Here is a 72,089-nt window from a genome sequence, read left to right as displayed (position 1 = left end):
ATACTGCCTAAAGAGTTGTGAATCTAACCCTATCCTGTGTGATACTGCCTAAAGAGTTGTGTATCTAACCCTATCCTGTGTGATACTGCCTAAAGAGTTGTGTATCTAATCCTATCCTGCGTGATACTGCCTAAAGAGTAGTGTATCTACTCCTATCCTGTGTGATACTGCCTAAAGAGTTGTGTATCTAATCCTATCCTGTGTGATACTGCCTAAAGAGTTGTGTATCTACTCCTATCCTGTGTGATACTGCCTAAAGAGTTGTGTATCTAATTCTATCCTGTGTGATACTGCCTAAAGAGTTGTGTATCTAATCCTATCCTGTGTGATACTGCTTAAAGAGTTGTGTATCTAATCCTATCCTGTGTGATACTGCCTCAAGTGTTGTGTATCTACTCCTATCCTGTGTGATACTGCCTAAAGAGTTGTGTATCTAATCCTATCCTGTGTGATACTGCCTAAAGAGTTGTGTATCTATTCCTATCCTGTGTGATACTGCCTAAGGAGTTGTGTATCTACTCCTATCCTGTGTGATACTGCCTAAAGAGTTGTGTATCTAATCCTATCCTGTGTGATACTGCCTAAGGAGTTGTGTATCTAATCCTATCCTGTGTGATACTGCCTAAAGAGTTGTGTATCTAATCCTATCCTGTGTGATACTGCCTAAAGAGTTGTGTATCTACTCCTATCCTGTGTGATACTGCCTAAAGAGTTGTGTATCTACTCCTATCCTGTGTGATACTGCCTAAAGAGTTGTGTATCTACTCCTATCCTGTGTGATACTGCCTAAAGAGTTGTGTATCGACTCCTATCCTGTGTGATACTGCCTAAAGAGTTGTGTATCTACTCCTATCCTGTGTGATACTGCCTAAAGAGTTGTGTATCTACTCCTATCCTGTGTGATACTGCCTAAAGAGTTGTGTATCTACTCCTATCCTGTGTGATACTGCCTATAGAGTTGTGTATCTACTCCTATCCTGTGTGGTACTGCCTAAAGAGTTGTGTATCTACTCCTATCCTGTGTGATACTGCCTAAAGAGTTGTGTATCTACTCCTATCCTGTGTGATACTGCCTAAAGAGTTGTGTATCTACTCCTATCCTGTGTGATACTGCCTAAAGAGTTGTGTATCTACTCCTATCCTGTGTGATACTGCCTAAAGAGTTGTGTATCTAATCCTATCCTATGTGATACTGCCTAAAGAGTTGTGTATCTAACCCTATCCTGTGTGATACTGCTTAAAGAGTTGTGAATCTAATCCTATCGTGTGTGATACTGCCTAAAGAGTTGTGTATCTAATCCTATCCTGTGTGATACTGCCTAAAGAGTTGTGTATCTAATCCTATCCTGTGTGATACTGCCTGAAGAGTTGTGTATCTAACACTATCCTGTGTGATACTGCCTAAAGAGTTGTGTATCTAATCCTATCCTGTGTGATACTGCCTAAAGAGTTGTGTATCTACTCCTATCCTGTGTGATACTGCGTAAAGAGTTGTGTATCTACTCCTATCCTGTGTGATACTGCCTAAAGAGTTGTGTATCTACTCCTATCCTGTGTGATACTGCCTAAAGAGTTGTGTATCTAATCCTATCCTGTGTGATACTGCCTAAAGAGTTGTGTATCTACTCCTATCCTGTGTGATACTGCCTAAAGAGTTGTGTATCTAATCCTATGCTGTGTGATACTGCCTAAAAGTTGTGTATCTAACCCTATCCTGTGTGATACTGCTTAAAGAGTTGTGTATCTAATCCTAGCCTGTGTGATACTGCCTAAAGAGTTGTGTATCTAATCCTATCCTGTGTGATACTGCCTGAAGAGTTGTGTATCTAACCCTATCCTGTGTGATACTGCCTAAAGAGTTGTGTATCTAATCCTATCCTGTGTGATACTGCCTAAAGAGTTGTGTATCTAATCCTATCCTGTGTGATACTGCCTAAAGAGTTGTGTATCTAATCCTATCCTGTGTGATACTGCCTGAAGAGTTGTGTATCTAACCCTATCCTGTGTGATTCTGCCTAAAGAGTTGTGTATCTAATCCTATCCTGTGTGATACTGCCTAAAGAGTTGTGTATCTAATCCTATCCTGTGTGATACTGCCTAAAGAGTTGTGTATCTAATCCTATCCTGTGTGATACTGCCTAAAGAGTTGTGTATCTACTCCTAACCTGTGTGATACTGCCTAAAGAGTTGTGTATCTAATCCTATCCTGTGTGATACTGCCTAAAGAGTTGTGTATCTAATCCTATCCTGTGTGATACTGCCTAAAGAGTTGTGTATCTAATCCTATCCTGTGTGATACTGCCTGAAGAGTTGTGTATCTAACCCTATCCTGTGTGATACTGCCTAAAGAGTTGTGTATCTAATCCTATCTTGTGTGATACTGCCTAAAGAGCTGTGTATCTAATCCTATCCTGTGTGATACTGCCTAAAGAGTTGTGTATCTAATCCTATCCTGTGTGATACTGCCTAAAGAGTTGTGTATCTACTCCTAACCTGTGTGATACTGCCTAAAGAGTTGGGTATCTACTCCTATCCTGTGTGATACTGCCTAAAGAGTTGTGTATCTACTCCTATCCTGTGTGATACTGCCTAAAGAGTTGTGTATCTACTCCTATCCTGTGTGATACTGCCTAAAGAGTTGTGTATCTACTCCTATCCTGTGTGATACTGCCTAAAGAGTTGTGTATCTACTCCTATCCTGTGTGATACTGCCTAAAGAGTTGTGTATCTACTCCTATCCTGTGTGATACTGCCTATAGAGTTGTGTATCTACTCCAATCCTGTGTGGTACTGCCTAAAGAGTTGTGTATCTACTCCTATCCTGTGTGATACTGCCTAAAGAGTTGTGTATCTACTCCTATCCTGTGTGATACTGCCTAAAGAGTTGTGTATCTAATCCTATCCTGTGTGATACTGCCTAAAGAGTTGTGTATCTACTCCTATCCTGTGTGATACTGCCTAAAGTGTTGTGTATCTAATCCTATCCTATGTGATACTGCCTAAAGAGTTGTGTATCTAACCCTATCCTGTGTGATACTGCTTAAAGAGTTGTGTATCTAATCCTATCCTGTGTGATACTGCCTAAAGAGTTGTGTATCTAATCCTATCCTGTGTGATACTGCCTAAAGAGTTGTGTATCTAATTCTATCCTGTGTGATACTGCCTGAAGAGTTGTGTATCTAACCCTATCCTGTGTGATACTGCCTAAAGAGTTGTGTATCTAATCCTATCCTGTGTGATACTGCCTAAAGAGTTGTGTATCTACTCCTATCCTGTGTGATACTGCCTAAAGAGTTGTGTATCTACTCCTATCCTGTGTGATACTGCCTAAAGAGTTGTGTATCTACTCCTATCCTGTGTGATACTGCCTAAAGAGTTGTGTATCTAATACTATCCTGTGTGATACTGCCTAAAGAGTTGTGTATCTACTCCTATCCTGTGTGATACTGCCTAAAGAGTTGTGTATCTAATCCTATGCTGTGTGATACTGCCTAAAAGTTGTGTATCTAACCCTTTCCTGTGTGATACTGCTTAAAGAGTTGTGTATCTAATCCTATCCTGTGTGATACTGCCTAAAGAGTTGTGTATCTAACCCTATCCTGTGTGATACTGCCTAAAGAGTTGTGTATCTAATCCTATCCTGTGTGATACTGCCTAAAGAGTTGTGTATCTAATCCTATCCTGTGTGATACTGCCTAAAGAGTTGTGTATCTAATCCTATCCTGTGTGATACTGCCTAAAGAGTTGTGTATCTAATCCTATCCTGTGTGATACTGCCTAAAGAGTTGTGTATCTAATCCTATCCTGTGTGATACTGCCTAAAGAGTTGTGTATCTAATCCTATCCTGTGTGATACTGCCTAAAGAGTTGTGTATCTAATCCTTTCCTGTGTGTTACTGCCTAAAGAGTTGTGTATCTAATCCTATCCTGTGTGATACTGCCTAAAGAGTTGTGTATGTAATCCTATCCTGTGTGATACTGCCTAAAGAGTTGTGTATGTAATCCTATCCTGTGTGATACTGCCTAAAGAGTTGTGTATCTAATCCTATCCTGTGTGATACTGCCTAAAGAGTTGTGTATGTAATCCTATCCTGTGTGATACTGCCTAAAGAGTTGTGTATCTAATCCTATCCTGTGTGATACTGCCTAAAGAGTTGTGTATCGACTCCTATCCTGTGTGATACTGCCTAAAGAGTTGTGTATCTACTCCTATCCTGTGTGATACTGCCTAAAGAGTTGTGTATCTACTCCTATCCTGTGTGATACTGCCTAAAGAGTTGTGTATCTACTCCTATCCTGTGTGATACTGCCTAAAGAGTTGTGTATCTAATCCTATCCTGTGTGATACTGCCTAAAGAGTTGTGTATCTACTCCTGTCCTGTGTGATACTGCCTAAAGAGTTGTGTATCTAATCCTTTCCTGTGTGATACTGCCTGAAGAGTTGTGTATCTAATCCTATCCTGTGTGATACTGCCTAAAGAGTTGTGTATCTACTCCTATCCTGTGTGATACTGCCTAAAGAGTTGTGTATCTACTCGTATCCTGTGTGATACTGCCTAAAGAGTTGTGTATCTAATCCTATCCTGTGTGATACTGCCTAAAGAGTTGTGTATCTAATCCTATCCTGTGTGATACTGCCTAAAGAGTTGTGTATCTAATACTATCCTGTGTGATACTGCCTAAAGAGTTGTGTATCTAATCCTATCCTGTGTGATACTGCCTAAAGAGTTGTGTATCTAATCCTATCCTGTGTGATACTGCCTAAAGAGTTGTGTATCTAATCCTATCCTGTGTGATTCTGCCTAAAGAGTTGTGTATCTAATCCTATCCTGTGTGATACTGCCTAAAGAGTTGTGTATCTAACCCTATCCTGTGTGATACTGCCTAAAGAGTTGTGTATGTAATCCTATCCTGTGTGATACTGCCTAAAGAGTTGTGTATCTAATCCTATCCTGTGTGATACTGCCTAAAGAGTTGTGTATGTAATCCTATCCTGTGTGATACTGCCTAAAGAGTTGTGTATCTACTCCTATCCTGTTTGATACTGCCTAAAGAGTTGTGTATCTACTCCTATCCTGTGTGATACTGCCTAAAGAGTTGTGTATCTACTCCTATCCTGTGTGATACTGCCTAAAGAGTTGTGTATCTACTCATATCCTGTGTGATACTGCCTAAAGAGTTGTGTATCTAATCCTATCCTGTGTGATACTGCCTAAAGTGTTGTGTATCTACTCCTATCCTGCGTGATACTGCCTAAAGAGTTGTGTATGTACTCCTATCCTGTGTGGTACTGCCTAAAGAGTTGTGTATCTAATCCTATCCTGTGTGATACTGCCTAAAGAGTTGTGTATCTAATCCTATCCTGTGTGATACTGCCTAAAGAGTTGTGTATCTAATCCTATCCTGTGTGATACTGCCTAAAGAGTTGTGTATCTACTCCTATCCTGTGTGATACTGCCTAAAGAGTTGTGTATCTAACCCTATCCTGTGTGATACTGCCTAAAGAGTTGTGTATCTAACCCTATCCTGTGTGATACTGCCTAAAGAGTTGTGCATCTACTCCTATCCTGTGTGATACTGCCTAAAGAGTTGTGTATCTACTCCTATCCTGTGTGATACTGCCTAAAGAGTTGTGTATCTACTCCTATCCTGTGTGATACTGCCTAAAGAGTTGTGTATCTACTCCTATCCTGTGTGATGCTGCCTAAAGAGTTGTGTATCTACTCCTATCCTGTGTGATACTGCCTAAAGAGTTGTGTATCTAATCCTATCCTGTGTGATACTGCCTAAAGAGTTGTGTATCTACTCCTATCCTGTGTGATACTGCCTAAAGAGTTGTGTATCTAATCCTATCCTGTGTGATACTGCCTAAAGAGTTGTGTATCTAACCCTATCCTGTGTGATACTGCCTAAAGAGTTGTGTATCTAATCCTATCCTGTGTGATACTGCCTAAAGAGTTGTGTATCTAATCCTATCCTGTGTGATACTGCCTAAAGAGTTGTGTATCTATTCCTATCCTGTGTGATACTGCCTAAAGAGTTGTGTATCTAATCCTATCCTGTGTGATACTGCCTAAAGAGTTGTGTATCTAATCCTATCCTGTGTGATACTGCCTAAAGAGTTGTGTATCTAATCCTATCCTGTGTGATACTGCCTAAAGAGTTGTGTATCTAATCCTATCCTGTGTGATACTGCCTAAAGAGTTGTGTATCTAATTCTATCCTGTGTGATTCTGCCTAAAGAGTTGTGTATGTAATCCTATCCTGTGTGATACTGCCTAAAGAGTTGTGTATCTAACCCTATCCTGTGTGATACTGCCTAAAGAGTTGTGTATGTAATCCTATCCTGTGTGATACTGCCTAACAAGCAGTGCAGGGGCAGTAAAGCCCACTCCAAAGTCGGGTTTCACACCCTCCTGCTTATTGATGTTATCAGCTGAAGTTGTGTAGGGGCAGGAAAGCCATCTGAAGTTGGCTTTCATTGCCGCCTACTTATTGATGTTATCAGCTGAAGTTGTGTGGGGGCAGGAAAGCCGTCTGAAGTCGGCTTTAATAGCTGCCTGCAAAATGATGTTATCAGCTGAAGTTGTGTGGGGGCAGGAAAGCCGTCTGAAGTCGGCTTTAATAGCAGTCTACTAATTGATGTTATCAGCTGAAGTAGTGTAGGGGCAGGAAAGCCCCTACACTTTCATTGCCACCTACTTATTGATGTTATCAGCTGAAGTTGTGTGGGGGCAGGAAAGCCTTCTGAAGTCGGCTTTCACAGATGCCAGCTAATTCAAGAAGAAAAGAGAAGAGGAAAGAATAGGAACATAGTATGAAAACTATAAGGAAGACCTAACATGTTGATCCAGAGGAAGGCAAAAAAAAACCATGCTCCGTTTTGGGGAAAAAAATTCCTTCCTGACTCCACATACGGCAATCAGACTAGTTCCCTGGATCAACGCCCTATCAAGAATCTAGTATATACAACCTATAATCTGAGTCAGACTCATGGTGCATGGTATGGCAGATCATTGCCATACCGTGCACCATGACTATGACCCCAAAGACTAAAAGAAGGGAAGTAGGAAGAGGAGGGGAAGAAGACCAGCTGTGAAGAAGACTAGAGGACACAGGGAGAAGACAGAAGACAGGTGATAAAGCCTGGAGCCGGAAGAGGAGAAGGGGAGGAGGTGATCACCAGCGGAGAGCAGGGATGGGAATAGAGGGTAGAGAATGGAGGGGAGGGAACGGAGATTATGAAGGGATCGGAGGGCAGGGGTGAGGGGTCCCACCCTCGGGAAGAGGTAAAGCAAAAAATAAGGCAACAAAAAAACATTTTTATTTCAATCAGGGTGAGATCAGAGGGCAGGGGTAAAGTTAAAAAAGAGGACAATAAACCTTTTTTTATATAAACAAACAAAAATGTGAACAATTTTAACAATTTAAATAAGTATTAAATTAACAATATTTACAAAATGCTAAAAAAAATTGAAATGAAACATCACTACAGTTCTTCATATCGATTACCTGTATTTGTGTATCCGTGCCTGGGGGAAACAAAAGAATCAGAACACATGGGATACTGTGGGGGGGGGCGGCAAGGCTTTGTGGATGCCGGATCCTCTGCACTGGTGTGCTGCGAAGTGGGTCCGGCATATGGGTCCAAGAATGTTGTTGAAAATGGCCAGGGTCAATCAGAGTATGTACAGTAGACGTTTCATTAAGTTCACCGGCTGCCGCTTTATTTAAAGTCTCAAACATGACCCTTTCTGCGTGCGCCCTCCGTCGGTCATCCAGCCTCTGTAGTCTCTCGCCAGCATATGTTGCAAAGCTGTCCCGCTTGGCCTGGGTCTGCAGAAGTAGAATCTTGTTCGCCAGAGATACTAGATCTGGCGATGGCGGCAAGCTGGCCTTTCTTTTCCTTGATTTTCTTTGTCGCCGAGGCACAAGGTATTCACTTGTAGAGGCCATAGGGTCTTCATTCACCGATGCCATAGGTTCCTCATTCCTTGACATAACACTCGCCTCCTCCATACCACGTTCCGTAGTCGAGATGTCGTCATCTTGCCGATGGTGCTGTGGGAACACAAAATTAAAGTTAAGATTTGGTTACAACATCCAGCAGGTATGTTATGACCAGCATGGGTACACGTGCATTAAAAAAACAAATATGAGGGGCGGCTAAACTATGGCATGTACATTGAAAGTATAAATGCTATTTACAGGGAAGCAAAGAAGGTACTTACATCTTCAACAGAGGAGTCAGTCCGGATGACGGGGTCTTCTTCCGGGGTCGGCCGTATCGTACACGCCATTCGCCGAGGTAGCTCCTGGACATGGGTGAAGGCAAGCAAGTCATAATACCATAATGTCGGCACATAAACCTCATCTGTGCCGGTACCTGACTTTTTTGATTTCTCCACCCACTTGAGTTCTTTCTTATATACGGTGCGTAGACCCTGGATCTTTCTCTTCACCAGCTCTTCATCCACCTTCTCGTTGGGGCCATGCCTTTTAAAGAGTGAAATCAATTGCTGGTAGGCCTCCCTCTTTTTCTCTCTATTGCAGTAGTCTGAAGATTTTATTTACCAAAGGCACGGCAGGGAGCGGTAGAGGTCAATCATTTCCCTCACAAACTCTTCACTTTTGAAAGCCATCTGAAAAGGATAGCAATACAGTGAGCATACATGAAACATTTTAAAACATAGTAAAAAGTACTACACACCATTTGCTGACTAAAAATGGCCTCCAATGTATAAGCAAATGTATACTTGTTGGGTGTGACAAAAATCCACTAAAATAACTTACCATGTAAACAAAGCAATACAGTGCCTGAAGAACCCAAAAGTCAATGTTCAGTCACAGCTGAAGAAAATCCACAAATGAATGGAATCACAGCAGTAGAACGCAACTAGGATCCAAAAATCAGGACGCTGACAAGGCTTCAACAAATCCCAGATGGACAAAACTTGCCCGGAGAACACTGCTACGATCCGAAAGCAGAGCGCAGATAGGAACAAAGGAACGGAATTGCCCCAACGTCGCCTTTTTTTAAAACCGGCCGCCAATCAGAACGCAGTAGTGTCCACCAATCGGAGATGAGTGGGCGCGGAAAGGTAATTTTATGCACGCCTTTCTGCCACAGTACAGTCCCTCAAAGTGTGGATCGTTGAGTGTGGATAGTTGAAATAGCTGCTGTGTGACAGCGTCCCAGCGACCAACGAGATCGTTAGTTAGATCGCTGGGGCGGCCGAAATCGTTGGCAAGTTATACATGTTTGACGGCTCCCCAACGATCTCTCCAGCGATCTCAAAACTGTGACGTAGTAACGATCTCGCTAGCGATCTCGTTATGTGTGACAGGGCCTTAAGTCCAAAAAAAAAATATTTTCTACTTTTTTCAATTTTACAACCGTTGGATATATATTCTACCCACACACATTTGGAACTCTCCTGGGGTACCCTCACACATATTATTCCCTCATTTAGTGGATATTTACACAAAAAAGTGAAATTTTCAAAAATCCAAAATATTGGCTGAAAACGACTAAATGTCAAGGACTCATTGGGCGAAGCGCTCTGGAATTGAAATCGGAACGCTCACTGACATTTCCCCTATCTGAAAGTCTGATAAACGGTGGAAAAATGACTAAGTCCAAAAAAAAAATTTTTTCAACTTTTTTCAATTTTACCCCCGTGGGATATATATTCTACCCACACACATTTGGAACTCTCCTGGGGTAACCTCACACATATTATTCACTCATTTAGTGGATATTTTCACAAAAAAGTGAAATTTTCAAAAATCCAAAATATTGGCTGAAAACGACTAAATATCAAGGACTCATTGGGCGAATCGCTCTGGAACTGAAATCGGAATGCTCACTGACATTCGCCCCATCTGAAAGTCTGATAAACGCTGGAAAAATGACTAAGTCCAAAAAAAAAAATTGTTCAACTTTTTTCAATTTCACCCCCGTGGGATATATATTCTACCCACACACATTTGGAACTCTCCTGGGGTACCCTCACACATATTATTCCCTCATTTAGTGGATATTTTCACAAAAATGTGAAATTTTCAAATATCCAGAAAATTGGCTGAAAACGACTAAATATCAAGGACTCATTGGGCGAACTGCTCTGAAACTGAAATCGAAACGCTCACTGACATTTCCCCTATCTGAAAGTCTGATAAACGGCGGAAAAATGACTAAGTCCAAAAAAAAAAATGTTTTCAACTTTTTTCAATTTTACCCCCGTGGGATATATATTCTACCCACACTCATTTGGAACTCTCCTGGGGTACCCTCACACATATTATTCCCTCATTTAGTGGATATTTTCACAAAAAAGTGAAATTTTCAAAAATCCAAAATATTGGATGAAAACGACTCATTGGGCGAATCGCTCTGGAACTGAAATCGGAACGCTCACTGACATTTGCCCTATCTGAAAGTCTGATAAACGCTGGAAAAATGACTAAGTCCAAAAAAAAAAAATTTTCAGCTTTTTTCAATTTTACCCCCGTGGGATATATATTCTACCCACACACATTTGGAACTCTCCTGGGGTACCCTCACACATATTATTCCCTCATTTAGTGGATATTTTCACAAAAAAGTGAAATTTTCAAATATCCAGAAAATTGGCTGAAAACGAGTAAATATCAAGGACTCATTGGGCGAACCGCTCTGGAACTGAAATCGGAACGCTCACTGACATTTCCCCTATCTGAAAGTCTGATAAACGCTGGAAAAATGACTAAGTACAAAAAAAAAAAATTTCAGCTTTTTTCAATTTCACCCCCGTGGGATATATATTCTACCCACACACATTTGGAATTCTCCTGGGGTACCCTCACACATATTATTCCCTCATTTAGTGGATATTTTCACAGAAAAGTGAGATTTTCAAAAATCCAGAAAATTGGCTGAAAGCGACTAAATATCAAGGACTCATTGGGCGAATCGCTCTGGAACTGAAATCGGAATGCTCACTGACATTCGCCCTATCTGAAAGTCTGATAAACGCTGGAAAAATGACTAAGTCCAAAAAAAAATATTTTTCAACTTTTTTCAATTTTACAACCGTGGGATATATATTCTACCCACACACATTTGGAACTCTCCTGGGGTACCCTCACACATATTATTCCCTCATTTAGTGGATATTTTCACAAAAAAGTGAAATTTTCAAAAATCAAAAATATTGGTTGAAAACGACTAAATATGAAGGACTCATTGGGCGAATCGCTCTGGAACTGAAATCGGAACGCTCACTGACATTTGCCTGTCTGAAAGTCTGATAAGCGCCGGAGAAATGACTATATCCAAAAAAAAATTTTTTCTACTTTTTTCAATTTTACCCCCGTGGGATGTATATTCTACCCACACACATTTGGAACTCTCCTGGGGTACCCTCACACATATTATTCCCTCATTTAGTGGATATTTTCACAAAAAAGTGAAATTTTCAAAAATCCAGAAAATTGTCTGAAAGCGACTAAATATCAAGGACTCATTGGGTGAACCGCTCTGCAACTGAAATCAGAACGCTCACTGACATTTGCCCTATCTGAAAGTCTGATAAACGCCGGAAAAATGACTAAGTCCAAAAAAAAAATTTTTTCTACTTTTTTCAATTTTACCCCCATGGGATGTATATTCTACCCACACACATTTGGAACTCTCCTGGGGTACCCTCACACATATTATTCCCTCATTTAGTGGATATTTTCACAAAAAAGTGAAATTTTCAAAAATCCAAAAAATTGGCTGAAAACGACTAAATATCAAGGACTCATTACGCGAATCGCTCTGGAACTGAAATCGGAACGCTCACTGACATTTCCCCTATGTGAAAGTCTGATAAACGCTGGAAAAATGACTAAGTCCAAAAAATTTTTTTTTTCAACTTTTTTCAATTTTACCCCCGTGGGATATATATTCTACCCACACACATTTGGAACTCTCCTGGGGTACCCTCACACATATTAATGCCTCATTTAGTGGATATTTACACAAAAAAGTGAAATTTTCAAAAATCCAAAATATTGGCTGAAAACGACTAAATATCAAGGACTCATTGGGTGAATCGCTCTGCAACTGAAATCGGAACGCTCACTGACATTTGCCCTATCTGAAAGTCTGATAAACGCCGGAAAAATGAGTAAGTCCAAAAAAAAAATTTTTTCACCTTTTTTCAATTTTACCACCGTGGGATATATATTCTACCCACAAAAATTTGGAACTCTCCTGGGGTACCCTCACACATATTATTCCCTCATTTAGTGGATATTTTCACAAAAATGTGAAATTTTCAAAAATCCAGAAAATTGGCTGAAAACGACTAAATATCAAGGACTCATTGGGCGAATCGCTCTGGAACTGAAATCGGAACGCTCACTGACATTTCCCCTATCTGAAAGTCTGATAAACGGCGGAAAAATGACTAAGTCCAAAAAAAAAATTTTTGAACTTTTTTCAATTTTACCCCCGTGGGATATATATTCTACCCACACACATTTGGAACTCTCCTGGGGTACCCTCACACATATTATTGCCTCATTTAGTGGATATTTACACAAAAAAGTGAAATTTTCAAAAATCCAAAAAATTGGCTGAAAACGACTAAATATCAAGGACTCATTACGCGAATCGCTCTGGAACTGAAATCGGAACGCTCACTGACATTTCCCCTATGTGAAAGTCTGATAAACGCTGGAAAAATGACTAAGTCCAAAAAAATTTTTTTTTCAACTTTTTTCAATTTTACCCCCGTGGGATATATATTCTACCCACACACATTTGGAACTCTCCTAGGGTACCCTCACACATATTAGTGCCTCATTTAGTGGATATTTACACAAAAAAGTGAAATTTTCAAAAATCCAAAATATTGGCTGAAAACGACTAAATATCAAGGACTCATTGGGTGAATCGCTCTGCAACTGAAATCGGAACGCTCACTGACATTTGCCCTATCTGAAAGTCTGATAAACGCTGGAAAAATGACTAAGTACAAAAAAAAAAATTTCAGCTTTTTTCAATTTCACCCCCGTGGGATATATATTCTACCCACACACATTTGGAATTCTCCTGGGGTACCCTCACACATATTATTCCCTCATTTAGTGGATATTTTCACAGAAAAGTGAGATTTTCAAAAATCCAGAAAATTGGCTGAAAGCGACTAAATATCAAGGACTCATTGGGCGAATCGCTCTGGAACTGAAATCGGAATGCTCACTGACATTCGCCCTATCTGAAAGTCTGATAAACGCTGGAAAAATGACTAAGTCCAAAAAAAAATATTTTTCAACTTTTTTCAATTTTACAACCGTGGGATATATATTCTACCCACACACATTTGGAACTCTCCTGGGGTACCCTCACACATATTATTCCCTCATTTAGTGGATATTTTCACAAAAAAGTGAAATTTTGAAAAATCAAAAATATTGGCTGAAAACGACTAAATATCAAGGACTCATTGGGCGAATCGCTCTGGAACTGAAATCGGAACGCTCACTGACATTTGCCTGTCTGAAAGTCTGATAAGCGCCGGAAAAATGACTATGTCCAAAAAAAAATTTTTTCTACTTTTTTCAATTTTACCCCCGTGGGATGTATATTCTACCCACACACATTTGGAACTATCCTGGGGTACCCTCACACATATTATTCCCTCATTTAGTGGATATTTTCACAAAAAAGTGAAATTTTCAAAAATCCAGAAAATTGGCTGAAAGCGACTAAATATGAAGGACTCATTGGGCGAATCGCTCTGGAACTGAAATCGGAATGCTCACTGACATTCGCCCCATCTGAAAGTCTGATAAACGCTGGAAAAATGACTAAATCCAAAAAAAAATATTTTTCAACTTTTTTCAATTTTACAACCGTGGGATATATATTCTACCCACACACATTTGGAACTCTCCTGGGGTACCCTCACACATATTATTCCCTCATTTAGTGGATATTTTCACAAAAATGTGAAATTTTCAAATATCCAGAAAATTGGCTGAAAACGACTAAATATCAAGGACTCAGTGGGCGAATCACTCTTGTACTGAAATCGGAACGCTCACTGACATTTCCCCTATCTGAAAGTCTGATAAACGGCTTAAAAATGACTAAGTCCAAAAAAATTTTTTTTTCAACTTTTTTCAATTTTACCCCCGTGGGATATATATTCTACCCACACACATTTGGAACTCTCCTGGGGTACCCTCACACATATTATTCCCTCATTTAGTGGATATTTTCACAAAAATGTGAAATTTTCAAAAATCCAGAAAATTGGCTGAAAACGACTAAATATCAAGGACTCATTGGGCGAACCGCTCTGGAACTGAAATCGGAACGCTCACTGACATTTCCCCTATCTGAAAGTCTGATAAACGGCGGAAAAATGACTAAGTCCATAAAAAAAATTTTTTCAACTTTTTTCAATTTTACCCCCGTGGGATATATATTCTACCCACACACATTTGGAACTCTCCTGGGGTACCCTCACACATATTATTCCCTCATTTAGTGGATATTTTCACAGAAAAGTGAGATTTTCAAAAATCCAGAAAATTGGCTGAAAACGACTAAATATGAAGGATTCATTGGGCGAATCGCTCTGGAACTGAAATCAGAATGCTCACTGACATTCGCCCCATCTGAAAGTCTGATAAACGCTGGAAAAATGATTAAATCCAAGAAAAAAATTTTTCAACTTTTTTCAATTTTACAACCGTGGGATATATATTCTACCCACACACATTTGGAACTCTCCTGGGGTACCCTCACACATATTATTCCCTCATTTAGTGGATATTTACACAAAAATGTGAAATTTTCAAAAATCCAGAAAATTGGCTGAAAACGACTAAATATCAAGGACTCAGTGGGCGAATCACTCTTGAACTGAAATCGGAACGCTCACTGACATTTCCCCTATCTGAAAGTCTGATAAACGGCGGAAAAATGACTAAGTCCAAAAAAAAAATTTTTGAACTTTTTTCAATTTTACCCCCATGGGATGTATATTCTACCCACACACATTTGGAACTCTCCTGGGGTACCCTCACACATATTATTGCCTCATTTAGTGGATATTTACATAAAAAAGTGAAATTTTCAAAAATCCAAAACATTGGCTGAAAACGACTAAATATCAAGGACTCATTACGCGAATCGCTCTGGAACTGAAATCGGAACGCTCACTGACATTTCCCCTATGTGAAAGTCTGATAAACGCTGGAAAAATTACTAAGTCCAAAAAAATTTTTTTTTCAACTTTTTTCAATTTTACCCCCGTGGGATATATATTCTACCCACACACATTTGGAACTCTCCTGGGGTACCCTCACACATATTAATGCCTCATTTAGTGGATATTTACACAAAAAAGTGAAATTTTCAAAAATCCAAAATATTGGCTGAAAACCACTAAATATCAAGGACTCATTGGGTGAATCGCTCTGCAACTGAAATCGGAACGCTCACTGACATTTGCCCTATCTGAAAGTCTGATAAACGCCGGAAAAATGAGTAAGTCGAAAAAAAAAATTTTTTCAACTTTTTTCAATTTTACCACCGTGGGATATATATTCTACCCACACACATTTGGAACTCTCCTGGGGTACCCTCACACATATTATTCCCTCATTTAGTGGATATTTTCACAAAAATGTGAAATTTTCAAAAATCCAAAATATTGGCTGAAAACGAATAAATATCAAGGACTCAATGGGCGAATCACTCTGGAACTGAAATCGGAATGCTCACTGACATTTGCCCTATCTGAAAGTCTGATAAACGCTGGAAAAATGACTAAGTCCAAAAAAAAAAAATTTTTAGCTTTTTTCAATTTCACCCCCGTGGGATATATATTCTACCCACACACATTTGGAACTCTCCTGGGGTACCCTCACACATATTATTCCCTCATTTAGTGGATATTTACACAAAAAAGTGAAATTTTCAAAAATCCAAAATATTAGCTGAAAACGACTAAATATCAAGGACTCATTGGGTGAACCGCTCTGCAACTGAAATCAGAACGCTCACTGACATTTGCCCTATCTGAAAGTCTGATAAACGCCGGAAAAATGACTAAGTCCAAAAAAAAAATTTTTTCTACTTTTTTCAATTTTACCCCCATGGGATGTATATTCTACCCACACACATTTGGAACTCTCCTGGGGTACCCTCACACATATTATTCCCTCATTTAGTGGATATTTTCACAAAAAAGTGAAATTTTCAAAAATCCAAAAAATTGGCTGAAAACGACTAAACATCAAGGACTCATTACGCGAATCGCTCTGGAACTGAAATCGGAACGCTCACTGACATTTCCCCTATGTGAAAGTCTGATAAACGCTGGAAAAATGACTAAGTCCAAAAAAATTTATTTTTCAACTTTTTTCAATTTTACCCCCGTGGGATATATATTCTACCCACACACATTTGGAACTCTCCTGGGGTACCCTCACACATATTATTCCCTCATTTAGTGGATATTTTCACAAAAATGTGAAATTTTCAAAAATCCAGAAAATTGGCTGAAAACGACTAAATATCAAGGACTCATTGGGTGAATCGCTCTGGAACTGAAATCGGAACGCTCACTGACATTTCCCCTATCTGAAAGTCTGATAAACGGCGGAAAAATGACTAAGTCCAAAAAAAAATTTTTTTATACTTTTTTCAATTTTACCCCCGTGGGATATATGTTCTACCCAAACACATTTGGAACTCTCCTGGGGTACCCTCACACATATTTTTCCTTCGTTTAGTGGATATTTTCACTAAAAAGGGAAATTTTCAAAAATCCAAAATATTGGCTGAAAATGACTAAATATCAAGGACTCATTGGGCGAATCGCTCTGGAACTGAAATCGGAACGCTCACTGACATTTGCCCTATCTGAAAGTCTGATAAATGCTGGAAAAATGACTAAGTCCAAAAAAAAAATTTTTTCAACTTTTTTCAATTTCACCCCGGTGGGATATATATTCTACCCACACACATTTGGAACTCTCCTGGGGTACCCTCACACATATTATTCCCTCATTTAGTGGATATTTTCACAAAAATGTGAAATTTTCAAAAATCCAGAAAATTGGCTGAAAACGACTAAATATCAAGGACTCATTGGGCGAATCGCTCTGGAACTGAAATCGGAACGCTCACTGACATTTCCCCTATCTGAAAGTCTGATAAACGGCGGAAAAATGAATAAGTCCAAAAAAAAAATTTTTGAACTTTTTTCAATTTTACCCCCGTGGGATATATATTCTACCCACACACATTTGGAACTCTCCTGGGGTACCCTCACACATATTATTGCCTCATTTAGTGGATATTTACACAAAAAAGTGAAATTTTCAAAAATCCAAAAAATTGGCTGAAAACGACTAAATATCAAGGACTCATTACGCGAATAGCTCTGGAACTGAAATCGGAACGCTCACTGACATTTCCCCTATCTGAAAGTCTGATAAACGCTGGAAAAATGACTAAGTCCAAAAAAATTTTTTTTTCAACTTTTTTCAATTTTACCCCCGTGGGATATATATTCTACCCACACACATTTGGAACTCTACTGGGTTACCCTCACACATATTATTCCCTCATTTAGTGGATATTTTCACAAAAATGTGAAATTTTCAAAAATCCAGAAAATTGGCTGAAAACGACTAAATAGCAAGGACTCATTGGGCGAACCGCTCTGGAACTGAAATCGGAACGCTCACTGACATTTCCCCTATCTGAAAGTCTGATAAACGGCAAAAAAATGACTAAGTCCATAAAAAAAATTTTTTCAACTTTTTTCAATTTTACCCCCGTGGGATATATATTCTACCCACACACATTTGGAACTCTCCTGGGGTACCCTCACACATATTATTCCCTCATTTAGTGGATATTTTCACAGAAAAGTGAGATTTTCAAAAATCCAGAAAATTGGCTGAAAACGACTAAATATGAAGGATTCATTGGGCGAATCGCTCTGGAACTGAAATCAGAATGCTCACTGACATTCGCCCCATCTGAAAGTCTGATAAACGCTGGAAAAATGATTAAATCCAAAAAAAAAATTTTTCAACTTTTTTCAATTTTACAACCGTGGGATATATATTCTACCCACACACATTTGGAACTCTCCTGGGGTACCCTCACACATATTATTCCCTCATTTAGTGGATATTTACACAAAAATGTGAAATTTTCAAAAATCCAGAAAATTTGCTGAAAACGACTAAATATCAAGGACTCACTCTTGAACTGAAATCGGAACGCGCACTGACATTTCCCCTATCTGAAAGTCTGATAAACGGCGGAAAAATGACTAAGTCCAAAAAAAAAATTTTTGAACTTTTTTCAATTTTACCCCCATGGGATGTATATTCTACCCACACACATTTGGAACTCTCCTGGGGTACCCTCACACATATTATTCCCTCATTTAGTGGATATTTACACAAAAAAGTGAAATTTTCAAAAATCCAAAAAATTGGCTGAAAACGACTAAATATCAAGGACTCATTACGCGAATCGCTCTGGAACTGAAATCGGAATGCTCACTGACATTTCCACTATGTGAAAGTCTGATAAACGCTGGAAAAATTACTAAGTCCAAAAAAATTTTTTTTTCAACTTTTTTCAATTTTACCCCCGTGGGATATATATTCTACCCACACACATTTGGAACTCTCCTGGGGTACCCTCACACATATTAATGCCTCATTTAGTGGATATTTACACAAAAAAGTAAAATTTTCAAAAATCCAAAATATTGGCTGAAAACGACTAAATATCAGGGACTCATTGGGTGAATCGCTCTGCAACTGAAATCGGAACGCTCACTGACATTTGCCCTATCTGAAAGTCTGATAAACGCCGGAAAAATGAGTAAGTCCAAAAAAATTTTTTTTTCAACTTTTTTCAATTTTACCCCCGTGGGATATATATTCTACCCACACACATTTGGAACTCTCCTGGGGTACCCTCACACATATTATTCCCTCATTTAGTGGATATTTTCACAAAAATGTGAAATTTTCAAAAATCCAGAAAATTGGCTGAAAACGACTAAATATCAAGGACTCATTGGGCGAACCGCTCTGGAACTGAAATCGGAACGCTCACTGACATTTCCCCTATCTGAAAGTCTGATAAACGGCGGAAAAATCACTAAGTCCATAAAAAAAAATTTTTCAACTTTTTTCAATTTTACCCCCGTGGGATATATATTCTACCCACACACATTTGGAACTCTCCTGGGGTACCCTCACACATATTATTCCCTCATTTACTGGATATTTTCACAGAAAAGTGAGATTTTCAAAAATCCAGAAAATTGGCTGAAAACGACTAAATATGAAGGATTCATTGGGCGAATCGCTCTGGAACTGAAATAAGAATGCTCACTGACATTCGCCCCATCTGAAAGTCTGATAAACGCTGGAAAAATGATTAAATCCAAAAAAAAAATTTTTCAACTTTTTTCAATTTTACAACCATGGGATATATATTCTACCCACACACATTTGGAACTCTCCTGGGGTACCCTCACACATATTATTGCCTCATTTAGTGGATATTTACACAAAAAAGTGAAATTTTCAAAAATCCAAAAAATTGGCTGAAAACGACTAAATATCAAGGACTCATTACGCGAATCGCTCTGGAACTGAAATCGGAACGCTCACTGACATTTCCCCTATCTGAAAGTCTGATAAACGGCGGAAAAATGACTAAGTCCATAAAAAAAATTTTTTCAACTTTTTTCAATTTTACCCCCGTGGGATATATATTCTACCCACACACATTTGGAACTCTCCCGGGGTACCCTCACACATATTATTCCCTCATTTAGTGGATATTTTCACAGAAAAGTGAGATTTTCAAAAATCCAGAAAATTGGCTGAAAACGACTAAATATGAAGGATTCATTGGGCGAATCGCTCTGGAACTGAAATCAGAATGCTCACTGACATTCGCCCCATCTGAAAGTCTGATAAACGCTGGAAAAATGATTAAATCCAAAAAAAAAATTTTTCAACTTTTTTCAATTTTACAACCGTGGGATATATATTCTACCCACACACATTTGGAACTCTCCTGGGGTACCCTCACACATATTATTCCCTCATTTAGTGGATATTTACACAAAAATGTGAAATTTTCAAAAATCCAGAAAATTTGCTGAAAACGACTAAATATCAAGGACTCACTCTTGAACTGAAATCGGAACGCGCACTGACATTTCCCCTATCTGAAAGTCTGATAAACGGCGGAAAAATGACTAAGTACAAAAAAAAAATTTTTGAACTTTTTTCAATTTTACCCCCATGGGATGTATATTCTACCCACACACATTTGGAACTCTCCTGGGGTACCCTCACACATATTATTCCCTCATTTAGTGGATATTTACACAAAAAAGTGAAATTTTCAAAAATCCAAAAAATTGGCTGAAAACGACTAAATATCAAGGACTCATTACGCGAATCGCTCTGGAACTGAAATCGGAATGCTCACTGACATTTCCACTATGTGAAAGTCTGATAAACGCTGGAAAAATTACTAAGTCCAAAAAAATTTTTTTTTCAACTTTTTTCAATTTTACCCCCGTGGGATATATATTCTACCCACACACATTTGGAACTCTCCTGGGGTACCCTCACACATATTAATGCCTCATTTAGTGGATATTTACACAAAAAAGTGAAATTTTCAAAAATCCAAAATATTGGCTGAAAACGACTAAATAACAGGGACTCATTGGGTGAATCGCTCTGCAACTGAAATCGGAACGCTCACTGACATTTGCCCTATCTGAAAGTCTGATAAACGCCGGAAAAATGAGTAAGTCCAAAAGAAAAATTTTTTCACCTTTTTTCAATTTTACCACCGTGGGATATATATTCTACCCACACACATTTGGAACTCTCCTGGGTTACCCTCACACATATTATTCCCTCATTTAGTGGATATTTTCACAAAAATGTGAAATTTTCAAAAATCCAAAATATTGGCTGAAAACGACTAAATATCAGGGACTCATTGGGTGAATCGCTCTGCAACTGAAATCGGAACGCTCACTGACATTTGCCCTATCTGAAAGTCTGATAAACGCCGGAAAAATGAGTAAGTCCAAAAAAATTTTTTTTTCAACTTTTTTCAATTTTACCCCCGTGGGATATATATTCTACCCACACACATTTGGAACTCTCCTGGGTTACCCTCACACATATTATTCCCTCATTTAGTGGATATTTTCACAAAAATGTGAAATTTTCAAAAATCCAGAAAATTGGCTGAAAACGACTAAATATCAAGGACTCATTGGGCGAACCGCTCTGGAACTGAAATCGGAACGCTCACTGACATTTCCCCTATCTGAAAGTCTGATAAACGGCGGAAAAATCACTAAGTCCATAAAAAAAAATTTTTCAACTTTTTTCAATTTTACCCCCGTGGGATATATATTCTACCCACACACATTTGGAACTCTCCTGGGGTACCCTCACACATATTATTCCCTCATTTAGTGGATATTTTCACAGAAAAGTGAGATTTTCAAAAATCCAGAAAATTGGCTGAAAACGACTAAATATGAAGGATTCATTGGGCGAATTGCTCTGGAACTGAAATAAGAATGCTCACTGACATTCGCCCCATCTGAAAGTCTGATAAACGCTGGAAAAATGATTAAATCCAAAAAAAAAATTTTTCAACTTTTTTCAATTTTACAACCATGGGATATATATTCTACCCACACACATTTGGAACTCTCCTTGGGTACCCTCACACATATTATTCCCTCATTTAGTGGATATTTACACAAAAATGTGAAATTTTCAAAAATCCAGAAAATTGGCTGAAAACGACTAAATATCAAGGACTCAGTGGGCGAATCACTCTTGAACTGAAATCGGAACGCTCACTGACATTTCCCCTATCTGAAAGTCTGATAAACGCTGGAAAAATTACTAAGTCCAAAAAAATTTTTTTTTCAACTTTTTTCAATTTTACCCCCGTGGGATGTATATTCTACCCACACACATTTGGAACTCTCCTGGGGTACCCTCACACATATTAATGCCTCATTTAGTGGATATTTACACAAAAAAGTGAAATTTTCAAAAATCCAAAATATTGGCTGAAAACGACTAAATATCAAGGACTCATTGGGTGAATCGCTCTGCAACTGAAATCGGAACGCTCACTGACATTTGCCCTATCTGAAAGTCTGATAAACGCCGGAAAAATGAGTAAGTCCAAAAAAAAAATTTTTTCACCTTTTTTCAATTTTACCACCGTGGGATATATATTCTACCCACACACATTTGGAACTCTCCTGGGGTACCCTCACACATATTATTCCCTCATTTAGTGGATATTTTCACAAAAATGTGAAATTTTCAAAAATCCAGAAAATTGGCTGAAAACGACCAAATATCAAGGACTCATTGGGCGAATCGCTCTGGAACTGAAATCGGAACGCTCACTGACATTTCCCCTATCTGAAAGTCTGATAAACGGCGGAAAAATGACTAAGTCCAAAAAAAAAATTTTTGAACTTTTTTCAATTTTACCCCCGTGGGATATATATTCTACCCACACACATTTGGAACTCTCCTGGGGTACCCTCACACATATTATTGCCTCATTTAGTGGATATTTACACAAAAAAGTGAAATTTTCAAAAATCCAAAAAATTGGCTGAAAACGACTAAATATCAAGGACTCATTACGCGAATAGCTCTGGAACTGAAATCGGAACGCTCACTGACATTTCCCCTATCTGAAAGTCTGATAAACGCTGGAAAAATGACTAAGTCCATAAAAAAAATTTTTTCTACTTTTTTCAATTTTACCCCCGTGGGATATATATTCTACCCACACACATTTGGAACTCTCCTGGGGTACCCTCACACATATTATTCCCTCATTTAGTGGATATTTTCACAGAAAAGTGAGATTTTCAAAAATCCAGAAAATTGGCTGAAAACGACTAAATATGAAGGATTCATTGGGCGAATCGCTCTGGAACTGAAATCGGAACGCTCACTGACATTTCCCCTATGTGAAAGTCTGATAAACGCTGGAAAAATGACTAAGTCCAAAAAAATTTTTTTTTCAACTTTTTTCAATTTTACCCCCGTGGGATATATATTCTACCCACACACATTTGGAACTCTCCTGGGGTACCGTCACACATATTATTCCCTGATTTAGTGGATATTTTCACAGAAAAGTGAGATTTTCAAAAATCCAGAAAATTGGCTGAAAACGACTAAAAATCATGGACTCATTGGGCGAATCGCTCTGGAACTGAATTCGGAACGCTCACTGACATTTCCCCTATCTTAAAGTCTGATAAACGCTGGAAAAATGACTAAGTGCAAAAAATTTTTTTTTTATACTTTTTTCAATTTTACCCCCGTGGGATATATGTTCTACCCACACACATTTGGAACTCTCCTGGGGTACCCTCACACATATTATTTCCTCATTTAGTGGATATTTTCACAAAAATGTGAAATTTTCAAAAATCCAGAAAATTGGCTGAAAACGACTAATTATCAAGGACTCATTGGGCGAATCGCTCTGGAACTGAAATCGGAACGCTCACTGACATTTGCCCTATCTGAAAGTCTGATAAACGCTGGAAAAATGACTAAGTCCAAAAAAAAAAATTTTTCAACTTTTTTAATTTAACCCCGGTGGGATATATATTCTACACACACACATTTGGAACTCTCCTGGGGTACCCTCACACATATTATTCCCTCATTTAGTGGATATTTTCACAAAAATGTGAAATTTTCAAAAATCCAGAAAATTGGCTGAAAACGACTTAATATCAAGGACTCATTGGGCGAACCGCTCTGGAACTGAAATCGGAACGCTCACTGACATTTCCCCTATCTGAAAGACTGATAAACGGCGGAAAAATGACTAAGTCCAAAAAAAAAATTTTTGAACTTTTTTCAATTTTACCCCCGTGGGATATATATTCTACCCACACACATTTGGAACTCTCCTGGGGTACCCTCACACATATTATTAGCTCATTTAGTGGATATTTTCACAAAAATGTGAAATTTTCAAAAATCCAGAAAATTGGCTGAAAACGACTAAATATCAAGGACTCATTGGGCGAATCGCTCTGGAACTGAAATCGGAACGCTCACTGACATTTCCCCTATCTGAAAGTCTGATAAACGGCGGAAAAATGACTAAGTCCAAAAAAAAAAATTTTTCAACTTTTTTAAATTTAACCCCGGTGGGATATATATTCTACACACACACATTTGGAAATCTCCTGGGGTACCCTCACACATATTATTCCCTCATTTAGTGGATATTTTCACAAAAATGTGAAATTTTCAAAAATCCAGAAAATTGGCTGAAAACGACTTAATATCAAGGACTCATTGGGCGAACCGCTCTGGAACTGAAATCGGAACGCTCACTGACATTTCCCCTATCTGAAAGACTGATAAACGGCGGAAAAATGACTAAGTCCAAAAAAAAAATTTTTTAACTTTTTTCAATTTTACCCCCGTGGGATATATATTCTACCCACACACATTTGGAACTCTCCTGGGGTACCCTCACACATATTATTAGCTCATTTAGTGGATATTTTCACAAAAATGTGAAATTTTCAAAAATCCAGAAAATTGGCTGAAAACGACTAAATATCAAGGACTCATTGGGCGAATCGCTCTGGAACTGAAATCGGAACGCTCACTGACATTTCCCCTATCTGAAAGTCTGATAAACGGCGGAAAAATGACTAAGTCCAAAAAAAAAATTTTTTTCAACTTTTTTCAATTTTACCCCCGTGGGATATATATTCTATCCTCACACATTTGGAACTCTCCTGGGGTACCGTCACACATATTATTCCCTGATTTAGTGGATATTTTCACAGAAAAGTGAGATTTTCAAAAATCCAGAAAATTGGCTGAAAACGACTAAAAATCATGGACTCATTGGGCGAATCGCTCTGGAACTGAATTCGGAACGCTCAATGACATTTCCCCTATCTGAAAGTCTGATAAACGCTGGAAAAATGACTAAGTCCAAAAAATTTTTTTTTTATACTTTTTTCAATTTTACCCCCGTGGGATATATGTTCTACCCACACACATTTGGAACTCTCCTGGGGTACCCTCACACATATTATTCCCTCATTTAGTGGATATTTTCACTAAAAAGGGAAATTTTCAAAAATCCAAAATATTGGCTGAAAATGACTAAATATCAAGGACTCATTGGGCGAATCGCTCTGGAACTGAAATCGGAACGCTCACTGACATTTGCCCTATCTGAAAGTCTGATAAACGCTGGAAAAATGACTAAGTCCAAAAAAAAATATTCTTCAACTTTTTTCAATTTCACCCCCGTGGGATATATATTCTACCCACAGACATTTGGAACTCTCCTGCGGTACCCTCACACATATTATTCCCTTATTTAGTGGATACTTTCACAAAAAAGTGAAATTTTCAAAAAGTCAGAAACTTGGCTGAAAACAAGGAAATATCAAGGACACAATGGGAGAATCGCTCTGGAACTGAAATTGGAACGCTCACTGACATTTCCCCTATCTGAAAGTCTGATAAACGCTGGAAAAATGACTAAGTCCAAAAAGAAAAATTTTTCAACTTTTTAAATTTCACCCCGGTGGGATATATATTCTACACACACACATTTGGAACTCTCCTGGGGTACCCTCACACATATTATTCCCTCATTTAGTGGATATTTTCACAAAACTGTGAAATTTTCAAAAATCCAGAAAATTGGCTGAAAACGACTAAATATCAAGGACTCATTGGGCGAACCGCTCTGGAACTGAAATCGGAACGCTCACTGACATTTCCCCTATCTGAAAGTCTGATAAACGGCGGAAAAATGACTAAGTCCAAAAAAAATAATTTTTTCAACTTTTTTCAATTTTACTCCCGTGGGATATATATTCTACCCACACACATTTGGAACTCTCCTGGGGTACCCTCACACATATTATTCCCTTATTTAGTGGATATTTTCACAAAAATGTGAAATTTTCAAAAATCCAGAAAATTGTCTGAAAACGACTAAATATCAAGGACTCATTGGGCGAACCGCTCTGGAACTGAAATCGGAACGCTCACTGACATTTCCCCTATCTGAAAGTCTGATAAACGGCGGAAAAATGACTAAGTCCAAAAAAAACATTTTTGAACTTTTTTCAATTTTACCCCCGTGGGATATATATTCTGCCCACACACATTTGGAACTCTCCTGGGGTACCCTCACACATATTATTCCCTCATTTAGTGGATATTTTCACAAAAATGTGAAATTTTCAAAAATCCAGATAATTGGCTGAAAACGACTAAATATCAAGGACTCATTGGGCGAATCGCTCTGGAACTGAATTCGGAACGCTCACTGATATTTCCCCTATCTGAAAGTCTGATAAACGCTGGAAAAATGAATAAGTCCAAAAAAATTTTTTTTTATACTTTTTTCAATTTTACCCCCGTGGGATATATATTCTACCCACAGACATTTGGAACTCTCCTGGGGTACCCTCACACATATTATTCCCTCATTTAGTGGATATTTTCACAAAATGTGAAATTTTCAAAAATCCAGAAAATTGGCTGAAAACGACTAAATATCAAGGACTCATTGGGCGAATCACTCTGGAACTGAAATCGGAACGCTCACTGACATTTCCCCTATCTGAAAGTCTGATCAACGGCGGAAAAATGACAAAGTCCAAAAAAAAAATTATATCAACTTTTTTCAATTTTACCCCCGTGGGATATATATTCTACCCACACACATTTGGAACTCTCCTGGCGTACCCTCACACATATTATTCCCTCATTTAGTGGATATTTTCACAGAAAAGTGAGATTTTCAAAAATCCAGGAAATTGGCTGAAAACGACTAAATATCAAGGACTCATTAGGCGAATCACTCTGGACCTGAAATCGAAATGCTCACTGACATTTCCCCTATCTGAAAGTCTGATAAACGCTGTAAAAATGACTAAGTACAAAAAAAAATTTTTTTCTACTTTTTTCAATTTTACCCCCGTAGGATATATATTCTACCCACACACATTTGGAACTCTCCTGGGGTACCCTCACACATATTATTCCCTCATTTAGTGGATATTTTCACAAAAATGTGAAATTTTCAAAAATCCAAAATATTGGCTGAAAATGACCAAATATCAAGGACTCATTGGGTGAACCGCTCTGGAACTGAAATCGGAACGCTCACTGACATTTCCCCTATCTGAAAGTCTGATAAACGGCGGAAAAATGACTAAGTCCAAAAAAAAATTTTTTTCAACTTTTTTCAATTTTACCCCCGTGGGATATATATTCTACTCACACACATTTGGAACTCTCCTGGGGTACCCTCACACATATTATTCCCTCATTTAGTGGATATTTTCACAAAACTGTGAAATTTTCAAAAATCCAGAAAATTGGCTGAAAACGAATAAATATCAAGGACTCATTGGGCGAACTGCTCTGGAACTGAAATCGGAACGCTCACTGACATTTCCCCTATCTGAAAGTCTGATAAACGGCGGAAAAATGACTAAGTCCAAAAAAAATAATTTTTTGAACTTTTTTCAATTTTACCCCCGTGGGATATATATTCTACCCACAGACATTTGGAACTCTCCTGGGGTACCCTCACACACATTATTCCCTCATTTAGTTGATATTTTCACAAAATGTGAAATTTTCAAAAATCCAGAAAATTGGCTGAAAACGACTAAATATCAAGGACTCATTGGGCGAATCACTCTGGAACTGAAATCGGAACGCTCACTGACATTTCCCCTATCTGAAAGTCTGATCAACGGCGGAAAAATGACAAAGTCCAAAAAAAAAATAATTTCAATTTTTTTCAATTTTACCCCCGTGGGATATATATTCTACCCACACACATTTGGAACTCTCCTGGGGTACCCTCACACATATTATTCCCTCATTTAGTGGATATTTTCACAAAAATGTGAAATTTTCAAAAATCCAGAAAATTGGCTGAAAACGACTAAATATCAAGGACTCATTGGGCGAACCGCTCTGGAACTGAAATCGGAATGCTCACTGACATTTCCCCTATCTGAAAGTCTGATAAACGGCGGAAAAATGACTAAGTCCAAAAAAAATAATTTTTTGAACTTTTTTCAATTTTACCCCCGTGGGATATATATTCTACCCACAGACATTTGGAACTCTCCTGGGGTACCCTCACACATATTATTCCCTTATTTAGTGGATACTTTCACAAAAAAGTGAAATTTTCAAAAAGTCAGAAACTTGGCTGAAAACAAGGAAATATCAAGGACACAATGGGAGAATCGCTCTGGAACTGAAATTGGAACGCTCACTGACATTTCCCCTATCTGAAAGTCTGATAAACGCTGGAAAAATGACTAAGTCCAAAAAGAAAAATTTTTCAACTTTTTCAATTTCACCCCGGTGGGATATATATTCTACACACACACATTTGGAACTCTCCTGGGGTACCCTCACACATATTATTCCCTCATTTAGTGGATATTTTCACAAAACTGTGAAATTTTCAAAAATCCAGAAAATTGGCTGAAAACGACTAAATATCAAGGACTCATTGGGCGAACCGCTCTGGAACTGAAATCGGAACGCTCACTGACATTTCCCCTATCTGAAAGTCTGATAAACGGCGGAAAAATGACTAAGTCCAAAAAAAATAATTTTTTGAACTTTTTTCAATTTTACCCCCGTGGGATATATATTCTACCCACAGACATTTGGAACTCTCCTGGGGTACCCTCACACATATTATTCCCTCATTTAGTGGATATTTTCACAAAAAAGTGAAATTTTCACAAATCTAAAATATTGGCTGAAAACGACTAAATATCAAGGACTCATTGGGTGAATCGCTCTGCAACTGATATCGGAACGCTCACTGACATTTGCCCTATCTGAAAGTCTGATAAACGCCGGAAAAATGAGTAAGTCCAAAAAAAAAAATGTTTCAACTTTTTTCAATTTCAAGCCCGTGGAATATATATTCTACCCACACACATTTGGAACTCTCCTGGGGTACCCTCACACACATTATTCCCTCATTTAGTTGATATTTTCACAAAATGTGAAATTTTCAAAAATCCAGAAAATTGGCTGAAAACGACTAAATATCAAGGACTCATTGGGCGAATCACTCTGGAACTGAAATCGGAACGCTCACTGACATTTCCCCTACCTGAAAGTGTGATCAACGGCGGAAAAATGACAAAGTCCAAAAAAAAAATAATTTCAACTTTTTTCAATTTTACCCCCGTGGGATATATATTCTACCCACACACATTTGGAACTCTCCTGGGGTACCCTCACACACATTATTCCCTCATTTAGTTGATATTTGCACAAAATGTGAAATTTTCAAAAATCCAGAAAATTGGCTGAAAACGACTAAATATCAAGGACTCATTGGGTGAATCACTCTGGAACTGAAATCGGAACGCTCACTGACATTTGCCCTATCTGAAAGTCTGATAAACGCTGGAAAAATGACTAAGTTGAAAAAAAAAAATGTTCAACTTTTTTCAATTTTACCCCCGTGGGATATATATTCTACCCACACACATTTGGAACTCTCCTGGGGTACCCTCACACATATTATTCCCTCATTTAGTGGATATTTTCACAAAAAAGTGAAATTTTCAAAAATCCAAAATATTGGCTAAAAACGACTAAATATCAAGGACTCATTGGGTGAACCGCTCTGGAACTGAAATCGGAACGCTCACTGACATTTCCCCTATCTGAAAGTCTGATCAACGGCGGAAAAATGACAAAAGTCCAAAAAAAAAATAATTTCAACTTTTTTCAATTTTACCCCTGTGGGATATATATTCTACCCACACACATTTGGAACTCTCCTGGGGTACCCTCACACATATTATTGCCTCATTTAGTGGATATTTTCACAAAAAAGTGAAATTTTCAAAAATCCAAAAAATTGGCTGAAAACGACTAAATATCAAGGACTCATTGGGCGAATCACTCTGGAACTGAAATCGGAACGCTCACTGACATTTCCCCTATCTGAAAGTCTGATAAACGCTGGAAAAATGACTAAGTCCAAAAAAATTTTTTTTTCAACTTTTTTCAATTTTACCCCCGTGGGATATATATTCTACCCACACACATTTGGAACTCTCCTGGGGTACCCTCACACATATTATTCCCTCATTTAGTGGATATTTTCACAAAAATGTGAAATTTTCAAAAATCCAGAAAATTGGCTGAAAACGACTAAATATCAAGGACTCATTGGGCGAACCGCTCTGGAACTGAAATCGGAACGCTCACTGACATTTCCCCTATCTGAAAGTCTGATAAACGGCGGAAAACTGACTAAGTCCAAAGAAAAATTTTTTTCAACTTTTTTCAATTTTACCCCCGTGGGATATATATTCTACCCACACACATTTGGAACTCTCCTGGGGTACCCTCACACATATTATTCCCTCATTTAGTGGATATTTTCACAAAAATGTGAAATTTTCAAAAATCCAGAAAATTGGCTGAAAACGACTAAATATCAAGGACTCATTGGGTGAATCACTCTGGAACTGAAATCGGAACGCTCACTGACATTTGCCCTATCTGAAAGTCTGATAAACGCTGGAAAAATGACTAAGTTGAAAAAAAAAAATGTTCAACTTTTTTCAATTTTACCCCCGTGGGATATATATTCTACCCACACACATTTGGAACTCTCCTGGGGTACCCTCACACATATTATTCCCTCATTTAGTGGATATTTTCACAAAAAAGTGAAATTTTCAAAAATCCAAAATATTGGCTAAAAACGACTAAATATCAAGGACTCATTGGGTGAACCGCTCTGGAACTGAAATCGGAACGCTCACTGACATTTCCCCTATCTGAAAGTCTGATCAACGGCGGAAAAATGACAAAAGTCCAAAAAAAAAATAATTTCAACTTTTTTCAATTTTACCCCTGTGGGATATATATTCTACCCACACACATTTGGAACTCTCCTGGGGTACCCTCACACATATTATTGCCTCATTTAGTGGATATTTTCACAAAAAAGTGAAATTTTCAAAAATCCAAAAAATTGGCTGAAAACGACTAAATATCAAGGACTCATTGGGCGAATCACTCTGGAACTGAAATCGGAACGCTCACTGACATTTCCCCTATCTGAAAGTCTGATAAACGCTGGAAAAATGACTAAGTCCAAAAAAATTTTTTTTTCAACTTTTTTCAATTTTACCCCCGTGGGATATATATTCTACCCACACACATTTGGAACTCTCCTGGGGTACCCTCACACATATTATTCCCTCATTTAGTGGATATTTTCACAAAAATGTGAAATTTTCAAAAATCCAGAAAATTGGCTGAAAACGACTAAATATCAAGGACTCATTGGGCGAACCGCTCTGGAACTGAAATCGGAACGCTCACTGACATTTCCCCTATCTGAAAGTCTGATAAACGGCGGAAAACTGACTAAGTCCAAAGAAAAATTTTTTTCAACTTTTTTCAATTTTACCCCCGTGGGATATATATTCTACCCACACACATTTGGAACTCTCCTGGGGTACCCTCACACATATTATTCCCTCATTTAGTGGATATTTTCACAAAAATGTGAAATTTTCAAAAATCCAGAAAATTGGCTGAAAACGACTAAATATCAAGGACTCATTGGGCGAATCGCTCTGGAACTGAAATCGAAACGCTCACTGACATTTGGCCTATCTGAAAGTCTGATAAACGCTGGAAAAATGACTAAGTCCAAAAAAAAAATTTTTTCAACTTTTTTCAATTTCACCCCCGTGGGATATATATTCTACCCACACACATTTGGAACTCTCCTGGGGTACCCTCACACACATTATTCCCTCATTTAGTTGATATTTTCACAAAATGTGAAATTTTCAAAAATCTAGAAAATTGGCTGAAAACGACTAAATATCAAGGACTCATTGGGCGAATCGCTCTGGAACTGAAATCGGAACGCTCACTGACATTTGCCCTATCTGAAAGTCTGATAAACGCTGGAAAAATGACTAAGTCCAAAAAAAAAAATTTTTCAACTTTTTTCAATTTTACCCCCGTGGGATATATATTCTACCCACACACATTTGGAACTCTCCTGGGGTACCCTCACACATATTATTCCCTCATTTAGTGGATATTTTAACAAAAAAGTGAAATTTTCAAAAATCCAGAAAATTGGCTGAAAGCGACTAAATATCAAGGACTCAGTGGGTGAATCTCTCTGCAACTGAAATCGGAACGCTCACTGACATTTGCCCTATCTGAAAGTCTGATAAACGCCGGAAAAATGACTAAATCCAAAAAAAAATTTTTTTTCAACTTTTTTCAATTTTACCCCCGTGGGTTATATATTCTAACCGCACACATTTGGAACTCTCCTGGGGTACCCTCACACATATTATTCTCTCATTTAGTGGATATTTTCACAAAAAAGTGAAATTTTCAAAAAGCCAGAAAATTGGCTGAAAACGACTAAATATCAAGGACTCATTGGGCGAACCGCTCTGGAACTGAAATCGGAACGCTCACTGACATTTGCCCTATCTGAAAGTCTGATAAACGCCGGAAAAATGACTAAGTCCAAAAAAAAATTTTTTTCTACTTTTTTCAATTTTACCCCCTTGGGATATATATTCTACCCACACACATTTGGAACTCTCCTGGGGTACCCTCACACTTATTATTCCCTCATTTAGTGGATATTTTCACAAAAATGTGAAATTTTCAAAAATCCAGAAAATTGGCTGAAAACGACTAAATATCAAGGACTCATTGGGCGAACCGCCCTGGAACTGAAATCGGAACGCTCACTGACATTTCCCCTATCTGAAAGTCTGATAAACGGCGGAAAAATGACTAAGTCCAAAAAAAAATTTTTTTCTACTTTTTTCAATTTTACCCCCTTGGGATATATATTCTACCCACACACATTTGGAACTCTCCTGGGGTACCCTCACACATATTATTCCCTCATTTAGTGGATATTTTCACAAAAAAGTGAAATTTTCAAAAATCCAAAATATTGGCTGAAAACAACTAAATATCAAGGACTCATTGGGTGAATTGCTCTGGAACTGAAATTGGAACGCTCACTAACATTTCCCCTATCTGAAAGTCTGATAAACGCTGGAAAAATGACTAAGTCCAAAAAAAAATATTTTTCAACTTTTTTCAATTTTACCCCCGTGGAATATATATTCTACCCACACACATTTGGAACTCTCCTGGGGTACACTCACACATATTATTCCCTCATTTAGTGGATATTTTCACAGAAAAGTGAGACTTTCAAAAATCCAGAAAACTGGCTGAACATGACTAAATATCAAGGACTCATTGGGCGAATCGCTCTGGAACTGAAATCGGAACCCTCACTGACATTTCCCCTATCTGAAAGTCTGATAAACGCTGGAAAAATGACTAAGTCCCAAAAAATTTTTTTTTCAACTTTGTTCAATTTTACCCCCGTGGGATATATATTCTACCCACACACATTTGGAACTCTCCTGGGGTACCCTCACACATATTATTCCCTCATTTAGTGGATATTTTCACAAAAATATGAAATTTTCAAAAATCCAGAAAATTGGCTGAAAACGACTAAATATCAAGGACTCATTGGGCGAACCGCTCTGGAACTGAAATCGGAACACTCACTGACATTTCCCCTATCTGAAAGTCTGATAAACGTCGGAAAAATGACTAAGTCCAAAAAAAAAATTTTTTCAACTTTTTTCAATTTTACCCCCGTGGGATATATATTCTACCCACACACATTTGGAACTCTCCTGGGGCACCCTCACACATATTATTCCCTCATTTAGTGGATATTTTCACAGAAAAGTGAGATTTTCAAAAATCCAGAAAATTGGCAGAAAGCGACTAAATATCAAGGACTCATTGGGCGAACCGCTCTGGAACTGAAATCGGAATGCTCACTGACATTTCAGCTATCTGAAAGTCTGATAAACGTCGGAAAAATGACTAAGTCCAAAAAAAAAATTTTTCAACTTTTTTCAATTTTACCCCCGTGGGATATATATTCTACCCACACACATTTGGAACTCTCCTGGGGTACCCTCACACATATTATTCCCTCATTTAGTGGATATTTTCACAGAAAAGTGAGATTTTCAAAAATCCATAAAATTGGCTGAAAGCAACTAAATATCAAGGACTCATTGGCCGAATCGCTCTGGAACTGTAATCGGAATGCTCACTGACATTCGCCCTATCTGAAAGTCTGATAAACGCTGGAAAAATGACTAAGTCCAAAAAAAAATATTTTTCAACTTTTTTCAATTTTACCCCCGTGGAATATATATTCTACCCACACACATTTGGAACTCTCCTGGGGTACACTCACACATATTATTCCCTCATTTAGTGGATATTTTCACAGAAAAGTGAGACTTTCAAAAATCCAGAAAACTGGCTGAAAACGACTAAATATCAAGGACTCATTGGGCGAATCGCTCTGGAACTGAAATCGGAACCCTCACTGACATTTCCCCTATCTGAAAGTCTGATAAACGCTGGAAAAATGACTAAGTCCCAAAAAATTTTTTTTTCAACTTTGTTCAATTTTACCCCCGTGGGATATATATTCTACCCACACACATTTGAAACTCTCCTGGGGTACCCTCACACATATTATTCCCTCATTTAGTGGATATTTTCACAAAAATATGAAATTTTCAAAAATCCAGAAAATTGGCTGAAAACGACTAAATATCAAGGACTCATTGGGCGAACCGTTCTGGAACTGAAATCGGAACACTCACTGACATTTCCCCTATCTGAAAGTCTGATAAACGTCGGAAAAATGACTAAGTCCAAAAAAAAATTTTTTTCAACTTTTTTCAATTTTACCCCCGTGGGATATATATTCTACCCACACACATTTGGAACTCTCCTGGGGCACCCTCACACATATTATTCCCTCATTTAGTGGATATTTTCACAGAAAAATGAGATTTTCAAAAATCCAGAAAATTGGCAGAAAGCGACTAAATATCAAGGACTCATTGGGCGAATCGCTCTGGAACTGAAATCGGAATGCTCACTGACATTCGCCCTATCTGAAAGTCTGATAAAAGTTGGAAAAATGACTAAGTCCAAAAAAAAATATTTTTCAACTTTTTTCAATTTTACCCCCGTGGGTTATATATTCTAACCGCACACATTTGGAACTCTCCTGGGGTACCCTCACACATATTATTCCCTCATTTAGTAGATATTTTCACAAAAAAGTGAAATTTTCAAAAATCCAAAATAGTGGCTGAAAACGACTAAATATCAAGGACTCATTGGGCGAACCGCTCTGGAACTGAAATCGGAACGCTCACTGACATTTGCCCTATCTGAAAGTCTGATAAACGCCGGAAAAATGACTAAGTCCAAAAAAAAAATTTTTTCTACTTTTTTCAATTTTACCCCCTTGGGATATATATTCTACCCACACACATTTGGAACTCTCCTGCGGTACCCTCACACATATTATTCCCTCATTTAGTGGATATTTTCACAAAAAAGTGAAATTTTCAAAAATCCAAAATATTGGCTGAAAACAACTAAATATCAAGGACTCATTGGGTGAATTGCTCTGGAACTGAAATTGGAACGCTCATTAACATTTCCCCTATCTGAAAGTCTGATAAACGCTGGAAAAATGACTAAGTCCAAAAAAAAATTTTTTTCAACTTTTTTCAATTTTACCCCCGTGGGATATATATTCTACCCACACAAATTTGGAACTGTCCTGGGGTACCCTCACACATATTATTCGCTCATTTAGTGGATATTTTCACAAAAAAGTGAAATTTTCAAAAAGCCAGAAAATTGGCTGAAAACGACTAAATATCAAGGACTCATTGGGCGAACCGCTCTGGAACTGAAATCGGAACGCTCACTGACATTTGCCCTATCTGAAAGTCTGATAAACGCCGGAAAAATGACTAAGTCCAAAAAAAAATTTTTTTCAACTTTTTTCAGTTTTACCCCCGTGGGATACATATTCTACCCACACACATTTGGAACTCTCCTGGGGTACCCTCACACATATTATTCCCTCATTTAGTGGATATTTTCACAAAAAAGTGACATTTTCAAAAAGCCAGAAAATTGGCTGAAAGCGACTAAATATCAAGGACTCATTGGCCGAATCGCTCTGGAACTGAAATCGGAATGCTCACTGACATTCGCCCTATCTGAAAGTCTGATAAACGCTGGAAAAATGACTAAGTCCAAAAAAAAATATTTTTCAACTTTGTTCAATTTTACCCCCGTGGAATATATATTCTACCCACACACATTTGGAACTCTCCTGGGGTACCCTCACACATATTATTCCCTCATTTAGTGGATATTTTCACAAAAATATGAAATTTTCAAAAATCCAGAAAATTGGCTGAAAACGACTAAATATCAAGGACTCATTGGGCGAACCGCTCTGGAACTGAAATCGGAATGCTCACTGACATTTCCCCTATCTGAAAGTCTGATAAACGTCGGAAAAATGACTAAGTCCAAAAAAAAAATTTTTTCAACTTTTTTCAATTTTACCCCCGTGGGATATATATTCTACCCACACACATTTGGAACTCTCCTGGGGTACCCTCACACATATTATTCCCTCATTTAGTGGATATTTTCACAGAAAAGTGAGATTTTCAAAAATCCATAAAATTGGCTGAAAGCGACTAAATATCAAGGACTCATTGGCCGAATCGCTCTGGAACTGAAATCGGAATGCTCACTGACATTCGCCCTATCTGAAAGTCTGATAAACGCTGGAAAAATGACTAAGTCCAAAAAAAAATTTTTTTCTACTTTTTTCAATTTTACCCCCTTGGGATATATATTCTACCCACACACATTTGGAACTCTCCTGGGGTACCCTCACACATATTATTCCCTCATTTAGTGGATATTTTCACAAAAAAGTGAAATTTTTAAAAATCCAAAATATTGGCTGAAAACAACTAAATATCAAGGACTCATTGGGTGAATTGCTCTGGAACTGAAATTGGAACGCTCACTAACATTTCCCCTATCTGAAAGTCTGATAAACGCTGGAAAAATGACTAAGTCCCAAAAAATTTTTTTTTCAACTTTGTTCAATTTTACCCCCGTGGGATATATATTCTACCCACACACATTTGGAACTCTCCTGGGGTACCCTCACACATATTATTCCCTCATTTAGTGGATATTTTCACAAAAATATGAAATTTTCAAAAATCCAGAAAATTGGCTGAAAACGACTAAATATCAAGGACTCATTGGGCGAACCGCTCTGGAACTGAAATCGGAACACTCACTGACATTTCCCCTATCTGAAAGTCTGATAAACGTCGGAAAAATGACTAAGTCCAAAAAAAAAATTTTTTCAACTTTTTTCAATTTTACCCCCGTGGGATATATATTCTACCCACACACATTTGGAACTCTCCTGGGGCACCCTCACACATATTATTCCCTCATTTAGTGGATATTTTCACAGAAAAGTGAGATTTTCAAAAATCCAGAAAATTGGCAGAAAGCGACTAAATATCAAGGACTCATTGGGCGAATCGCTCTGGAACTGAAATCGGAACGCTCACTGACATTTCCTCTATCTGAAAGTCTGATAAACGCTGGAAAAATGATTAAGTCCAAAAAAAAATATTTTTCAACTTTTTTCAATTTTACAACCGTGGGATATATATTCTACCCACACACATTTGGAACTCTCCTGGGGTACCCTCACACATATTATTTCCTCATTTAGTGGATATTTTCACAAAAAAGTGAAATTTTCAAAAAGCCAGAAAATTGGCTGAAAACGACTAAATATCAAGGACTCATTGGGCGAACCGCTCTGGAACTGAAATCGGAATGCTGACTGACATTTCCCCTATCTGAAAGTCTGATAAACGGCGGAAAAATGACTGAGTCCAAAAAAAAATTTTTTTCTACTTTTTTCAATTTTACCCCCTTGGGATATATATTCTACCCACACAAATTTGGAACTCTCCTGGGGTACCCTCACACATATTATTCCCTCATTTAGTGGATATTTTCACAAAAAAGTGAAATTTTTAAAAATCCAAAATATTGGCTGAAAACAACTAAATATCAAGGACTCATTGGGTGAATTGCTCTGGAACTGAAATTGGAACGCTCACTAACATTCACCCTATCTGAAAGTCTGATAAACGCTGGAAAAATGACTAAGTCCAAAAAAAAATATTTTTCAACTTTTTTCACTTTTACCCCCGTGGGATATATATTCTACCCACACACATTTGGAACTCTCCTGAGGTACCCTCACACATATTATTCCCTCATTTAGTGGATATTTTCACAGAAAGGTGAGATTTTCAAAAATCCAGAAAATTGGCTGAAAACGACTAAATATCAAGGACTTATTGGGCGAATCGCTCTGGAACTGAAATCGGAATGCTCACTGACATTCGCCCTATCTGAAAGTCTGATAAAAGTTGGAAAAATGACTAAATCCAAAAAAAATTTTTTTTCAACTTTTTTCAATTTTACCCCCGTGGGATATATATTCTACCCACACACATTTGGAACTCTCCTGGGGCACCCTCACACATATTATTCCCTCATTTAGTGGATATTTTCACAGAAAAGTGAGATTTTCAAAAATCCAGAAAATTGGCTGAAAACGACTAAATATCAAGGACTCATTGGGCGAATCGCTCTGGAACTGAAATCGGAACGCTCACTGACATTTCCCCTATCTGAAAGTCTGATAAACGCCGGAAAAATGACTAAGTCCAAAAAAAAAAATTTTTCAACTTTTTTCAATTTTACCACCGTGGGATATATATTCTACCCACACACATTTGGAACTCTCCTGTGGTACCCTCACACATATTATTCCCTCATTTAGTGGATATTTTCACAAAATAGTGAAATTTTCAAAAATCCAAAATATTGGCTGAAAACGACTAAATATCAAGGACTCATTGGGTGAATCGCTCTGCAACTGAAATCGGAACGCTCACTGACATTTGCCCTATCTGAAAGTCTGATAAACGCCGGAAAAATGACTAAGTGCAAAAAAAAATATTTTTTCTACTTATTTCAATTTTACCCCCGTGGGATATATATTCTACCCACACACATTTGGAACTCTCCTGGGGTACCCTCACACATATTATTCCCTCATTTAGTGGATATTTTCACAAAAAAGTGAAATTTTCAAAAAGCCAGAAAATTGGCTGAAAACGACTAAATATCAAGGACTCATTGGGCGAACCGCTCTGGAACTGAAATCGGAATGCTCACTGACATTCGCCCTATCTGAAAGTCTGATAAAAGTTGGAAAAATGACTAAGTGCAAAAAAAAATATTTTTCAACTTTTTTCAATTTTACAACCGTGGGATATATATTCTACCCACACACATTTGGAACTCTCCTGGGGTACCCTCACACATATTATTCCCTCATTTAGTGGATATTTACACAAAAAAGTGAAATTTTCAAAAAGCCAGAAAATTGGCTGAAAACGACTAAAAATCAAGGACTCATCGGGCGAACCGCTCTGGAACTGAAATCGGAATGCTCACTGACATTTGCCCTATCTGAAAGTCTGATAAACGCCGGAAAAATGACTAAGTCCAATAAAAAAAAATTTTCTACTTTTTTCAATTTTACCCCCTTGGGATATATATTCTACCCACACACATTTGGAACTCTCCTGGGGTACCCTCACACATATTATTCCCTCATTTAGTGGATATTTTCACAAAAATGAGAAATTTTCAAAAATCCAGAAAATTGGCTGAAAACGACTAAATATCAAGGACTCATTGGGCGAACCGCTCTGGAACTGAAATCGGAACGCTCACTGACATTTCCCCTATCTGAAAGTCTGATAAACGGCGGAAAAATTACTAAGTCCCAAAAAAAAATTTTTTCAACTTTTTTCAATTTTACCCCCGTAGGATATATATTCTACCCACAGACATTTTTAACTCTCCTGGGGTACCCTCACACATATTATTCCCTCATTTAGTGGATATTTTCACAAAAATGTGAAATTTTCACAAATCCAAAATATTGGCTGAAAACGACTAAATATCAAGGACTCATTGGGCGAATCGCTCTGGAACTGAAATCGGAACGCTCACTGACATTTGCCCTATCTGAAAGTCTGATAAACGCTGGAAAAATGACTAAGTCCAAAAAAAAAAAATTTTCAACTTTTTTCAATTTCACCCCCGTGGGATATATATTCTACCCACACACATTTGGTACTCTCCTGGGGTACCCTCACACATATTATTCCCTCATTTAGTGGATATTTTCACAAAAAAGTGAAATTTTCAAAAATCCAAAATATTGGCTAAAAACGACTAAATATCAAGGACTCATTGGGCGAACCCCTCTGGAATTGAAATAGGAATGCTCACTGACATTTCCCCTATCTGAAAGTCTGATAAACGGCGGAAAAATGACTAAGTCCAAAAAAAAATTTTTTTCAACTTTTTTCAATTTTACCCCCGTGGGATATATATTCTACCCACACACATTTGGAACTCTCCTGGGGTACCCTCACACATATTATTCCCTCATTTAGTGGATATTTTCACAAAAATGTGAAATTTTCAAAAATCCAGAAAATTGGATGAAAACGACTAAATATCAAGGACTCATTGGGCGAATCGCTCTGGAACTGAAATCGGAATGCTCACTGATATTTCCCCTATCTGAAAGTCTGATAAACGCTAGAAAAATGACTAAGTCCAAAAAAAAAATTTTTTCAACTTTTTTCAATTTTACCCCCGTGGGATATATATTCTACCCACACACATTTGTAACTCTCCTGGGGTACCCTCACACATATTATTCCCTCATTTAGTGTATATTTTCACAAAAATGTGAAATTTTCAAAAATCCAGAAAATTGGCTGAAAACGACTAAATATCAAGGACTCATTGGGCGAACCACTCTGGAACTGAAATCGGAACGCTCACTGACATTTCCCCTATCTGAAAGTCTGATAAACGGTGGAAAAATGACTAAGTCCAAAAAAAAATTTTTTCAACTTTTTTCAATTTTACCCCCGTGGGATACAGTGCCTACAAGTAGTATTCAACCCCCTGCAGATTTAGCAGGTTGACACATGCGGAATTAACTTGGCATTGTGACATTTGTACTTTAGATCAACATGGAAGTGGGAAATGCACTGCAGCAAATATTGTTGTTTTTTTTTGTTTGTTTTTTTAAAACGTTAAAAGTTAATTTAGAGTGTCATTTATTATTCAACCCCTCAAACCACAAGAATTCTGTTTGGTCCCCCTAAAGTATTAAGAAGTAGTTCAGGCATCAAGAATAATGAGCTTCACATGTGTGGATTAAAGATCTCTTTTGCCAGCCTTTTCTGACTATTTAAGACCCTCTCCAAACTTGTGAACAGCACTCAGACATGGTCAACATGGGAAAGACAAAGGAGCATTCCAAGGCCATCAGAGACAAGATCGTGGAGGGTCACAAGGCTGGCAAGGGGTACAAAACCCTTTCCAAGGAGTTGGGCCTACCTGTCTCCACTGTTGGGAGCATCATCCGTAAGTGAAAGGCTTATGGAACTACTGTTAGCCTTCCACGGCCTGGACAGCCTTTGAAAGTGTCCTCCCATGCTGAGGCCAGGCTTGTCCGAAGAGTGAAGGCTAACCCAAGGACAACAAGGAAGGAGCTCCGGGAAGATCTCATGGCAGTGGGGACATTGGTTTCAGTCAATACCATAAGTAACGTACTCCACCGCAATGGTCTCCGTTCCAGACGAGCCCGTAAGGTACCTTTACTTTCAAAGCGTCATGTCAAGGCTCGTCTACAGTTTTCTCATGATCACTTGGAGGACTCTGAGACAGACTGGTTCAAGGTTCTATGGTCTGATGAGACCAAGATCGAGATCTTTGGTGCCAACCACACACGTGACGTTTGGAGACTGGATGGCACTGCATACGACCCCAAGAATACCATCCCTACAGTCAAGCATGGAGGTGGCAGCATCATGCTGTGGGGCTGTTTCTCAGCCAAGGGGCCTGGCCATCTGGTCCGCATCCATGGAAAGATGGATAGCACGGCCTACCTGGAGATTTTGGCCAAGAACCTCCGCTCCTCCATCAAGGATCTTAAGATGGGTCGTAATTTCATCTTCCAACAAGACAATGACCAAAAGCACCCAGCCAAGAAAACCAAGGCTTCGTTCAAGAGGGAAAAAGTCAAGGTGTTGGAGTGGCCTATTCAGTCTCCTGACCTTAACCCAATTGAAAACTTGTGGAAGGAGCTCAAGAATAAAGTCCACATGAGACACCCAAATAACTTGGAGAAGATCTGCATGGAGGAGTGGGCCAAGATAACTCCACAGACCTGTGCCGGCCTGATCAGGTCTTATAAAAGACGATTATTAGCTGTAATTGCAAACAAGGGTTATTCCACAAAATATTAAAAATAAGGGTTAAACAATAATTGACCCACACTTTTATGTTTAAAATGTAATAAAATTCAACTGAGCAACACAACTTTTTGGTTTGTATGATTTATGCTTCTGTTCATAAATCCTACTCTCGTTTGCAGTTTGAAGGCTCTAACTTATTTGCATCTTATCAAACCAGCTAAATCTGCAAGGGGTTGAATACTACTTGTAGGCACTGTATATATTCTACCCACACACATTTGGAACTCTCCTGGGGTCCCCTCACACATATTATTCCCTCATTTAGTGGATATTTTCACAAAAATGTGAGTTTTCAAAAATCCAGAAAATTGGCTGAAAACGACTAAATATCAAGGACTCATTGGGCGAATCGCTCTGGAACTGAAATCGGAACGCTCACTGACATTTCCCTTATCTGAAAGTCTGATAAACGGCGGAAAAATGACTAAGTCCAAAAAAAAATTTTTTCAACTTTTTTCAATTTTACCCCCGTGGGATATATTTTCTACCCACAAACATTTGGAACTCTCCTGGGGTACCTCACACATATTATTCCCTCATTTAGTGGATATTTTCACAAAAAAGTGAAATTTTCAAAAATCCAAAATATTGGCTGAAAACGACAAAATATCGAGGACTCATTGGGCAAATTGCTCTGGGACTGAAATCGGAACGCTCACTGACATTTCCCTTATCTGAAAGTCTGATAAACGACGGAAAAATGACTAAGTCCAAAAAAATTTTTTTTTAAACTTTTTTCAATTTTACCCCCGTGGGATATATATTCTACCCACACACATTTGGAAATCTCCTGGGCTACCCTCACACATATTATTCCCTCAGTTAGTGGATATTTTCACAGAAAAGTGAGATTTTCAAAAATCCAGAAAATTGGCTGAAAACGACTAAATATCAAGGACTCATTGGGAGAATCGCTCTGGAACTGAAATTGGAACGCTCACTGACATTTCCCCTATCTGAAAGTCTGATAAACGCCGGAAAAATGACTAAGTCCAAAAAAAAAAATTTTTCAACTTTTTTCAATTTTACCACCGTGGGATATATATTCTACCCACACACATTTGGAACTCTCCTGTGGTACCCTCACACATATTATTCCCTCATTTAGTGGATATTTTCACAAAATAGTGAAATTTTCAAAAATCCAAAATATTGGCTGAAAACGACTAAATATCAAGGACTCATTGGGTGAATCGCTCTGCAACTGAAATCGGAACGCTCACTGACATTTGCCCTATCTGAAAGTCTGATAAACGCCGGAAAAATGACTAAGTGCAAAAAAAAATATTTTTTCTACTTATTTCAATTTTACCCCCGTGGGATATATATTCTACCCACACACATTTGGAACTCTCCTGGGGTACCCTCACACATATTATTCCCTCATTTAGTGGATATTTTCACAAAAAAGTGAAATTTTCAAAAAGCCAGAAAATTGGCTGAAAACGACTAAATATCAAGGACTCATTGGGCGAACCGCTCTGGAACTGAAATCGGAATGCTCACTGACATTCGCCCTATCTGAAAGTCTGATAAAAGTTGGAAAAATGACTAAGTGCAAAAAAAAATATTTTTCAACTTTTTTCAATTTTACAACCGTGGGATATATATTCTACCCACACACATTTGGAACTCTCCTGGGGTACCCTCACACATATTATTCCCTCATTTAGTGGATATTTACACAAAAAAGTGAAATTTTCAAAAAGCCAGAAAATTGGCTGAAAACGAATAAAAATCAAGGACTCATCGGGCGAACCGCTCTGGAACTGAAATCGGAATGCTCACTGACATTTGCCCTATCTGAAAGTCTGATAAACGCCGGAAAAATGACTAAGTCCAATAAAAAAAATTTTTCTACTTTTTTCAATTTTACCCCCTTGGGATATATATTCTACCCACACACATTTGGAACTCTCCTGGGGTACCCTCACACATATTATTCCCTCATTTAGTGGATATTTTCACAAAAATGAGAAATTTTCAAAAATCCAGAAAATTGGCTGAAAACGACTAAATATCAAGGACTCATTGGGCGAACCGCTCTGGAACTGAAATCGGAACGCTCACTGACATTTCCCCTATCTGAAAGTCTGATAAACGGCGGAAAAATTACTAAGTCCCAAAAAAAAATTTTTTCAACTTTTTTCAATTTTACCCCCGTAGGATATATATTCTACCCACAGACATTTTTAACTCTCCTGGGGTACCCTCACACATATTATTCCCTCATTTAGTGGATATTTTCACAAAAATGTGAAATTTTCACAAATCCAAAATATTGGCTGAAAACGACTAAATATCAAGGACTCATTGGGCGAATCGCTCTGGAACTGAAATCGGAACGCTCACTGACATTTGCCCTATCTGAAAGTCTGATAAACGCTGGAAAAATGACTAAGTCCAAAAAAAAAAAATTTTCAGGTTTTTTCAATTTCACCCCCGTGGGATATATATTCTACCCACACACATTTGGTACTCTCCTGGGGTACCCTCACACATATTATTCCCTCATTTAGTGGATATTTTCACAAAAAAGTGAAATTTTCAAAAATCCAAAATATTGGCTAAAAACGACTAAATATCAAGGACTCATTGGGCGAACCCCTCTGGAACTGAAATAGGAACGCTCACTGACATTTCCCCTATCTGAAAGTCTGATAAACGGCGGAAAAATGACTAAGTCCAAAAAAAAATTTTTTTCAACTTTTTTCAATTTTACCCCCGTGGGATATATATTCTACCCACACACATTTGGAACTCTCCTGGGGTACCCTCACACATATTATTCCCTCATTTAGTGGATATTTTCACAAAAATGTGAAATTTTCAAAAATCCAGAAAATTGGATGAAAACGACTAAATATCAAGGACTCATTGGGCGAATCGCTCTGGAACTGAAATCGGAATGCTCACTGATATTTCCCCTATCTGAAAGTCTGATAAACGCTAGAAAAATGACTAAGTCCAAAAAAAAAATTTTTTCAACTTTTTTCAATTTTACCCCCGTGGGATATATATTCTACCCACACACATTTGTAACTCTCCTGGGGTACCCTCACACATATTATTCCCTCATTTAGTGTATATTTTCACAAAAATGTGAAATTTTCAAAAATCCAGAAAATTGGCTGAAAACGACTAAATATCAAGGACTCATTGGGCGAACCACTCTGGAAGTGAAATCGGAACGCTCACTGACATTTCCCCTATCTGAAAGTCTGATAAACGGTGGAAAAATGACTAAGTCCAAAAAAAAATTTTTTCAACTTTTTTCAATTTTACCCCCGTGGGATACAGTGCCTACAAGTAGTATTCAACCCCCTGCAGATTTAGCAGGTTGACACATGCGGAATTAACTTGGCATTGTGACATTTGTACTTTAGATCAACATGGAAGTGGGAAATGCACTGCAGCAAATATTGTTGTTTTTTTTTTGTTTGTTTGTTTTTTTAAAACGTTAAAAGTTAATTTAGAGTGTCATTTATTATTCAACCCCTCAAACCACAAGAATTCTGTTTGGTCCCCCTAAAGTATTAAGAAGTAGTTCAGGCATCAAGAATAATGAGCTTCACATGTGTGGATTAAAGATCTCTTTTGCCAGCCTTTTCTGACTATTTAAGACCCTCTCCAAACTTGTGAACAGCACTCAGACATGGTCAACATGGGAAAGACAAAGGAGCATTCCAAGGCCATCAGAGACAAGATCGTGGAGGGTCACAAGGCTGGCAAGGGGTACAAAACCCTTTCCAAGGAGTTGGGCCTACCTGTCTCCACTGTTGGGAGCATCATCCGTAAGTGAAAGGCTTATGGAACTACTGTTAGCCTTCCACGGCCTGGACAGCCTTTGAAAGTGTCCTCCCATGCTGAGGCCAGGCTTGTCCGAAGAGTGAAGGCTAACCCAAGGACAACAAGGAAGGAGCTCCGGGAAGATCTCATGGCAGTGGGGACATTGGTTTCAGTCAATACCATAAGTAACGTACTCCACCGCAATGGTCTCCGTTCCAGACGAGCCCGTAAGGTACCTTTACTTTCAAAGCGTCATGTCAAGGCTCGTCTACAGTTTTCTCATGATCACTTGGAGGACTCTGAGACAGACTGGTTCAAGGTTCTATGGTCTGATGAGACCAAGATCGAGATCTTTGGTGCCAACCACACACGTGACGTTTGGAGACTGGATGGCACTGCATACGACCCCAAGAATACCATCCCTACAGTCAAGCATGGAGGTGGCAGCATCATGCTGTGGGGCTGTTTCTCAGCCAAGGGGCCTGGCCATCTGGTCCGCATCCATGGAAAGATGGATAGCACGGCCTACCTGGAGATTTTGGCCAAGAACCTCCGCTCCTCCATCAAGGATCTTAAGATGGGTCGTAATTTCATCTTCCAACAAGACAATGACCAAAAGCACCCAGCCAAGAAAACCAAGGCTTCGTTCAAGAGGGAAAAAGTCAAGGTGTTGGAGTGGCCTATTCAGTCTCCTGACCTTAACCCAATTGAAAACTTGTGGAAGGAGCTCAAGAATAAAGTCCACATGAGACACCCAAATAACTTGGAGAAGATCTGCATGGAGGAGTGGGCCAAGATAACTCCACAGACCTGTGCCGGCCTGATCAGGTCTTATAAAAGACGATTATTAGCTGTAATTGCAAACAAGGGTTATTCCACAAAATATTAAACATAAGGGTTAAACAATAATTGACCCACACTTTTATGTTTAAAATGTAATAAAATTCAACTGAGCAACACAACTTTTTGGTTTGTATGATTTATGCTTCTGTTCATAAATCCTACTCTCGTTTGCAGTTTGAAGGCTCTAACTTATTTGCATCTTATCAAACCAGCTAAATCTGCAAGGGGTTGAATACTACTTGTAGGCACTGTATATATTCTACCCACACACATTTGGAACTCTCCTGGGGTCCCCTCACACATATTATTCCCTCATTTAGTGGATATTTTCACAAAAATGTGAGTTTTCAAAAATCCAGAAAATTGGCTGAAAACGACTAAATATCAAGGACTCATTGGGCGAATCGCTCTGGAACTGAAATCGGAACGCTCACTGACATTTCCCTTATCTGAAAGTCTGATAAACGGCGGAAAAATGACTAAGTCCAAAAAAAAATTTTTTCAACTTTTTTCAATTTTACCCCCGTGGGATATATTTTCTACCCACAAACATTTGGAACTCTCCTGGGGTACCCTCACACATATTATTCCCTCATTTAGTGGATATATTCACAAAAAAGTGAAATTTTCAAAAATCCAAAATATTGGCTGAAAACGACTAAATATCGAGGACTCATTGGGCAAATTGCTCTGGGACTGAAATCGGAACGCTCACTGACATTTCCCTTATCTGAAAGTCTGATAAACGACGGAAAAATGACTAAGTCCAAAAAAATTTTTTTTTAAACTTTTTTCAATTTTACCCCCGTGGGATATATATTCTACCCACACACATTTGGAAATCTCCTGGGCTACCCTCACACATATTATTCCCTCAGTTAGTGGATATTTTCACAGAAAAGTGAGATTTTCAAAAATCCAGAAAATTGGCTGAAAACGACTAAATATCAAGGACTCATTGGGAGAATCGCTCTGGAACTGAAATTGGAACGCTCACTGACATTTCCCCTATCTGAAAGTCTGATAAACGCTGGAAAAATGACTAAGTCCAAAAAAATTTTTTTTTCAACTTTTTTCAATTTTACCCCCGTGGGATATATATTCTACCCACACACATTTGGAACTCTCCTGGGGTACCCTCACACATATTATTCCCTCATTTAGTGGATATTTTCACAAAAATGTGAAATTTTCAAAAATCCAGAAAATTGGCTGAAAATGACTAAATATCAAGGACTCATTGGGCGAACCGCTCTGGAACTGAAATCGGAACGCTCACTGACATTTCCCCTATCTGAAAGTCTGATAAACGCTGGAAAAATGACTAAGTCCAAAAAAAAAATTTTTCAACTTTTTTCAATTTTACCCCCGTGGGATATATATTCTACCCAAACACATTTGGAACTCTCCTGGGGTACCCTCACACATATTATTCCCTCATTTAGTGGATATTTTCACAAAAATGTGAAATTTTCAAAAATCCAGAAAAATGGCTGAAAACGACTAAATATCAAGGACTCATTGGGCGAACCGCTCTGGAACTGAAATCGGAACGCTCACTGACATTTCCCTTATCTGAAAGTCTGATAGACGCTGGAAAAATGACTAAGTCCAAAAAAAAAATTTTTCAACTTTTTTCAATTTTACCCCCGTGGGATATATATTCTACCCAAACACATTTGGAACTCTCCTGGGGTACCCTCACACATATTATTCCCTCATTTAGTGGATATTTTCACAAAAAAGTGAAATTTTCAAAAATCCAAAATATTGGCTGAAAACGACTAAATATCAAAGACTCATTGGGCGAATCGCTCTGGAACTGAAATCGGAACGCTCACTGACATTTGCCCTATCTGAAAGTCTGATAAACGCTGGAAAAATGACTAAGTCCAAAAAAAAAAATTTTTCAACTTTTTTCAATTTCACCCCCGTGGTATATATATTCTACCCATACACATTTGGAACTCTCCTGGGGTACCCTCACACATATTATTCCCTCATTTAGTGGATATTTTCACAAAAAAATGAAATTTTCAAAAATCCAAAAAATTGGCTGAAAACGACTAAATATCAAGGACTCATTGGGCGAATCGCTCTGGAACTGAAATCGGAACGCTCACTGACATTTCCCCTATCTGAAAGTCTGATAAACGCTGGAAAAATGACTAAGTCCAAAAAAAAATTTTTTTCAACTTTTTTCAATTTTACCCCTGTGGGATATATATTCTACCCACACACATTTGGAACTCTCCTGGGGTACCCTCACACATATTATTCCCTCATTTAGTGGATATTTTCACAAAAATGTGAAATTTTCAAAAATCCAGAAAATTGGCTGAAAACGACTAAATATCAAGGACTCACTGGGCGAACCACTCTGGAACTGAAATCGGAACGCTCACTGACATTTCCCCTATCTGAAAGTCTGATAAACGGCGGAAAAATGACTAAGTCCAAAAAAAAATTTTTTCAACTTTTTTCAATTTTACCCCCGTGGGATACAGTGCCTACAAGTAGTATTCAACCCCCTGCAGATTTAGCTGGTTGACACATGCAGAATTAACTTGGCATTGTGACATTTGTACTTTAGATCAGCCTGGAAGTGGGAAATGCACTGCAGCAAATATTGTTTTTTTTTTTTTTTTTGTTTGTTTTTTTAAAACGTTAAAAGTTAATTTAGAGTGTCATTTATTATTCAACCCCTCAAACCACAAGAATTCTGTTTGGTCCCCCTAAAGTATTAAGAAGTAGTTCAGGCATCAAGAATAATGAGCTTCACATGTGTCGATTAAAGATCTCTTTTGCCAGCCTTTTCTGACTATTTAAGACCCTCCCCAAACTTGTGAACAGCACTCAGACATGGTCAACATGGGAAAGACAAAGGAGCATTCCAAGGCCATCAGAGACAAGATCGTGGAGGGTCACAAGGCTGGCAAGGGGTACAAAACCCTTTCCAAGGAGTTGGGCCTACCTGTCTCCACTGTTGGGAGCATCATCCGTAAGTGGAAGGCTTATGGAACTACTGTTAGCCTTCCACGGCCTGGACAGCCTTTGAAAGTGTCCTCCCATGCTGAGGCCAGGCTTGTCCGAAGAGTGAAGGCTAACCCAAGGACAACAAGGAAGGAGCTCCGGGAAGATCTCATGGCAGTGGGGACATTGGTTTCAGTCAATACCATAAGTAACGTACTCCACCGCAATGGTCTCCGTTCCAGACGAGCCCGTAAGGTACCTTTACTTTCAAAGCGTCATGTCAAGGCTCGTCTACAGTTTTCTCATGATCACTTGGAGGACTCTGAGACAGACTGGTTCAAGGTTCTATGGTCTGATGAGACCAAGATCGAGATCTTTGGTGCCAACCACACACGTGACGTTTGGAGACTGGATGGCACTGCATACGACCCCAAGAATACCATCCCTACAGTCAAGCATGGAGGTGGCAGCATCATGCTGTGGGGCTGTTTCTCAGCCAAGGGGCCTGGCCATCTGGTCCGCATCCATGGAAAGATGGATAGCACGGCCTACCTGGAGATTTTGGCCAAGAACCTCCGCTCCTCCATCAAGGATCTTAAGATGGGTCGTAATTTCATCTTCCAACAAGACAATGACCAAAAGCACCCAGCCAAGAAAACCAAGGCTTGGTTCAAGAGGAAAAAAGTCAAGGTGTTGGAGTGGCCTATTCAGTCTCCTGACCTTAACCCAATTGAAAACTTGTGGAAGGAGCTCAAGAATAAAGTCCACATGAGACACCCAAAGAACCTAGATAACTTGGAGAAGATCTGCATGGAGGAGTGGGCCAAGATAACTCCACAGACCTGTGCCGGCCTGATCAGGTCTTATAAAAGACGATTATTAGCTGTAATTGCAAACAAGGGTTATTCCACAAAATATTAAACATAAGGGTTAAACAATAATTGACCCACACTTTTATGTTTAAAATGTAATAAAATTCAACTGAGCAACACAACTTTTTGGTTTGTATGATTTATGCTTCTGTTCATAAATCCTACTCTCGTTTGCAGTTTGAAGGCTCTAACTTATTTGCATCTTATCAAACCAGCTAAATCTGCAAGGGGTTGAATACTACTTGTAGGCACTGTATATATTCTACCCACACACATTTTGAACTCTCCTGGGGTACCCTCACACATATTATTCCCTCATTTAGTGGATATTTTCACAGAAAAGTGAGATTTTCAAAAATTCAAAATATTGTCTGAAAACGACTAAATATCAAGGACTCATTGGGCGAATCGCTCTGGAACTTGAATCGGAATGCTCACTGACATTCGCCCTATCTGAAAGTCTGATAAACGCTGGAAAAATGACTAAGTCCAAAAAAAAATATTTTTCAACTTTTTTCAATTTTACAACCGTGGGATATATATTCTACCCACACACATTTTTAACTCTCCTGGGGTACCCTCACACATATTATTCCCTCATTTAGTGGATATTTTCACAAAAAAGTGAAATATTCAAAAATCCAAAATATTTGCTGAAAACGACTAAATATCAAGGACTCATTGGCCGAATCGCTCTGGAACTGAAATCGGAGCGCTCACTGACATTTCCCCTATCTGAAAGTCTGATAAACACTGGAAAAATTACTAAGTCCAAAAAAAAAATTTTTTTCAACTTTTTCAATTTTACCCCGTGGGATATATATTCTACCCAAACACATTTGGAACTCTCCTGGGGTACCCTCACACATATTATTCCCTCATTTAGTGGATATTTTCACAAAAAAGTGAAATTTTCAAAAATCCAGAAAATTGGCTGAAAATGACTAAATATCAAGGACTCATTGGGCGAACCGCTCTGGAACTGAAATCGGAACGCTCACTGACATTTCCCCTATCTGAATGTCTGATAAACGCCGGAAAAAATGACTAAGTCAAAGAAAATAATGTTTTCAACTTTTTTCAATTTTACCCCCTTGGGAAATATATTCTACCCACAAACATTTGGAACTCTCCTGGGGTACCCTCACACATATTATTCCATCATTTAGTGGATATTTTCACAAAAAAGTGAAATTTTCAAAAATCCAAAATATTGGCTGAAAACGACTAAATATCAAGGACTCATTGGGCGAACCGCTCTGGAACTGAAATCGGAACGCTCACTAACATTTCCCCTATCTGAAAGTCTGATAAACGGCGGAAAAATGACTAAGTCCAAAAAAAAATTTTTTTCAACTTTTTTCAATTTTACCCCCGTGGGATATATATTCTACCCAAACACATTTGGAACACTCCTGGGGTACCCTCACACATATTATTCCCTCATTTAGTGGATATTTTCACAAAAAAGTGAAATTTTCAAAAAGCCAGAAAATTGGCTGAAAATGACTAAATATCAAGGACTCATTGGGCGAACGGCTCTGGAACTGAAATCGGAACGCTCACTGACATTTCCCCTATCTGAAAGTCTGATGAACGCCGGAAAAATGACTAAGTCCAAAAAAAAAAATTTTCAACTTTTTTCAATTTTACCCCCGTGGGATATATATTCTACCCACACGCATTTGGAACTCTCCTGGGGTACCCTCACACATATTATTCCCTCATTTAGTGGATATTTTCTCAAAAAAGTGAAATTTTCAAAAAGCCAGAAAATTGGCTGAAAACGACTAAATATCAAGGACTCATTGGGCGAACGGCTCTGGAACTGAAATCGGAATGCTCACTGACATTTCCCCTATCTGAAAGTCTGATAAACGCTAGAAAAATGACTAAGTCCAAAAAAAAATTTTTTTCAACTTTTTTCAATTCTACCCACACACATTTTGAACTCTCCTGGGGTACCCTCACACATATTATTCCCTCATTTAGTGGATATTTTCACAAAAAAGTGAAATTTTCAAAAATCCAGAAAATTGGCTGAAAACGACTAAATATCAAGGAATCATTGGGCGAATCGCTCTGGAACTGAAATCGGAATGCTCACTGACATTTGCCTTATCTGAAAGTCTGATAAACGCTGGAAAAATGACTAAGTCCCAAAAAATATTTTTTTCAACTTTTTTCAATTTTACCCCCGTGGGATACATATTCTACCCACACAGATTTCGAACTCTCCTGGGGTACCCTCACACATATTATTCCCTCATTTAGTGGATATTTTCACAAAAATGTGAAATTTTCAAAAATCCAGAAAATTGGCTGAAAACGACTAAATATCGAGGACTCATTGGGCGAATCGCTCTGGAACTGAAATCGGAACGCTCACTGACATTTCCCTTATCTGAAAGTCTGATAAACGACGGAAAAATGACTAAGTCCAAAAAAAAATTTTTTTAAACTTTTTTCAATTTTACCCCCGTGGGATATATATTCTACCCACACACATTTGGAACTCTCCTGGGGTACCCTCACACATATTATTCCCTCATTTAGTGGATATTTTCACAAAAATGTGAAATTTTCAAAAATCCAGAAAATTGGCTGAAAACGACTAAATATCAAGGACTCATTGGGAGAATCGCTCTGGAACTGAAATTGGAACGCTCACTGACATTTCCCCTATCTGAAAGTCTGATAAACGCTGGACAAATGACTAAGTCCAAAAAAAAAATTTTTCAACTTTTTTCAATTTTACCCCCGTGGGATATATATTCTACCCAAACACATTTGGAACTCTCCTGGGGTACCCTCACACATATTATTCCCTCATTTAGTGGATATTTTCACAAAAATGTGAAATTTTCAAAAATCCAGAAAATTGGCTGAAAACGACTAAATATCAAGGACTCATTGGGCGAACCGCTCTAGAACTGAAATCGGAACGCTCACTGTCATTTCCCTTATCTGAAAGTCTGATAAACGCTGGAAAAATGACTAAGTCCAAAAAAAAAATTTTTCAACTTTTTTCAATTTTACCCCCGTGGGATATATATTCTACCCAAACACATTTGGAACTCTCCTGGGGTACCCTCACACATATTATTCCCTCATTTAGTGGATATTTTCACAAAAAAGTGACATTTTCAAAAATCCAAAATATTGGCTGAAAACGACTAAATATTGAGGTCTCATTGGGCGAATCGCTCTGGAACTGAAATCGGAACGCTCAGTGACATTTCCCTTATCTGAAAGTCTGATAAACGCTGGAAAAATGACTAAGTCCAAAAAAAAATTTTTTTCAACTTTTTTCAATTTTACCCCCGTGGGATATATATTCTACCCACACACATTTGGAACTCTCCTGGGGTACCCTCACACATATTATTCCCTCATTTAGTGGATATTTTCACAAAAATGTGAAATTTTCAAAAATCCAGAAAATTGGCTGAAAACGACTAAATATCAAGGACTCATTGGGCGAACCGCTCTGGAACTGAAATCGGAACGCTCACTGACATTTCCCTTATCTGAAAGTCTGATAAACGCTGGAAAAATTACTAAGTCCAAAAAAAAAAATTTTTCAACTTTTTTCAATTTTACCCCCGTGGGATATATATTCTACCCAAACACATTTGGAACTCTCCTGGGGTACCCTCACACATATTATTCCCTCATTTAGTGGATATTTTCACAAAAAAGTGACATTTTCAAAAATCCAAAATATTGGCTGAAAACGACTAAATATTAAGGACTCATTGGGCGAATCGCTCTGGAACTGAAATCGGAACGCTCACTGACATTTCCTCTATCTGAAAGTCTGATAAACGCTGGAAAAATGACTAAGTCCAAAAAAAAATTTTTTTCAACTTTTTTCAATTTTACCCCCGTGGGATATATATTCTACCCACACACATTTGGAACTCTCCTGGGGTACCCTCACACATATTATTCCCTCATTTAGTGGATATTTTCACAGAAAAGTGAGATTTTCAAAAATCCAGAAAATTGGCTGAAAGCGACTAAATATCAAGGACTCATTGGGCGAATCGCTCTGGAACTGAAATCGGAATGCTCACTGACATTCGTCCTATCTGAAAGTCTGATAAATGCTGGAAAAATGACTAAGTCCAAAAAAAAATATTTTTCAACTTTTTTCAATTTTACAACCGTGGGATATATATTCTACCCACACACATTTGGAACTCTCCTGGGGTACCCTCACACATATTATTCCCTCATTTAGTGGATATTTTCACAGAAAAGTGAGATTCTCAAAAATACAGAAAATTGGCTGAAAGCGACTAAATATCAAGGATTCATTGGGCGAATCGCTCTGGAACTTGAATCGGAATGCTCACTGACATTCGCCCTATCTGAAAGTCTGATAAACGCTGGAAAAATGACTAAGTCCAAAAAAAGATATTTTTCAACTTTTTTCAATTTTACAACCGTGGGATATATATTCTACCCACACACATTTGGAACTCTCCTGGGGTACCCTCACACATATTATTCCCTCATTTAGTGGATATTTTCACAGAAAAGTGAGATTTTCAAAAATCCAGAAAATTGGCTGAAAACGACTAAATATCAAGGACTCATTGGGAGAATCGCTCTGGAACTGAAATTGGAACGCTCACTGACATTTCCCCTATCTGAAAGTCTGATAAACGCTGGAAAAATGACTAAGTCCAAAAAAATTTTTTTTTCAACTTTTTTCAATTTTAACCCTCGTGGGATATATATTCTACCCACACACATTTGGAACTCTCCGGGCGTACCCTCACACATATTATTCCCTCATTTAGTGGATATTTACACAAAAAAGTGAAATTTTCAAAAATCCAAAATATTGGCTGAAAACGACTAAAAATCAAGGACTCATTGGGTGAATCGCTCTGCAACTGAAATCGGAACGCTCACTGACATTTGCCCTATCTAAAAGTCTGATAAACGCCGGAAAAATGACTAAGTCCAAAAAAATATTTTTTTTCAACTTTTTTCAATTTTACCCCCTTGGGAAATGTATTCTACCCACAAACATTTTGAACTCTCCTGGGGTACCCTCACACATATTATTCCCTCATTTAGTGGATATTTTCACAAAAAAGTGAAATATTCAAAAATCCAAAATATTGGCTGAAAACGACTAAATATCAAGGACTCATTGGCCGAATCGCTCTGGAACTGAAATCGGAGCGCTCACTGACATTTCCCCTATCTGAAAGTCTGATAAACACTGGAAAAATTACTAAGTCCAAAAAAAAAATTTTTTTCAACTTTTTCAATTTTACCCCGTGGGATATATATTCTACCCAAACACATTTGGAACTCTCATGGGGTACCCTCACACATATTATTCCCTCATTTAGTGGATATTTTCACAAAAAAGTGAAATTTTCAAAAATCCAGAAAATTGGCTGAAAATGACTAAATATCAAGGACTCATTGGGCGAACCGCTCTGGAACTGAAATCGGAACGCTCACTGACATTTCCCCTATCTGAATGTCTGATAAACGCCGGAAAAAATGACTAAGTCAAAGAAAATAATGTTTTCAACTTTTTTCAATTTTACCCCCTTGGGAAATATATTCTACCCACAAACATTTGGAACTCTCCTGGGGTACCCTCACACATATTATTCCATCATTTAGTGGATATTTTCACAAAAAAGTGAAATTTTCAAAAATCCAAAATATTGGCTGAAAACGACTAAATATCAAGGACTCATTGGGCGAACCGCTCTGGAACTGAAATCGGAACGCTCACTAACATTTCCCCTATCTGAAAGTCTGATAAACGGCGGAAAAATGACTAAGTCCAAAAAAAAATTTTTTTCAACTTTTTTCAATTTTACCCCCGTGGGATATATATTCTACCCAAACACATTTGGAACACTCCTGGGGTACCCTCACACATATTATTCCCTCATTTAGTGGATATTTTCACAAAAAAGTGAAATTTTCAAAAAGCCAGAAAATTGGCTGAAAATGACTAAATATCAAGGACTCATTGGGCGAACGGCTCTGGAACTGAAATCGGAACGCTCACTGACATTTCCCCTATCTGAAAGTCTGATGAACGCCGGAAAAATGACTAAGTCCAAAAAAAAAAATTTTCAACTTTTTTCAATTTTACCCCCGTGGGATATATATTCTACCCACACGCATTTGGAACTCTCCTGGGGTACCCTCACACATATTATTCCCTCATTTAGTGGATATTTTCTCAAAAAAGTGAAATTTTCAAAAAGCCAGAAAATTGGCTGAAAACGACTAAATATCAAGGACTCATTGGGCGAACGGCTCTGGAACTGAAATCGGAATGCTCACTGACATTTCCCCTATCTGAAAGTCTGATAAACGCTAGAAAAATGACTAAGTCCAAAAAAAAATTTTTTTCAACTTTTTTCAATTCTACCCACACACATTTTGAACTCTCCTGGGGTACCCTCACACATATTATTCCCTCATTTAGTGGATATTTTCACAAAAAAGTGAAATTTTCAAAAATCCAGAAAATTGGCTGAAAACGACTAAATATCAAGGAATCATTGGGCGAATCGCTCTGGAACTGAAATCGGAATGCTCACTGACATTTGCCTTATCTGAAAGTCTGATAAACGCTGGAAAAATGACTAAGTCCCAAAAAATATTTTTTTCAACTTTTTTCAATTTTACCCCCGTGGGATACATATTCTACCCACACAGATTTCGAACTCTCCTGGGGTACCCTCACACATATTATTCCCTCATTTAGTGGATATTTTCACAAAAATGTGAAATTTTGAAAAATCCAGAAAATTGGCTGAAAACGACTAAATATCAAGGACTCATTGGGCGAACCGCTCTGGAACTGAAATCGGAACGCTCACTGACATTTCCCCTATCTGAAAGTCTGATGAACGCCGGAAAAATGACTAAGTCCAAAAAAAAAAATTTTCAACTTTTTTCAATTTTACCCCCGTGGGATATATATTCTACCCACACACATTTGGAACTCTCCTGGGGTACCCTCACACACATTATTCCCTCATTTAGTGGATATTTTCACAAAAAAGTGAAATTTTCAAAAATCCAGAAAATTGGCTGAAAACGACTAAATATCAAGGAATCATTGGGAGAATCGCTCTGGAACTGGAATCGGAATGCTCACTGACATTTGCCTTATCTGAAAGTCTGATAAACGCTGGAAAAATGACTAAGTCCAAAAAAAAATTTTTTTCAACTTTTTTCAATTTTACCCCCGTGGGATATGTATTCTACCCACACACATTTGGAACTCTCTTGGGGTACCCTCACACATATTATTCCCTCATTTAGCGGATATTTTCACAAAAAAGTGAAATTTTCAAAAATCCAGAAAATTGGCTGAAAACGAATAAATATCAAGGACTCATTGGGTGAATTGCTCTGGAACTGAAATCGGAGCGCTCACTGACATTTGCCCTACCTGAAAGACTGATAAACGCTGGAAAAATGACGAAGTCCAAAAAAAAAAATGTTTCAGCTTTTTTCAATTTCACCCCCGTGGGATATATATTCTACCCACACACATTTGGAACTCTCCTGGGGTACCCTCACACATATTATTCCCTCATTTAGTGGATATTTTCACAAAAAAAGTGAAATTTTCAAAAATCAAAAAAATTGGCTGAAAACGAATAAATATCAAGGACTCATTGGGCGAATCGCTCTGGAACTAAAATCGGAATGCTCACTGACATTTCCCCTATCTGAAAGTCTGATAAATGCTAGAAAAATGACTAAGTCCAAAAAAATTCTTTTTTCAACTTTTTTCAATTTTACCCCTGTGGGATATATATTCTACCCACACATATTTGGAACTCTCCTGGGGTACCCTCACACATATTATTCCCTCATTTAGTGGATATTTTCACAAAAAAGTGGAATTTTCAAAAATCCAAAATATTGGCTGAAAACGACTAAATATCAAGGACTCATTGGGCGAATCGCTCTGGAACTGAAATCGGAACGCTCACTGACATTTGCCCTACCTGAAAGACTGATAAACGCTGGAAAAATGAAGAAGTCCAAAAAAAAAAATGTTTCAGCTTTTTTCAATTTCACCCCCGTGGGATATATATTCTACCCACACACATTTGGAACTCTCCTGGGGTACCCTCACACATATTATTCCCTCATTTAGTGGATATTTTCACAGAAAAGTGAGATTTTCAAAAATCCAGAAAATTGGCTGAAAGCGACTAAATATCAAGGACTCATTCGGCGAATCGCTCTGGAACTGAAATCGGAATGCTCACTGACATTCGCCCTATCTGAAAGTCTGATAAACGATGGAAAAATGACTAAGTCCAAAAAAAAATATTTTTCAACTTTTTTCAATTTTACAACCGTGTGATATATATTTTACCCACACACATTTGGAACTCTCCTTGGGTACCCTCACACATATTATTCCCTCATTTAGTGGATATTTACACAAAAAAGTGAAATTTTCAAAAATCCAAAATAATGGCTGAAAACAACTAAATATCAAGGACTCATTGGGTGAATCGCTCTGCAACTGAAATCGGAACGCTCACTGACATTTGCCCTATCTGAAAGTCTGATAAACGGCGGAAAAATGACTAAGTCCAAAAAAAAATTTTTTCAACTTTTTTCAATTTTACCCCCGTGGGATATATATTCTACCCACACACATTTGGAACTCTCCTAGGGTACCCTCAAACATATTATTCCCTCATTTAGTGGATATTTTCACAAAAAAGTGAAATTTTCAAAAATCCAAAACATTGGCTGAAAACGACTAAATATCAAGGACTCATTGGGCGAATCGCTCTGGAACTAAAATCGGAATGCTCACTGACATTTCCCCTATCTGAAAGTCTGATAAATGCTAGAAAAATGACTAAGTCCAAAAAAATTCTTTTTTCAACTTTTTTCAATTTTACCCCTGTGGGATATATATTCTACCCACACATATTTGGAACTCTCCTGGGGTACCCTCACACATATTATTCCCTCATTTAGTGGATATTTTCACAGAAAAGTGAGATTTTCAAAAATCCAGAAAATTGGCTGAAAACGACTAAATATCAAGGACTCATTGGGCGAATCGCTCTGGAACTGAAATCGGAACGCTCACTGACATTTCCTCTATCTGAAAGTCTGATAAACGCTGGAAAAATGACTAAGTCCAGCAAAAAATTTTTTACAACTTTTTTCAATTTTACCCCCGTTGGATATATATTCTACCCACACACATTTGGAACTCTCCTGGGGTACCCTCACACATATTATTCCCTCATTTAGTGGATATTTTCACAAAAATGTGAAATTTTCAAAAATCCAGAAAATTGGCTGAAAACGACTAAATATCAAGGACTCATTGGGCGAACCGCTCTGGAACTGAAATCGGAACGCTCACTGACATTTCCCCTATCTGAAAGTCTGATAAACGCCGGAAAAATGACTAAGTCCGAAAAAAAAATTTTTTCAACTTTTTTCAATTTTACCCCCGTGGGATACATATTCTACCCACACGCATTTGGAACTCTCCTGGGGTACCCTCACACATATTATTCCCTCATTTAGTGGATATTTTCACAGAAAAGTGAGATTTTCAAAAATCCAGAAAATTGGCTGAAAACGACTAAATATCAAGGAGTCATTGGGCGAACCTCTCTGGAACTGAAATCGGAACGCTCACTGACATTTCCTCTATCTGAAAGTCTGATAAACGCTGGAAAAATGACTAAGTTCAAAAAAAAAAATTTTTTCAACTTTTTTCAATTTTACCCCCGTGGGATATATATTCTACCCACACACATTTGGAACTCTCCTGGGGTACCCTCGCACATATTATTCCCTCAGTTAGTGGATATTTTCACAGAAAAGTGAGATTCTCAAAAATCCAGAAAATTGGCTGAAAGCGACTAAATATCAAGGACTCATTGGGCGAATCGCTCTGTAACTGAAATCGGAATGCTCACTGACATTCGCCCTATCTGAAAGTCTGATGAACGCTGGAAAATTGACTAAGTCCAAAAAAAAATATTTTTCAACTTTTTTCAATTTTACAACCGTGGGACATATATTCTACCCACACACATTTGTAACTCTCCTGGGGTACCCTCACACATATTATTCCCTCATTTAGTGGATATTTTCACAAAAAAGTGAAATTTTCAAAAATCCAAAATATTGGCTGAAAACGCCTAAATATCAAGGACTCACTTGGTGAATCGCTCTGCAACTGAAATCGGAACGCTCACTGACATTTGCCCTATCTGAAGAGAGCGCTGTGGCAGCGTGCTGTGCCGGCCAGCGGAGGGTGCCAGGTGGTGGTGACCAGGAGGTGATCAGGAGGACCGGTAAGAGGCGACCAGAGGGACAAGCGCGCTGTGATAGCGTGCAGCGTCCCTAGAGGAGGTGAGTGAGGGGCAGGAGGCCCCGATAAGCGGCCCTACTGAACCCAAGTGTGTACTGTACTGTATTGTATTTGTATCTGTATTGTAATTGTATTGTATTCCCTAGTCCATATTTAATTGATTACCCCCCCGTCCATATTTAATTGATCACCCCCGTCCATATTTAAATTGATTCCCCTGAACACCCCCGTCCATATTTAACTGATCCCTCTGACCACATTAAATTGACCCCCCGTCCTCATTTAATTGATCCCCGACCACCCCCCGTCCATATTAAAGTGATCCCCCTGACCACATTTAAATGATTGACCCCCCCAGCCCATAATTGATTGATCCCCCTTGTCCTATTTAATAGATTCCCCTTGTCCACTTTTACTCATCCCCAGTCCCTATCTATTTGCCTTATCCCACACCATATTTAATTAACCCCTGTCCATAATTAATTGATTGATTCCCCAGACCACAATTAATTATTTCCCCAGTCCATATTTATTGATATTATTGATACTTATTGATCCCCAGTCCTTAGTTAATTGACCCACCGTCCATACCTATTTATTTGCTTTACCACCCATCCTATTTAATTAACCCCCCTGTCCATAATTAATTGATTGATTCCCTAGTCCACAATTATTTCCCCAGTCCATACTTATTGATCCCAGTCCATAGTTAATTGACACACCGTCCATACTTAATTAATCCACCTGACCCACTCAGCTGATCCCCCGTCCATACTTAATTGATACTTAATTGATCCCCCGTCCATACTTAACTGATCCCGCGCCGATATCTAATCGATACACTTGCACATCCCTAATTGATCCCCGTCCATACACCTATATATAAATAATTGTGTTTTGTACTTGTACATATATACTGACTGTATCCCCATATTTAGAATGACGTCCATGTTGGCCGGAGCCATGCAGTGTACATCTTGCGCAATGTATGCATTCCCTGAGCTACCGCTCAGGGATCCATACTGCTGCGAGAGATGTGAGCATATCGTGCACTTGGAAGCCCAAATCCTGGATCTAAGTGCTCAGATAGCGGTACTGAGGAGCATCGACAACATGGAACGGAGTTTGCTGCTCACCGAGCAGACACTCAATGGGTCAACACTGGGGGTGGAGCTTAGTGGGGAAGCGCAGGCTGAACAGGCAGGGAGCTGGGTAACAGTTAGAAGGGATAGAGGGAAGAAGTATAGGAAGGCTGGTTCAGAACCGGCATTATTGGAGCACGACAGATCCTCTGACCGCCGGGGGAGTGTATGCTCCAGTAATGAGGGGGAGGGGGGAAGTGTAGGGCAGGCTAGACAGGTCCTGGTAGTGGGTGACTCTATTATTAGGGGGACAGACAGGGCAATCTGTCACAAAGACCGGGATCGCCGAACGGTGTGCTGCCTCCCTGGCGCTCGAGTCCAGCACATCGCGGATCGGGTTGACAGGTTACTGGGTGGGGCTGGCGAAGACCCAGCGGTCATGGTCCACATTGGCACCAATGACAAAGTGAGTGGTAGATGGAGGGTCCTTAAAAATGATTTTAGGGATCTAGGTAGGAAGCTTAGGGCAAGGACCTCCAAGGTAGTTTTCTCAGAAATACTACCAATCCCGCGAGCCACACAGGAGCGCCAACGGGAGGTTAGGGAGGTGAGTAAGTGGCTAAAGAGTTGGTGCAAGGCAGAAGGGTTTGGGTTCATGGAGAACTGGGCCGACTTCGCTGTCGGCTACAGGCTCTACCGTAGGGACGGGCTGCACCTCAATGCGGAGGGTGCAGCGGTGCTGGGGAAGAAGATGGCTAATAGGTTGGAGGAGTTTTTAAACTAGAGACGGGGGGGGGGGAAACCAAGGAAATAGGTGGGATATGAGGCAAGCAAGGGGGAAGGGGAGAAGTGAATATAATGAGGGTGGAGAGGGGGGTGGGGATAGTACAGTTAGATCGTTAGAGAAGAATAGGATGCTAAATAACCCCAAAGTTTTATCTTGCATGCTGACCAACGCAAGAAGCCTGACCAATAAGGTGGATGAGCTGCGGGCGCTTATATCGGAGGAGAGGTATGACATCGTAGGTATAACAGAGACTTGGCTAGACGATAGCTACGACTGGGCGGTAAATTTAACAGATTATAGTTTATTTAGAAGGGACCGGAAACAGGGGAAGGGCGGAGGAGTCTGCTTATATGTAAGGTCACGTCTAAAGCCCAGACTAAGGGAAGATATAGGAGAGGGAGAAGAGGGGGTCGAGTCCATGTGGGTAGAGATAGAGGGGGCAAAAAATAATAATAAAATATTACTGGGGGTATGCTATAAGCCACCTAATATAACAGAGGAGAATGAGAAACTGCTATTAGGACAAATAGACAAAGTAGCAAAACATAATGAGGTGATTGTAATGGGGGACTTCAACTACCCAGATATTGACTGGGAAACAGAAACCTGTAGATCGCAGAAAGGAAAAAGGTTCTTGACAAATATCAAGGATAATTATCTCTCCCAACTAGTGCAGGAACCAACGAGAGGGAAGGCAGTGTTGGACTTAATATTGACTAATAGGCCTGATTGAATAACTGAGGTACAGATAGGGGGGCACCTAGGTAATAGCGATCATAATATTATCAATTTCAAAATGCCCTTCAGTAGGGTTATCAATAAGGGAACAACTAAAACATTAAACTTTAGGAGGGCGAAGTTTGATCAGCTGAAAGAAAACCTTCAACTTATAGACTGGGACAAAGTTCTTAATCAAGGAAATACGAATAGTAAATGGGAAACCTTCAAAAGAATTCTGAATACTCAGTGCGAGAGGTATATACCGTATGGGAATAAAAGGGCCAGAAATAAGAGAAAACCAATATGGTTGAATAAGAACGTAAAAGGGCCGTTAAATAGCAAAAAAGAGGCATTCAAGAGATTAAAACAGGAAAACAGCAAGGAGGCACTAATGTGTTACAAGGAAAAAACGAGAACCTGCAAAAAACAAATAAAAATAGCAAAGGAGGAAACAGAGAGACGTATTGCTAGGGAAAGTAGATCAAATCCCAAACTGTTCTTTACGTATATAAATAGTAAAAGGATTAAATCGAATAATATTGGACCGATAAAAAGTGATGAAGGCAAAATCATAGAGAAAGATGAGGATAAAGCTAATCTATAAAATAAATTTTTTTCGTCAACTTTCACAAAGGAAAAAGAACTAACAGGCGAAATGAGAAGTGACAAACTTAATCCTCCACTAAGTATGACAAATCTAACCCAAGCTGGGGTACAGAAACGCCTCAGTAACATTAAAATAAACAAATCACCAGGACCTGATGGCATACACCCACGGGTACTAAGGGAACTAAGTAATGTGATAGACAGACCATTATATCTTATATTTAAGGACTCTGTTGAGACTGGGTCTGTACCACTTGATTGGCAACAGGCGAATGTAGTGCCAATATTCAAAAAGGGAGCAAAAAGTAACACCGGAAACTATCGGCCGGTGAGTCTGACGTCCGTTGTGGGCAAAATTTTTGAAGGCTTTATTAATGAGGCAATCATGGAGCATCTTGATGCTAATAATCTATTAACCCCGAACCAACATGGATTCATGAGGAATCGCTCCTGCCAAACAAACCTGATTGACTTCTACGAGGAGGTTAGCTCTCGAGTAGATCAGGGGGAACCAGTGGATGTCGTGTATCTCGACTTCTCAAAAGCGTTCGATAGCGTGCCACATAATAGGTTGGTATACAAAATGAGAATGATGGGGCTGGGGGAAAATGTCTGCAAGTGGGTAGCTAACTGGCTAAAGGATAGAAGGCAGAGGGTGGTTATAAATGGAATATACTCAGATTGGGTAAGCGTCACTAGTGGGGTACCACAGGGGTCTGTACTAGGCCCAATGTTATTTAATATCTTTATTAACGACATAGTCAACGGGATAAATAGTAAAATATCAATATTTGCAGATGACACAAAGTTATGTAAAACAATTAATACAAAAGAGGATAGTGAAGACCTACAGAGGGATTTGGATAAGCTGGGTAGGTGGAGCATTAAATGGCAAATGAGGTTTAACAAGGAGAAATGTAAGGTCATACATATGGGAAGGAAAAATGGAAGTCACCAGTACTCACTGAATGGGAAACCATTGGGGAATTCAGAGATGGAGAAGGACTTGGGCATCTTGATTGATAGCAAACTAAATTGGAGTGCCCAAAGTCAGGCCGCTGCTGTAAGGGCAAACAGGGTAATGGGATGTATCAGAAGAGGTATAGCTGCAAAGGATGAGAACATTGTTCTTCCACTGTACAAAGCACTGGTCAGACCACACTTGGAATACTGTGCTCAGTTATGGGCCCCAATATATAGAAAGGATATAAATGAGCTTGAAAAGGTACAAAGGAGGGCAACAAAATTAATAAGGGGAATGGAGGGACTGCAATACCCAGAGAGGTTGGCAAAACTAGGACTATTCAGCCTGGAAAAGAGAAGGTTGAGGGGGGACATAATAAATGTGTACAAATATGTTAGGGGACAGTATAGAGACCTTGCCCGGGATTTGTTCAAAAGGAGGGATATTACGGTAACAAGAGGGCACTCACTAAGACTGGAAGAGAAAAGGTTTCAGCACCAGCATAGGAAGGGGTTCTTTACGGTAAGAGCAGTGAGAATATGGAATTCACTGAGTGAGGAGACGGTAATGTCAGATTCACTACACCAGTTCAAGCGGGGACTGGATGCTTTTCTAGATACCAGGCAGATTTCTGCATATACTTAAAAATAGAATAAAATAGTAGGTTGATACAGGGATTTATCCTGACTGCTGGTTTCAGAGTCGGGAGGGAATTTTTCCTCAGGTGAAGATGGGCTAAATCATTTGGGGTTTTTGCCCTCCTCTGGATCAACTTTAGCAATTACAGAACTAACAGGTCGAACTTGATGGACGCAAGTCTTTATTCGGCTTTACTAACTATGTAACTATGTAACTATGAAAGTCTGATAAACGGCGGAAAAATGACTAAGTCCAAAAAAATTTTTTTTTCAATTTTACTCCCGTGGGATATATATTCTACCCACACACATTTGGAACTCTCCTGGGGTACCCTCACACATATTATTCCCTCATTTAGTGGATATTTTCACAAAAAAGTGAAATTTTCAAAAAGCCAGAAAATTGGCTGAAAACGACTAAATATCAAGGACTCATTGGGTGAACCGCTCTGGAACTGAAATCGGAACGCTCACTGACATTTCCCTATCTGAAAATCTGATAAACGGCGGAAAAATGACTAAGTCCCAAAAAAAAAATTTTTCAACTTTTTTCAATTTTACCCCCGTGGGATATATATTCAACCCACACACATTTGGAACTCTCCTGGGGTACCCTCACACATATTATTCCCTCATTTAGTGGATATTTTCACAGAAAAGTGAGATTTTCAAAAATCCAGAAAATTGGCTGAAAGCGACTAAATATCAAGGACTCATTGGGCGAATCGCTCTGGAACTGAAATCGGAATGCTCACTGACATTCGCCCTCTCTGAAAGTCTGATAAATGCTGGAAAATTGACTAAGTCCAAAAAAAATTTTTTTTCAACTCTTTTCACTTTTACCCCCGCCGGATATATATTCTACCCACACACATTTGGAACTCTCCTGGGGTACCCTTACACATATTATTCCCTCGCTTAGTGGATATTTTCACAAAAAAGAGAAATTTTCAAAAATCCAAAATATTGGCTGAAAACGACTAAATATCAAGGAGTCATTGGGCGAATCGCTCTGGAACTGAAATTGGAACGCTCACTGACGTTTGTCCCATCTGAAAGTCTGATAAACGCCGGAAAAATGACTAAGTCCAAAAAAAATATGTTTTCAACTTTTTTGAATTTTACCCCCGTGGGATATATATTCTACCCACACACATTTTGAACTCTCCTGGGGTACCCTCACACATATTATTCCCTCATTTAGTGGATATTTTCACAAAAAAGTGAAATTTTCAAAAATCCAAAATATTGGCTGAAAATGACTAAATATCAAGAACTCATTGGGCGAATCGCTCTGGAACTGAAATCGGAACGCTCACTGACATTTGCCCTATCTGAAACTCTGATAAACGCCGGAAAAATGACTAAGTCCAAAGAAAAAATTTTTTCAAATTTTTTCAATTTTACCCCCGTGGGATATATATTCTACCCACACACATTTGGAACTCTCCTGGGGTACCCTCACACATATTATTCCCTCATTTAGTGGATATTTTCACAAAAAAGTAAAATTTTCAAAAATCCAGAAAATTGGCTGAAAACAGCTAAATATCAAGGACTCATTGGGCGAACCGCTCTGGAACTGAAATCGGAACGCTCACTGACATTTCCCCTATCTGAAAGTCTGATAAACGCCGGAAAAATGACTAAGTCCAAAAAAAAATTCTTTTTAACTTTTTTCAATTTTACCCCCGTGGGATATATATTCTACCCACACACATTTGGAACTCTCCTTGGGTACCCTCACACATATTATTCCCTCATTTAGTGGATATTTTCACAAAAAAGTAAAATTTTCAAAAATCCAAAATATTGGCTGAAAATGACTAAATATCAAGGACTCATTGGGCGAATCGCTCTGGAACTGAAATCGGAACGCTCACTGACATTTGCCCTATCTGAAACTCTGATAAACGCCGGAAAAATGACTAAGTCCAAAAAAAAATTTTTTCAACTTTTTTCAATTTTACCCCTGTGGGATATATATTCTACCCACATACATTTGGAACTCTCCTGGGGTACCCTCACACATATTATTCCCTCATTTAGTGGATATTTTCACAAAAAAGTGAAATTTTCAAAAATCCAAAATATTGGCTGAAAATGACTAAATATCAGGAACTCATTGGGCGAATCGCTCTGGAACTGAAATCGGAATGCTCACTGACATTTGCCCTATCTGAAACTCTGATAAACGCCGGAAAAATCACTAAGTAAAAAAAAAAAATTTTTTCAACTTTTTTCAATTTTACCCCCGTGGGATATATATTCTACCCACTCACATTTGGAACTCTCCTGGGGTACCCTCACACATACTATTCCCTCATTTAGTGGATATTTTCACAAAAAAGTGAAATTTTCAAAAATCCAGAAAATTGGCTGAAAACGACTAAATATCAAGGACTCATTGGGCGAACCGCTCTGGAACTGAAATCGGAACGCTCACTGACATTTCCCCTATCTGAAAGTCTGATAAACGCCGGAAAAATGACTAAGTTCAAAAAAAAAATGTTTTCAACTTTTTTCAATTTTACCCACGTGGGATATATATTCTACCCACACACATTTGGAACTCTCCTGGGGTACCCTCACACATATTATTCCCTCATTTAGTGGATATTTTCACAAAAAGTGAAATTTTCAAAAATCCAGAAAATTGGCTGAAAACGACTAAATATCAAGGACTCATTGGGCGAACCGCTCTGGAACTGAAATCGGAATGCTCACTGACATTTCCCCTATCTGGAAGTCTGATAAACGCCGGAAAAATGACTAAGTCTAAACAAAAAATTTTTTCAACTTTTTTCAATTTTACCCACGTGGTATATATATTCTACCCACACACATTTGGAACTCTCCTGGGGTACCCTCACACATATTATTCCCTCATTTAGTGGATATTTTCACAAAAAGTGAAATTTTCAAAAATCCAGAAAATTGGCTGAAAACGACTAAATATCAAGGACTCATTGGGCGAACCGCTCTGGAACTGAAATCGGAACGCTCACTGACATTTCCCCTATCTGAAAGTCTGATAAACGCCGGAAAAATGACTAAGTCCAAAAAAAAATTTTTTTTAACTTTTTTCAATTTTACCCCCGGGGGATATATATTCTACCCACACACATTTGGAACTCTCCTTGGGTACCCTCACACATATTATTCCCTCATTTAGTGGATATTTTCACAAAAAAGTAAAATTTTCAAAAATCCAAAATATTGGCTGAAAATGACTAAATATCAAGGACTCATTGGGCGAATCGCTCTGGAACTGAAATCGGAACGCTCACTGACATTTGCCCTATCTGAAACTCTGATAAACGCCGGAAAAATGACTAAGTCCAAAAAAAAATTTTGTCAACTTTTTTCAATTTTACCCCTGTGGGATATATATTCTACCCACATACATTTGGAACTCTCCTGGGGTACCCTCACACATATTATTCCCTCATTTAGTGGATATTTTCACAAAAAAGTGAAATTTTCAAAAATCCAAAATATTGGCTGAAAATGACTAAATATCAGGAACTCATAGGGCGAATCGCTCTGGAACTGAAATCGGAATGCTCACTGACATTTGCCCTATCTGAAACTCTGATAAACGCCGGAAAAATCACTAAGTAAAAAAAAAAAATTTTTTCAACTTTTTTCAATTTTACCCCCGTGGGATATATATTCTACCCACACACATTTGGAACTCTCCTGGGGTACCCTCACACATATTATTCCCTCATTTAGTGGATATTTTCACAAAAAAGTGAAATTTTCAAAAATCCAGAAAATTGGCTGAAAACGACTAAATATCAAGGACTCATTGGGCGAACCGCTCTGGAACTGAAATCGGAACGCTCACTGACATTTCCCCTATCTGAAAGTCTGATAAACGCCGGAAAAATGACTAAGTTCAAAAAAAAAATGTTTTCAACTTTTTTCAATTTTACCCACGTGGGATATATATTCTACCCACACACATTTGGAACTCTCCTGGGGTACCCTCACACATATTATTCCCTCATTTAGTGGATATTTTCACAAAAAGTGAAATTTTCAAAAATCCAGAAAATTGGCTGAAAACGACTAAATATCAAGGACTCATTGGGCGAACCGCTCTGGAACTGAAATCGGAATGCTCACTGACATTTCCCCTATCTGGAAGTCTGATAAACGCCGGAAAAATGACTAAGACCAAACAAAAAATTTTTTCAACTTTTTTCAATTTTACCCCCGGGGGATATATATTCTACCCACACACATTTGGAACTCTCCTGGGGTACCCTCACACATATTATTCCCTCATTTAGTGGATATTTTCACAAAAAGTGAAATTTTCAAAAATCCAGAAAATTGGCTGAAAACGACTAAATATCAAGGACTCATTGGGCGAACCGCTCTGGAACTGAAATCGGAACGCTCACTGACATTTACCCTATCTGAAAGTCTGATAAACGCCAGAAAAATGACTAAGTCCAAAAAAAAATTTTTTTCAACTTTTTTCAATTTTACCCCCGGGGGATATATATTCTACCCACACACATTTGGAACTCTCCTGGGGTACCCTCACACATATTATTCCCTCATTTAGTGGATATTTTCACAAAAAGTGAAATTTTCAAAAATCCAGAAAATTGGCTGAAAACGACTAAATATCAAGGACTCAATGGACGAACCGCTCTGGAACTGAAATCGGAATGCTCACTGACATTTCCCCTATCTGAAAGTCTGATAAACGCCGGAAAAATGACTAAGTCCAAAAAAACATTTTTTTCAACTTTTTTCAATTTTACCCCCGTGGGACATATATTCTACACACACATTTGGAACTCTCCTGGGGTACCCTCACACATATTATTCCCTCATTTAGTGGATATTTTCACAAAAATGTGAAATTTTCAAAAATCCAGAAAATTGGCTGAAAACGACTAAATATCAAGGACTCATTGGGCGAACCGCTCTGGAACTGAAATCGGAATGCTCACTGACATTTCCCCTATCTGAAAGTCTGATAAACGCCGGAAAAATGACTAAGTCCAAAAAAAAATGTTTTCAACTTTCTTCAGTTTTACCTCCGTGGGATATATATTCTACCCACACACATTTGGAACTCTCCTGGGGTACCCTCACACATATTATTCCCTCATTTAGAGGATATTTTCACAAAAAAGTGAAATTTTCAAAAATGCAGAAAATTGGCTGAAAACGACTAAATATCAAGGACTCATTGGGAGAATCGCTCTGGAACTGAAATCGGAACGCTCACTGACATTTGCCCTATCTGAAAGTGTGATAAACGCCGGAAAAATGACAGTCCAAAAAAAATAATTTTTCATCTTTTTTCAATTTTACCCCCGTGGGATACATATTCTACCCACACACATTTGGAACTCTCCTGGGGTACCCTCACACATATTATTCCCTCATTTAGTGGATATTTTCACAAAAAAGTGAAATTTTCAAAAATCCAAAATATTGGCTGAAAACGGCTAAATATCAAGGACTCATTGGGCGAATTGCTCTGGAACTGATATTGGAACGCTCACTGACATTTCACCTATCTGAAAGTCTGATAAACGCCGGAAAAATGACAGTCCAAAAAAAATAATTTTTCATCTATTTTCAATTTTACCCCTGTGGGATATATATTCTACCCACACACATTTGGAACTCTCCTGGGGTACCCTCACACATATTATTCCCTTATTTAGTGGATATTTTCACAAAAAAAGTGAAATTTTCAAAAATCCAGAAAATTGGCTGAAAACGACGAAATATCAAGGAAACATTGGGCGAATCGCTCTGGAACTGAAATCGGAACGCTCACTGACATTTGCCCTATCTGAAAGT

The sequence above is a fragment of the Phyllobates terribilis genome, unplaced genomic scaffold, assembly GCF_046119375.1.
Source record: "Phyllobates terribilis strain yellow unplaced genomic scaffold, ASM4611937v1 Scaffold_24__1_contigs__length_18792416, whole genome shotgun sequence".
NCBI classification, from domain to species: Eukaryota; Metazoa; Chordata; class Amphibia; order Anura; family Dendrobatidae; genus Phyllobates; species Phyllobates terribilis.
The sequence above is the reverse complement of the archived record's forward strand: the minus strand, read 5'-3'. Positions refer to the sequence as shown.